General features: G+C 37.5%; 2 protein-coding genes across 11 annotated transcripts; one reads left to right on the top strand and one right to left on the bottom strand.

The window, feature by feature from the left end:
• Window positions 1-3,570: 3,570 nt before the first annotated feature.
• On the top strand, window positions 3,571-28,189 carry PKDM7D (Transcription factor jumonji (jmj) family protein / zinc finger (C5HC2 type) family protein). 10 transcript variants are annotated; one of them, XM_088900040.1, is made up of 14 exons: window positions 3,611-3,736; window positions 6,866-6,922; window positions 7,057-7,128; window positions 7,205-7,352; window positions 7,478-7,549; window positions 7,637-7,714; window positions 7,837-8,358; window positions 8,469-8,696; window positions 8,899-9,060; window positions 11,786-12,154; window positions 12,250-13,843; window positions 13,937-14,040; window positions 22,869-23,066; window positions 27,490-28,189. In XM_088900040.1, the coding sequence occupies exons 4-14, from the start codon at window positions 7,230-7,232 to the stop codon at window positions 27,817-27,819; spliced, it is 3,780 nt and encodes a 1,259-aa protein (XP_088756166.1). In that variant the 5' UTR covers window positions 3,611-3,736; window positions 6,866-6,922; window positions 7,057-7,128; window positions 7,205-7,229; the 3' UTR covers window positions 27,820-28,189. The 10 variants fall into 10 exon arrangements, with proteins under 10 accessions (XP_088756163.1, XP_088756162.1, XP_088756166.1 ...); XM_088900041.1 differs by lacking the exon at window positions 3,611-3,736 and adding an exon at window positions 3,918-4,514 and having other exon boundaries at window positions 6,866-6,927; XM_088900039.1 differs by lacking the exon at window positions 3,611-3,736 and adding an exon at window positions 4,373-4,514.
• A 1,736-nt stretch (window positions 28,190-29,925) lies between these two features.
• LOC104600887 (putative arabinose 5-phosphate isomerase) lies at window positions 29,926-33,266 on the bottom strand. Its single transcript, XM_010264039.3, has 3 exons — window positions 31,436-33,266; window positions 30,318-30,541; window positions 29,926-30,212 (listed from the first exon to the last, which is right to left on the bottom strand). Exons 1-3 carry the CDS (start codon window positions 32,234-32,236, stop codon window positions 30,056-30,058), a joined length of 1,182 nt encoding a protein of 393 aa, XP_010262341.1. The 5' UTR covers window positions 32,237-33,266; the 3' UTR covers window positions 29,926-30,055.
• Between the last annotated feature and the right edge of the window lie 28,981 nt (window positions 33,267-62,247).

Genomic DNA, 62,247 nt, shown 5'->3' with positions numbered 1-62,247 from the left:
TATATATAATTATTGAACTCTGTTTTTATTTTCAAAAGGAAAAAATAAGTTGGTTTTGTTTTAAAAAAGAGTACATGTTTTTGGAACCAACAAAGCATTAGTTTTTTAAACAAAAACAAATTTTTTTTAGTATAGAGACTATATGATTTATGGAGCATGAATTTGAATAATCAGATGAAAATATGTTTTTTAAACCAAATTCAAGAACATGTTTTTGGTTTCAGTTTTGAAAACAGAAAACAAACACACAACCATTTCTTTGCTTTTTTCTTCTTAGGCCCCATTTGGTTCACAGGAATAGGGTTCTGGAATTGGAATCGGAATGGGCTTTTCCAATTACAATTGTTTGGTTGGGTGGAATTGGAATCCCATTCCCATTCCTGCTGAAATGAAATTCCCCCCATTTGAGAGAATGTTCATTCCCCGTCCCTCCCTTGGGAATGAAATCTTATTCCTTTGACTCCAATTCCCATTCCCATTTCTATTTGAACCAAACAAATTATGAAAATAGACCATTCTAATTCCGACTGCAATCCAAACATACCCTTACCCTTAGTTGATAGAGTGTTCCAATTATTTCCGCTAACTCCATAGTGCATATACCCGCTTCTGATGTCAAATACTCTACCAACAACCGTAAGATATGCACCCATAAATCTACTTTAAGTTTGTATGTGGATGGCACTTTATTTGGCATGATTCCAACATAATAAGTTTCTCCTTGAAGGTCGATAGGCCGCCATTTGCAACTGCATCTCGACCTGTCATGATCGGGAATCTTAGTAGGAAAGAGTCGAGGTTGAATTCTGTCACTTGGTTCTAATCCATGAAATTCCAAGCCGCTTGAATTCCTATCATTTGGATTTGTGGCATGCTCTTTCTTAGCTTGTGTTATGGGTTTAAGTGAGCTATTCGGGCTTGGGTCGCTAAGTACTCGAGTCGAGTAGTTAGTCAAGCCAAGTTCGAGCTTTTTATTGTTTGACTCAAATAGCTTACGAGCTTAATTGGTTTGAGCCAAGTCGAGCTTGGGTACCTCACGAGTATCAATTTGAGTCAAGTCCGCATATGAAACTCAAAACTCGATCGAACTCGAATTGGGTTTCAAGCTTTGAGTTTTGAGTCGAGTTCAAGCCTCCCAAAACTCTGACTTGACTCAACTCAATTACACCCCTAGCCTTTATTTCTTTGAACTTTCAACTAATGTTGACTTTGCTATTCTACTTACCAAAAAAAATCCTTTGGTGGATTCATCAAGGGGGCGTGATTCATTGTTGGATGAGAGCCTGATAAATGGGGAATGGTATGAGAGTTTGGGGGGAGAAACTCATACAGAACAATTGAGGAGAGAATTTCCAACTTTGAATACAAAACTCTTAAGGCTGCATTTGGTTGAAGTGCAAATTTATTTTGCATTGATGTAAAATTCTAATAGTGCAAATGATTTGTGTGTAAATTTCAATTTATTTTTTGTTCCAAAATTTACCTTATTTTGTTTGATTGCAATATAATGAAGTAAAATAAGATCCCAAGCGAAATAAAGTAAAACCCTAACCAAAATTAAACTATAATTTGCATTGTTTTCATTTGCACTCCATACAAATCAATGAGAGACCAGTAAATTGGGCCTACATTTAGCTGGTGATTTAATCCCATATGGGGGCCCATATCAAAACAAGGTATGGTCCATTTTAGCAACAAACGATTCCTCATCATTATGAGGGGTCCCTGGGTTTATCATCTGGGGTGGAGCCAAGTGTGCCGTACCCCCATCCTAATGGAATGGGCCTCCAATAATTCTTTTAAGGTTTCTAAAATGGCCCCACCAAATGCAACCAGTAGATTAATGCCAAATGGGACATATGAGATGCCAATACAAGGTGGGGGATTGATATTGAATGTGAATGAGAAAGCCAAAACCCGTTTCCATGTGAGGGACCCAGACAGCATTCAATCGCAAAGGCAAGAAAATTCCATTTGCACCGGGATTTGCATCATCTGACAAAACCTTCCTTCCCATGTTAATCACGGTCGTCAAATTAGGCCTTAAACACAACGGCAAATGATTGGGTGGTGCAAAAATCCAGGCCCAGCCCAATAACCTTTCACGTGAGTCATCATGTGACACAAGGTTGGATTTTCTGGGCCAGGCATGATTTCGGCTCCGTTATCCTGGCATATAAATTTGAACGTTGGACAAAGGTTCTGACTTCTGAGGATAATAACATGTGGGCCCTTTTGTAGGAAGACAATTGGCTTGTGGGTCCGATTGAGGGCCCAACAAGACAGGTACGAGTTTTGTAGCCATTGGACCAGGACAGTCCCGACCCAACTCACCCAACTACAAATGGAAAGCGTGTCAATCGAACGTAAAACGCGTTGTCGCGTTGAGAGTTTTGGTAGTTAGTGACGCCGTGACGGGTCTATGACTCTACATGTCATAGACGTAGTTAAGCAACAACGAGAGTAATCTGATTGTACGTTCCGTCCCAGAGAGGTGGGCCCGCATCTGCAAAATTTTAGACACATACCCTCTACTTTAAGGCTATGTTTGATTTAAAAGAAAAATGAGGGAAATGAAAGGAAAGGAAAAGAAGAAAAATCTTTAAAAATTTTTTATAGATTTTCCTACATTTTCCTTCTTTTCCCTACTCTTTCCTTCAAACCAAATATAGTGTAAGGGGATCATGAGTTCGTGATACTGCCCCCTCAAATTTTGTTTTGTAACAAAAAAACCCCTCAAACTTTCCCAATACATTCTAACATGATCTTTGTCAGTGTATCCACTGATCTCATGCATGTTGCATGGTGGTTTCTAATCTTATAGTGAGATATGCAGACACAAATAATGGTGTAATGTGTTGGCACAGTATTTTTATTGGATACTTGACTTCCCTCCCAACAAAGTTCTATTCACGAGGATATATTCTCTATGTGCATGTGGGATGCCCATGCTTTGGGGAGTTCAACTTGAGTCAAGGCAAAGTCCATTTCGACAGTTTTTACTGTCTTGCATTGAGAATACCTCTATACTTATGTGCTTTATTTCATAGGAAGATATTTCCAATACAAAGTTACAAAAAACTGTTAGAATGGTGTGGGCACAGATTTGCCCTGATAGAAGCCAATCTCTGCTTTGAGGTTTAAAAAGCACAAGGGCAACTTGGGGTTTAAAAATATACAAACTCACCACATACATGATACATGATAGTCGCAAGAAAATATTTGTATAGTTAGGGAGCTAATTGACAGAATGGTAATGGCAAGGGGAAAGTACTAAGCTCTTTCAGTCAAAAGCAAAATTCAGTAAGGGGTTAAATGTCACAACCCCCAAGTCCAGGGTGGATTCTGTAATTTACACTTAAAAAGTAACAACTTGAAAAGATGGGGCGAATAATGGCCATGTGATCAGATTATCCAAAATAAACGGCCCTGGTGATGGTCCCATAGATTGTTTGATCACATCCAACCGTCAATATTCTGTCACGTGTCCGAGAAATTTTTTACTTCCATCACGCAAAGAGTGTCGATCAACAGGACTATAGGTCTATACTCCATAGATGCACAAAGGGTATCTCCAAAGTCCAAACTAGCGAACTAAAGATAGAGAGCCAAAGCCAAAAGGGAAGCGAACCAGAAACCCACCTACTACTTAACACCTCTCTTTACTTTTTTGATTTTTCAGTAAGTTCTGGCTGAGACTGTTCATTGGTGGTGGAGAGGTTGGGTCCCGTTGAAGGTTATAATACCAGCAAATTCTCACCAATTTCTCGCGTTTTCTGCTCCAATTTCTCAAAGCCTTTATTACTGTTTTCTTATTTGTTTATTTAAGATATTTTTTTTTTATATTTATTAATAATAATTTGTAATGTTTGTAAATTGTATGACTAAAAAGGCCATGAGTCCATGACTATTTCTTTAGGGACTGTATGTAACTATGTATGATTTCTGTTTGTTAGGGTTAGGGTTTTAAAATCGATTATTTCATTCTCTCAAGATTTTTTTTTTCTTTTCTTTGAATCGTTCCTTTTGCCAGTGAAATATCCAGTATTGCTGAAGATAGGTTTGTTTTGCACCCATAGGCTGAGTCAATTGGTTCCATGGTTTCTTTATTTGCAAACTTAGGGTTTATTGTTGTCTGTGATTGGTTGAGTTTCAGACTGTAGAGACTGGTTTGGGGTTGAGAGGAATGCAGTTTTGTTTCCAATCCATAGTTTTATATACCCACCCATAAACCAGTTTTGCTAAAGAGAATTTCCTTTTAAAGGGTTCGTTGTTGTGAGATATCTGGTCTAGGGCTAGATCCGCGGTCAAGAAAGCGGTTTTTCTGCATCGACTAATCTACTACAAGAAAGCTTTATTGTTTTTGGTCCTTTTCGTTTTTCTAGATTTTTGTTGAATTTCTCCCTTCTAGGTTCGTCTGATTATTGTTTTTTCTTCAATATCTTGGGTGTCATCAATGCACTTGAGTTGATTTTAGGTCAAAAGCAGGAATCGTTCTCTTAAGTCTAGAATATGTAAGTTCAGTAAATTTTAGAAAATTTCTTTTCTTTTTTACATGTGATTTTTCTGTTGATTGCTCCAATAAAAATAATATTTATTGATTTTTGTTGGTAGAGATTACTGTTCATTTTTTATGATAAATAAATATCCTCTATTAATTAATAATTTTTATGACTTGTTAAGCACTTTTATTATATTTTGGTTCATTTTTGTTTATAGTAGTGATCTTCAATATGTGATGATGTTTAGAATCCTAGTATCAAATGATAAAACTGCTTTATTGTTGAATGTGATAAGGGGCGAAAAATTCTTTGATCTTTGGTAAGATATGACATTTTTATGTGCTGACTAATTTGCAATTAAGAATCTTTAGCCTGCACTTGTGCACAGATGGTTTTGGTAGAAAGATCCATTAAGAATAATAGTTTTGTCAACCACAAAAACAGAAAAGCAAACTACATGGGGCATGGCAAATTTTTGGAAGCAAATCTTACTGAAGAGTTTATTTCTATCTGCAGTTATGCTGCTAGTTATTTTCAAGAATCAAGGTTTTGATTCTGAGATTGCTATGTTGGCATATGCATCTTAAAGAAACTTCTGAAAGATACATTGCTTCAGCAACAATGATGAAATATGAATTACTTCTTTGTTCTGTGAAATTTGAGAAGATAGATACTGGACATCTCTTATGTCTAATGAGTTATTCCAAAGTGAAAAATGTTCATAGAGGATGTGAACATCCTCTAATTGGAAACTTCTGGATGACATTGTTTGCAAGTTTATGTTGATGGTTCATGGTTTAAGCTGTAGGTTCTGGTAATATCAGCTTGTGTGTGTATCAGATCAAGGAATACATCAATTATGAATAAAGGAAGTACAAACCCAAGATCTTGGAGTGAGATCAGAAAACCAGCAGAAGAAGAGAACTGCCCTTAAAGATAGGTGGTAATGCCAAAATTGCCATTGAAACACCTCAGTATGGAGGTCTTCTCACTCCCTAGTCCTTTTTAGGAAGCACATTTGCAACTGAATTGGTGGTTCAGACTCAAAAGCCAGTGATTTCACCTTTCTGATATGGTTGTTCATCTCTTATGACCTGTTGAAAGGTCCGATATTTTGCTGACCACAACCTAGGAATCACCCTCACACAATGAATTCAACAAAATCCATTTAAAGGACAGTTCAAAACCCAGAATGGGGGAAATGATCTGAGCTTTAGCAGAACTAGTCGCATCGGTGGGTCCAACATACACCAGCAATACCCCTTGACCACTTTTTGAAATTCAGATAAACCATGAAATCCTGGGGTTATCCAAGGAACATATGTCAAATCCAATCATCAACAATTTGAAGTACATGGAAATGCCTTGTCTAGGGGTCAATGGGAGTGTCCCTAAACAATTTTACATCATGAAGCCAATAAATTACTTTGATGTGGGCAAGCTCAAATAGCTCATGAGAGTCAATAACTTGAAAAAATCTATCATTTGTATTACTTCCAGATGAAAAGATAATATATAGGAGGGGATATGCTACACAAGTATATGAACAAAGTGTTCATTATCTAACTTGGCCCAAAAAAGTTATTTAGGTTTGCTTTCACTAATTAAAAAAAATTTCCGAACCCCTTTCTGATTAGAGAAGCATATCTTCCATTTAGTCAGCTCCTCTTGAGTCTATCTTATTTGGATGTTCATAGATGTGAAGATTTCTATAATCTTGTGAGGGAAATGGGTGAAACACCAGAGTCCTTTTCAACCTTTTGACACCATTTTTCTGTGTTCAGAGAATCATTCTCAATTGCCATTTTCCAAAGATGAAAGCTGAAGCTGATTAGCTATTGAGCATCCATAAGAAGAGCCCTTGCTTCTGCTTAGATAGAATAAAAAATCCCCAATAGGCACAGAAGAGGTCCAGTGAATCCTTTCATTAATTCTACAAGCAAACTCCATCAATTCCATTGCTGGTTTCCCCCAATAGTTTGACTTAAATGAAAAATATGAAAATTTACTAAGTTCAATTACTGAATCACAACAAACAAGATAAACAAAAGTTCACAATACTCTGCTTTCTCTATTAGAAACGGTGGTATTATGTACAGAAAAGATAATGTCATTCTTAGACAAGAATCATACCATCGGATGACCTGTTATGCTCATTTGATGTTCTTTCTATAATACCATCTCCCCTTTTAATGACCTTTCTTCCAGATGACCCCCCTGAAAAAAAAAGAAAAAAAATAAAAAAGCACATAAATAAACAAAGAAAAGAGCAAAACTGAAAAAGAAACGGAAATGCTGTTGGTTTTGGATATGGAATCAACTTCTCTTGTAGAGTGCACTTATAAGTTTTATTATGTCTACAGATGCAGTGCCAGGTTGATGGATATCTTCATGTATTCCTTACTTTCATACAACTTTTGGTGAGGTTAATATATCCTAGTCCTCTTATCTTTGACCTTAAATTCATGTCTATTTTTAATCTTAGGATGCGACTTTGGGCTTTGAACTGCCATATCTTAATCTATTTTGCATGCTGAGTTCTTTTGATTTACAGTGTTGATGGGGACAGAATGCATAAGAGCTTGTGTTAAAGGAGAGAAAATTGAAATTCCCACAGTTCCCCCAGGTTTTGTGTCATTTACATCATTCACTTTGAAGAGGATAGATGATAGTGATGTCATGACTAGTTGCATGGCCTCCAGTGCATCTGAACAACAGCCAAATCATATGGATATGGAAGGTGATATTGATAAACCAAAACTTACAAGGTGCCTTAGGCAGAGACCTTGGATAAACTATAGTCAATTTGACAACAGCTCAGATGAATCTGATTCTGAACAGTTTGATCAGGTCAGTTGTTTTTTCCACTTCTGTTTCGTTATGCCTTATTCTAGGATGTTAATAATGTAAATTTCATTCATATCAATGGAGTCCCAGTTCTGAAGTATTTCTTTGATATTCCATTTCTCTTTCAGAACCTTTCTGCAAGGCCTCGCCTTCCAAGGGGCATCATCAGGGGTTGTTCAGAGTGCAAAAACTGTCAAAAGGTAGTTTTCTCTAGTTAATTTCCAAATATGTGACTTTGGCTTATGTTTCTGTGATGCATGTAATTGATAATTGACATCTTCGACTAGGTAACAGCAAGGTGGCATCCAGATGAAGCATGCCGGCCTGTCCTTGGGGATGCTCCTGTATTTTACCCAACTGAAGAGGTCTACCCTATCTCTTGTCATTTTATGGAATTGGTTGCTTCTTGCCCGGTATTTTTACTTTTTCATCAAATGATAGGTTCTTTATAGAAGAAACTTCTAAAAGTGCTTTTAACAATCTCCAGGAGTTTAAAGATACATTAAAGTATATTGCAAGCATACGCCCAAGAGCAGAGCCATATGGGATTTGCCGCATTGTACCTCCCTCTTCTTGGAAACCACCATGCCCTCTTAAGGAAAAGAATATATGGGAAAATTCTAAATTTGGTACTCGCATCCAACGGATTGATAAGCTTCAAAATCGGGATTCACTGAGGAAAATGTCTCGAATTTATACCCACCTGAAGAGGAAAAGGAGAAGATGCATGGGAATGGGATTCAATTGTGTGACTGGTAATACTAATATCATTAATGAAACTGCATATTATGAACCTGAGAGATTTGGATTTGAACCTGGTCCAGAGTTCACTCTGGAAGCATTTCAGAAATATGCAGATGATTTCAAGATGCAGTATTTTCACAACAATGATGAGAGTACAGATGTGGGTGGTAATCAGACTGTTCTTCAAAAGAAGTTGGAACCATCAGTGCAGGATATTGAGAGCGAATATTGGAGAATGGTTGAGAAGCCAACTGAAGAAATTGAGGTATGATGGAAGAAATTGGTAGGCCTAATATGAAATTCTTAATTCTTAGGGTTTTTCTCGTCTAAAATTATTTGGATAGCTTGATATATTGCCCTGGTATGCTTTTGTAGGTGCTCTATGGTGCTGATCTAGAAACTGGAGTCTTTGGTAGTGGGTTCTTGAAAAGGTCCTCTCCAATGATGTGTTCCAATAGTGATGAGAAATATTTGACATCAGGCTGGAACTTGAACAATTTCCCAAGGCTTCCGGGTTCTGTTCTGTCCTTTGAAAACAGCGATATTTCTGGTGTCCTAGTGCCATGGTTGTATGTAGGCATGTGCTTTTCATCATTTTGTTGGGTAAGGGATGATTTTATGTTTAATTTTCATGTCTGACTTATCATTATCTTTTGCTTTAATTTTCTACGACCAACTTGCTTTAGTCAGTATGTTTCATGGTTTAGCATAAGCAATAACTGTGCATGTTTTATAGGAGCAGTTTTTGTATTATGATCTCTATTTCTGTCTCTTCTCATCCCTCTCTTTTTCTTTGGAGGAACAGCATGTTGAAGACCATCACTTGTATTCATTGAATTATATGCATTGGGGTGCTCCAAAAATGTGGTATGGTGTCCCAGGGAGAGATGCCCTTAAGTTGGAGATGGCTATGAAAAAACATTTGCCTGACTTATTTGAAGAACAGCCTGATTTGCTTCATAAGCTTGTAAGTTTATCTTTTTATATTACTTAGCCTGTATTATCATGATGCATAATTTTGTAACATTGTAGGCATGGATATATTTTTGCACCGGTTAAGATTTGTATCCATCGCTAACAATCCAAAACCAAATTCACTTGTATTATTTTATTTGGACCGGTCAAAACTTGAAAATATTTTGAAGCTACAAATTTTATTTTCTGTGACTAGAAGCCTTTAGAGAAAGTCCTGAACTGTTGGCAAATGAATGGACTTTTCTTTTTTGCTTTATCTATTTCCTTTTTTTCATGGTAGCTAAATTATTAAATTTGTCATTGGAAAGTAGTTTTATGTACTGTGTACCAGCATCCGAGAACTTGTTTGCCTATATATACAAAGTGCCCTGCACCCCTTTTAGTATTCACATTACTCTATATTATATTGGCCCCAAAACAGTCTATCCCTAGTTGCTCCTTGCTTGGGCAATGCGTTAATCACTCACTTTACTGATCTAGCAACCCTATTGTATATGGCTCTCAACTCCCTTGTCAAGAAATTTATCTCCCTCATCATGTGCCAGTACTGCCACAGGCCTTGATTGTTAGTCTCATCCAACTCACTACCACATTTGAATCCCCTTTCACAATTACATTTTGGAAACCCAGATTTCTTCTGGTTCTTGATCCTTGTACTAAAGATAATAATTCTGCCCTTAAAGAATCATCAGTACTAGATGGTCCAGAATATATCGCAACAATATTTCTTTTACCTCCCTGTCATAGTTTTCAAGGCGCCAAGGCGAGGCTAGGCGACAGGAGGGCGCCTAGGCGATGGATTTTTTTATGTTGAAAACATAGATCCTAGGGTAGTTCCCTAGGTACCATAACCTTATTTCCTTAATAATTATTCATAATTTTCATAAGAAAAGTATAAAGTTCATATTAAAGTATAGAAAATCAACATATTCATTAGAAACCCTCCAGTGCTTGATGATATAGGGTTTCTAATGCTGCATCCATCAAAATTCAGCTTTCATCGATGTTCTTGAACTCTAGGTCTTGTCATCGATGAATTTTCTATATTCCAACCCTAATCCCTTGTGATGTCATCCATGGAGAAAGGAGCAAGGAATTCCATGGATTTCACCCAATGTCCATGCTTGCCACACATCTCTTTCTTTCTTGCTATCCCCTTGAGTATTTGTCATTTCTTTCCTCCCATAAAGACCATGAGATGGCTGCCCTTGTGCATCTCCACAAAATCTTCCTTCTCCTTGACTCCTTGTTGGCGTTCCGTAGAAAAAGGATCAGCCCTGCTACTTCATTTGGAGGATCCCACTTGCAAGTTGCAGCCAAAAATAGAGAAACCACTCCCACTTTCTCTGAGGTCAGGTGTCAATATTTTGGGATTCGATGGCATCCTCAGCAGATCCAACAATTTACCTTTGGTGGAAGGTATAGGTGGGGTTATTTTGAGGCTGGATAGGAGCTTTGTTTTTGCTTATAGTGGCCCTGTTTCTGCCACTGACGTCTCAGAGGCTGAAGTCCACACATTGCTGGTTGGTCTTTGTGTGACTAAATCTCTGCATTTGGATTCTATTATAGTAGAAAGTGATTCTAGAAATGCAATTGGCTGGGCCAAAAAGCTAAGTGATGGTCCTTGGATGATGGCTCATCTCCTTAATGAAATCTATGATATTGCAGCTTTAAATGGATCCCTAGGATTTTGAATTGTCAAGCAGTTGCTCTACCTAAAGCTGGGTTGGCAAGGTTTTTTTTTTGGGTATGCTGCTAATTGCTATCCTTCTTGAGTGGGCTTTTATTCTTTTTGTTTGAAGCCATTGTGTGTACATTTTCTCATGTACATCCTCGTACTTCCCTTTTTTGTTTAAATGAGAGTTACCTGTTCTCAGTGATTTAAAGGCATGCCTGAGGTGTGCCTAGGTGCTTCAGGTGCAGCACTCTCAAAGGCGTGAGCCTGGTGCTCCTTGCACTTCGCATTAGCTATTTGAACTAATGCAATTGGGAAAAGAATAAAAAGATTGAGAGTTTTACATTCTGAATATATTTTATATGTTATGCTTGATTTTACTTTTAAATTTTCATTTTAAATATGTTTTACATTTTATGTTTATGCATTTTAATTTGAGATAAAAGGTTTTTCTTTGAAACATTTATTTTAAAATTTTTGATGGACTATTCATTTTGTCTTCTCATGAAAATTCTCTTTCACTATAAAAAGAAGCAATGAATATCCTTTAATTTCTATCTTCTCAACGTTAAGATTTCTTAAATCTTCCTAGGCTGCTCTTATCATCTATCCTTTCAAGGGGCTCTTTTTTTCATTGCTTCTGATAACCCATTTAGGTTGTGACTAGATAGTCTGGGGTCCTTGCCATAAGGATAGGAATATTGGATTGTTACTGTATCTACATTTATAAACCTCTGATCACATTCCTTGAGTTTAGTTGTGTTTTTTTTTTTTTTGTGTGTGTGTGTGTGTTGGTAACAGAAACTTATATGTCATTTTTTCTAATTTTGTTGGAAATTAGATAAACTATAACAATATCAGGATTTTTTTTTGTCAATTGACCTACTAACATGATTTTAGTGAGGATAAACTTTAGCTGGAAACTAAAGTTGGTTTTGAATTACAAGAGATGTTCTGTATCCTTTCATGTTTTATTGTCCTTTTCAATATTGTAATCTTACTTCCTTTTTTTTTTCCGGGGGGGGGGGGGGGGGGGGAGCAGGTCACGCAGTTCTCTCCGTCCATTTTAAAATCTGAGGGAGTTCCTGTCTATCGTTGTGTCCAGCACTCTGGGGAGTTTGTTCTTACCTTCCCTCGAGCATATCATTCAGGATTTAATTGTGGATTTAATTGCGCTGAGGCAGTAAATGTAGCGCCTGTTGATTGGTTACCTCATGGGCAAAATGCTGTGGAGCTGTATTGTGAACAGGGGCGAAAAACATCCATTTCCCATGATAAGCTGTTGCTTGGGGCTGCAAGGGAAGCTGTCAGGGCACAGTGGGAACTTTCATTACTGAGGAAAAACACCATAGATAACTTAAGATGGAAAGATGCATGTGGAAAAGATGGGATCTTAACAAAAGTTCTCAAGGTAAGCTCTGCTGCAATAGTTAATGTGCATGTCTCAACTTGTAATTTTTTATCAAAGTTATTGTTTCTAACCACTTAAGTTTCTGATTTGCATAGACACGCATTGAGATGGAGAATGTTAGGAGGGAATATCTTTGCACACCACAATCAAGGAAGATGGACATAAGCTTTGATGCGACAAGTGAGAGAGAATGCAGTGTATGTCTATATGATTTGCATCTTTCAGCTGCTGGTTGTGAATGTTCTCCTGACAAATATGCATGCCTTAGTCATGCAAAGCGGCTTTGTTCATGTCCTTGGAGTGCTAAGTTTTTTCTCTTCAGATATGAAATCAGTGAACTAAATCTCCTTGTTGAAGCTCTGGAAGGGAAACTAAGTGCAATATACAGATGGGCAAAAGTAGATCTTGGACTCAATTTGAGTTCTCATGTCTCCAGAGATAAAGTGCAAGTACCTGGGCTTGTCAGTAGTTCATCCCATTTGTTGGAAGGAACCTCACAAAAAGAGCAGGCATCACAGGATTCTTTAACTTTTACCAGTACTGCTGCTGGTTCTACTCCTAGATTACAGCCAGTAATTAAACCCCCTTTGTCCCAAGTGACATCTTTGAAAGACCTGAAAGCGGCAATCAGGGTCAAAGCATCTGGTCTTGTAGCTAGTATTTATCCACAGCAGAAAGAGAAACCATGTGAATCTGTGTCAATTGTTAAGAACAATATTGAGTCATGTGTACCAGATAAACCTGAACATGATAAAGAATCAGCATGTCATAGCTTGATCGCATCAGCTTCCAATGCAAGTAGTTCAGTTTGTCAACTCTCTCGGGAAGACTTGTCATACACTGAGCTTCCTCAAGGTTTTTCTAGTCAAAAGAACACTTCTGGTTGTGCTGACTTAGGTCTGATAGGGAAGCCTTCAAGCGACTTAGCTGTGGTAGAACCTAAAGTGAACAACATAACAAAGTCTGGGGATGGTAACATTATACTTCTTAGTGATGATGAGGATGAAGAGCTACATGGGCAATTATCACATACGACACTGGGTTCTTCAAAGGACCAGGAAGTTTCTAAGAGACTATCAAACTGTGATGACAAAGTGAGTGCATGTGATTACCCAAAAGATCAAGTCTTACAAACACCAGAAACTAATGCATCAGTAATGAATGAAGATGATATTAGTTTGTTAGCAGATGTTGGAAAGGAGGATGACTCTTCTTGTCAATTGCATGTAAAAGTTGAAGACTCTGAAAAAGCTAAAACATGCATGGCATACAACTTCATGATGCAGAAGGATACTTCAACAGGATCCTTCCATCAGAACCTAACTTGCAATGTAGGTTCTCCAACTGCAGATTCTGAAAAAAATATTCAGGGACTCTCTTCTACTCAAGCCACTGGCAAATGTAATATGGCTAATGTAGAGAGCTGCTTTCCACCATATGACAGTGGAACGTCAGCCAAGGATAAAGATGAAAAGATGGGGATACATGTCAAACCAAATGTGGAAAGAATGCCACCAGTTATGGGAACTCTGTCTTCTGGCCCAAATAATCTGGATAGGTATTTCCGTCAAAAGGGTCCTCGCATTGCAAAGGTAGTAAGAAGGATTAGCTGTAATGTTGAACCTCTGGATTTTGGTGTTGTGATTTCTGGAAGTTTGTGGTGTAATAGTCAGGCCATATTCCCAAAAGGTATGCTGTGTTCTGTGTTCTCCATGGTTCACCTCGCCTCCCTTTCCTTTCAAGTAAAAAACAGTTATAGTATGCACTTCTTCCTTATTGCAGGGTTTAGGAGTCGAGTTACATACCTAAGCGTTCTAGATCCAACAAAAATGAGCTACTATGTTTCAGAAATCCTGGATGCAGGATGGATTGGGCCCCTATTTATGGTAATTAAAGTGTTCCTTTCATTTTTGAGTTTCCATTATATACTTGATTCAATAATTTTTTGACATGGAAGTTTGATTTTTCATTTTTCTGTTGTAATATGTGCAGTCAATTTGTTTATTTTCTATTGGTGCTTAATATTTTCAATACTTTGAGGAAAGATTATTTTAGCTTCATAGAAGAGTGAGATCTCAAGCCTTTATTATAGCCCAGAAATAGTTTCTGATGTGATTGTTAAGTTGGGAGTGACGAGTATAAAAGTTACATTGACTAACACAGAATATTAGGGTTGGACTTGGATTTGAATAACATAAGTAGAAGTTATGTAGTATTATCATTTGATGACCGAGGTATAGTCACCATATTTGAGGTGGCACCTAGGTGACAAGGCACCCTTGGAGGAATCTGTTTGTGGGAAATGATAGATCTCCTACCACTCCCATGGAATCTTGTACTATGTGCATTTTTTATTACAAATAATACAATTTTGAGTCACTTATCATAAAAAGAGAAAAAAAAAAAGAAAAACCAAGGTGGTTATGACCAATGCCAGCAGAGACAAATGATGATTTAATTGCTATAAATTGGATGCTTTGAAAGGACAAGGAGAAGGCCAAAGGGAATGTGGTTTCAGATACTGAGAAAATATTTAAAGACTTGTCTATAGGTAGGGTAGAATGGTGGTAATAATATTGCTGATGATTATGGCACTTTGCATTCATTTTTCTACTTATCATTTGAAGGGCCTCTACTTTTTCTTGTTTTTGGATGTGTTATGGGTTTTGGAACTGGAGCATGATTGCACAAGAGGGTCATTTGTTCTGAAGTGTTTGGAACTTTGGCGTCTACAATAACATCTAGGCCAACCATGTGCCAAGATCCACCAGACTTAGCAGAAGGCTTGTCTCCCTCTTTGCCGGGGGGGGGGGATGTGCCAGGTGTTATCATGTATCTTGTGTATATGTAATTATCTGGTTAACCTCTTCTTAAATTTCTCTCTCTCTCTCTGTCTCTCACTGTGTGTGTGTAATTATCCTGTTGTGTGTGGATTCCTATAAAAATGCATCTGTGCTTTCCATTTTCCTTATTGCAATAAAGTCCTAATTTTTGATTAAAAGAACAGTGCTTGCAGAACATAAAAGATAAGATGCATGCTTTTAGTAAAGCTTTGAGCTTGTTATTAGGCATTTTTGTACTTGAAACTTGAAAGTTAAAATCACTAGGTTGAAACGTCACATGATAACTCAAGACTAGCACTTGGACTCCAATAAGGTGTATTACCCCAGAATAATTTAGTTTCAACTCTCTGTTCAGTTTATTATTCCCCTGGCTTCTGAAAAACCTATTGGGGACAATTTGGTTTGGATGTAGTAAAAAAGTGCCAGCAGAGACAAATGATGATTTAATTGTTATAAATTGGATGCTTTGAAAGGATAAGGAGAAGGCCAAAGGGAATGTGGTTTCAGATACTTTGAAAATATTTAAAGACTTGTATCTTAGTAGACTTGTCTATAGGTAGGGTAGAATGGTTTAGCAGGAATTGGTGGACTTTTCAGAATAAGAGATGGTACAGTTATTTGGGCTTTCAGTGGACCAATAGGGATAGCCTCTTCAACAAAGGCTGAAATTATGGCAGCTCTAACTGGAATCAGGATAGCAAGAGATCTGGGTTTTCAGAACATCACCATAAAAGGAGATTCAGCAAATACAATCAGGTGGCTAGCTGACCATGGCAGTGGGCCATGGGCTTTAGCACATTTCTTGACTGAAGCAAGGGATATCCTTCTCAACCTAAATGCTCAGCTGGGGTGGATCCCCAGGGAGCTAAACACTGAAGCGGATGGCCTAGCAAAAGCTGGTGTTCACAGGGATGTCTTATTTAGTGATAGTTCCCTCCCTACTTAACTTCTGAGTTGTAATTTCTGTGTACATCTCCTATGTACATTTTTTCTTCAAGGAGAATGTTTTGGGCTTGATTGTAAGACTTATATTCTGATTTTCCACCCATCCTTTGGGTGGTGTTATCTGTATTCTCCTTTTTTATCTTTAATGAAAGTTACTGTTTCTTATTAAAAATTGGGGAAATGTTTGGTGGTGGTGGTAATATTGTTGATGATTATGGCACTTTGCAGTCATTTTTCTACTTATCATTTGGAGGGCCTCTACTTTTTATTGTTTTTGGATGTTTTATGGGTTTTGGAACTGGAGCATGATTGCACGAAAGGGTCATTTGTGCTGAAATGTTTGGAACTTTGGCATCTACAATAACATCTATCTCAACCATGTGCCAAGATCCATCAAACTTAGCAGAAGGCTTGTTTCCCTCTTTGCCCCGGGGGGGGGGGGTTGTGCTAGGTGTTATCATGTATCTTGTGTATATGTAATTATTCGGTTAACCTCTTCTTAAATTTCTCTCTCTCTCTCTCTCTCTCTGTATGTGTAATTATCCTGTTGTGTGGATTCCTATAAAAATGTATCTGTACTTTCCATTTTCCTTATTGCAAAATGGTCCTAATTTTTGATTAAAAAAAGAGTGGTGCTTGCAGAACATAAAAGATAAGATGCCACATGCTTTTAGTAAAGCTTTGAGCTTGTTATTAGGCATTTTTGTACTTGAAAGTTAAAATCACTAGGCTGAAACTTCACATGATAACTCAAGACTAGCACTTGGACTCCAATAAGGTGTATTACCCTAGAATAATTTAGTTTCAACTCTCTGTTCAGTTTATTCTCCTGGCTTCTGAAAACCCTATTGGGGACAATTTGGTTTGGATGTAGTAAAAAAGTGGGGTGGTTGCTGTGAGTGAACAAATCAGGTATGCTGAGATGGAGGAGCGATGGAGGAAATCAGTATGGGTCGAGGGAATGATGTACATGTTCGAGGAGGTTTTATTTGGAGGGAGAGAATCCCAAAAAGTTAGAGAAGGAAAGAGATCAAATTTGTTCCTAGTTGATGAAGCAGTAGTTTGGTTAAAAGGTTTTGTTGACGGAGCAGTATTTTTGGTGAAAACAGAAGGTTGAGGGTAGAAATAGAGTGGTTTTATCAGATTGAGCAAAGGAAAAACATGAAAGGGTGGCTTTTGATGCTGTCAGAATTTTATGGACATGGTCGAAGACAGATTACATGTTTCCCTGAGGGTAGAAATAGTGTTGGGTGGAAAATCATAACAGAGCTATTACAGGAATTTCTCACTAGGAAAGAGAAGGGGTTGGAGATTATACGAACAGAGCTGGATATTGGCGGTAGTGAGGAGGTAGCTAGGGTATTTGATGGAGAATCCCGAAACAGCAAGAGAGGAAATGAAAATTCCATTGCTCTGCTCTGCATTGGTTCCCAAGATGATTGTGGATGGGGGGAAGGAGGGGTGGAAGAAAAAATTAGTGGTTTCAACAAGGGAAGAGGTTAAGGAATGATGAAAAATATTGGATACACTAGCCAGTGAAGGAATTGTTATGGTGGAAGGTTGGTCTCTGTTCTGCAATTCAAAAAAATCCGTGGAGGGAACTGTGTTGTTAAAGATTCTGGGACTTCCGTTCAATCTTTGGATTGTACCAGTTCTGGACAAGATTGCAACTGCTTGTGGGGGAATCTTGTGGCTGTGAATGAGATGGACCTACATGCAGCAAGAATCAAAATTTCAGGATCAAATCCAGACAAAATTCCTCATTCAATCAACTTGTTGCTTGAAGGTTTTTGGAGGAAAGTATGGGTAGCAACAGAAGCTGAAGCAACACTTGGGTGCTACGTGAAAAAGCAGGAAGATGATGATGGGGCATGGAGGACAACGCATGGAGGTGGGGGATTGGGAAAGAAGGATGAGGTGGAATTAAAAAATAATTTAAAAAATAACTTGGAAAGAGAAGGTTTCATGAAAAACAAGGGTGATCTTGGGTTAAAAACCCAAGATTTTATTTACTGGTGCAAGGACTGGAGTTTTATGTGCTGGAGCATGCATACAAGGTTCAAGAGCAGAATGAGAAGTCTAAGAGATGGGGAGAGGAGATGGAGTTGGGTCGGTTTGGTGTTTCCAACCGGACTATCAACGCAGTTCAGGTATCTTCACATGACAGCTTAAATGATCACATGGGAGGAGGTCCAACTGTGTTAGTTGGGATTACTATGATGGAGACCATAGAGAGTGGGCTGGACAAAGCTGGGTTAAATAAGGAGCCCATAGAGGGTAGGCTGAATATAGAGGAGGTGCATGGGACTCTAAGTGATCCAGTGGGCATTTTAGGAAGGGGTATGATGGACGTTTCTTCTGGTCCATTGTCTTCTTCTTCGACTAGACAATGAAAGCATGGACAGGAGAATAAGGGGAATTCTGCAATTAGGTCAGTTGAAACTCAGGGGTTTGATGTTGATAGGAACGAGGGAACTACAGCAGAGATTTTGGATGAAACACAGGTTTCTCTCGGTGATAATGGAGGCCAACAGGATGGTGAAGATGGCAGAAGAGAATTTTGTTTAACCGTTTCTTGTGAGGAGGAGAATGATATGGCTACGTTGAAAGGAAAGGAAAAGGAAAGGGTGGAGAAGATATTAAGGAAGAAAGTAAGCATTGAGAACAGGTCGGGGAAGAAGCAGAAAAAGGATTCAATTATTGGATTGGAAGGAAGGGCTGAATTAGAAAGGTGCGAGGCTGAAGGAATGAAGGTTGATAAAAAAAAGGGCCTATAGAACTAAACCTTGTGAGGGAGATTTGGAAGATGAAAACGAAGAGGAGATTATGTTGGATGAAGTCCACGAAATTGAGAAGAAAACTGATCTAGGAACAGTTCTCGACATTGAGGTGGGGGTGGCTAAAAAATTGGGTCTGTTCTTGGGAGGAGAGGATTTTGCAAGAAAAAGTCTTTGAGGAAATAGAAGAAATTCATATGGGTCTTCAAAAGAATGTTGAGGACAGTGAAACCACTAAGAATAGGTCTAAGACTACAGAGGAAGAGGGGGCATGATTCTAACAGCAGAGCAAATGTTTGAGCAGAACGCAGTTCTAGAGCTTGAAAGAATTAATGATAAGCTGGAGAAAAGCGAGAGTGCTAAGGATATGCCCAATGCAGTTAAAAGGTTTAAACAACATAAAAATTATCGAGTTTTCCCAGTTTCAAGGGCTTTTGCAAAGTTAAAGGGAGGTCTATTTGGAGTGGGAATTAACAAGAGGACTATGAAGACAAAAATAGCTTTGAAGAGAAGAAAAGAGGTTGTTTCAACTGAAGGTCTGATGTGATTTTGTTTTTGCTCAGTAGGGGATGGGGAGTTTTGGGTCTGTTTAAATGGTCGGGTTTTTTGAGAGTGGTTCAAGAAGAGGTCAGGCATGGGCAAATCTGGGCTTCAGTGGGTGGTTCGAGAGCTTTGTCTAGGTTGTTTTTTGTTTTAAGTTGTGGAATGTTGGGAGCAGGGTTTTTGTTCTTTTTGGGGGATGATGCCTTATCACCCTTTGTAATCTCCTTTCTTGTCTCTTTCTAATAATTTTTTTTCTTTATTTTCCTTCAAAATAAAGGTGTATCAGTTGTTTTCATGGTGTGGTGTTGTTGGCAAATTTTGTCAGGAGATGAAGGTATTGGTGGGTAATTGCAATGGTTCTCTTCCAAGCACTGGTTCAAATTTACCTCTGTCAGTGTATTTTCGATGATTTCCTTACTCAGGCATTGGTAAATAGAGAACGGATTCTGGTTTGTCTATTGCATCAGCACTAGGAAGCTGTATTTGTTTTGTAAATGCTCAATTACCTACGAGGGTTGTCTCTAAAGTTTCTGGTTGGACCCTTTGGAACTAGATTTTTTGAGTTCCTCCTTTGCGGGTGAATTGGTTTTTATTTGCTGATGCTGCAGGAGTTTGTAGCAGTTTTTTAGTTTTTAGTTCAGTTTCTTTTTAACTACCATCCTGAGCAGAAGTAAAAAAAAATTGGAAAATCACTTATCTGGATTGTTGATTTTTGAGTAGTCAAATTGGAAACTGGTGACTTAGAAAACTTGTTGCATCCCCTTAGAGGTGGTCCTATGTCTTTGGGTTTCTCGGAATGTAGCAGTGGACAAGTTTACTGAAAATAACACTGCAAGCTTGGAAAAGAACCATATTACTTTTGGAAGAAGAATCTCATTGATCAATTCAATGCTATCTTGCTATCTCTGGTTCCAGTATAAGGTTGTTAAAAGACATGTGCTTGGATGATGAGTTAATTCCTATGCATCATATTCCCAAGCCTTCCATCTATCATTTCAAGCCATATCTGGACCATTACTTTTACTTTTGACTCTAGTGTTTCTCGAGATTTTGTGTATAGACCACCATTATCAACTGAGGGTGGGCCTTGGCACAACAGTTGGGTTGGTCCATTGTGACCTGGGTGACCCGGATTCAAATCTTGGAAACAGCCTCTCTTTACGTGCCAGGGGTAAGGTTGCGTACATCTGTCCCTCCCCAGACCCCACATTGGTGGGAGCCTCGTGCACTGGGATGCCTTTTTATACCAACATTTTTTTGATGGGAAAACAGTAACTTTCATTAATTCTTTAAAAAGCTTAGTACAAACTGTCACCTTCAAAAACAAGGTGACCCCTCATCAAAATTACAAACACCCCTCATCAAAATTACAAACTCCTTGCTTTGCTAAAGCATCAGCCATTGCATTGGCTGATCTCCTAGTCCATTTATAACAGACTTCAAGCTCCCTTGTTAGTTGCATAATCTCCCTTACAGGTTGTCTAAGGGACCAGGCACCTAAGCTGTTTATTGCATCCAACCTATTACTAGTTTCGAATCTCCCTCCACTTCAAACTGCTGAAAACCCAGCTGTTTAGCTGATTTGAGCCCCTGTAGGAGTGCCGGAACTTCTGCTCTAAGAGAGTCCCCCAAGCCTATGGAGCCAGAAAAAAGGGCCAGGACTTTTCCTCCCCCATCTCTAAAGACACCCCCAATTCCAGAGGGGCCTGGATTACCTACAGAGCTGCCATCAAAGTTTAGCTTAACAGCCATAGCTAAAAGGGGATTGGGGGGAGGGGGGGAACCAAACCTCTTGAATAGCTAAAGAGGGGCAAGAAGAAGCTGCTATTGTACTCTGCTTTCTAACCAAAGCATCTACAGAGAAATCCTTGAACAGGTCCAGCGATTTCAGCCAGTGTATAACCTTGATGGTGATCCCTTCTATGACTTCATGTGCTGATTTTTCTTTCCCTTGAAAGATTGTGTTATTTCTCTTGTCCCAGATTGCCCAAACAATTGCTGCCCTCATTGTTCTCCACATTACCCTTCCTCTTTTCTTTGGTTGATGAAAAAAGCTAGATTCAAGCAAAGGCTACAAACATGAGGGTATAAACACCAATTTGGTCTTTTTCTCTGAAGCCAATCCAAAGTGTTGATTTTTTGGAGAACCACTTCCCAACATTATCAATTCTTTCTAAACCCACAACCACCATTATCAAGATGGCTTTGTTGTCAAGCTCTCTTCTGCAAGGCAACTGGTGAATTGTGAGCACTTTGGTTGTCCACTGTGCTTGGATCACTAGGATATAGAATCACTTAAAAGTTTCGTTGTGTCCAGGGAGTGCCTTCTAAATGATATCCTGGGTTATTTGTGAGGGTTGAAAAATGTCTCCCACTGGGAGAGGCAGGATCATGGAAAGATAGAGCTGACATTCTGAAGTATTTGGGAGAGGAGAAGAATGCCAGAATCTTTGCCAAAAGGGCTGCAATATTAGATTTTATTATCATAGATAAGTCACAAACAGGTTGGCTCATATAATCTTGATCAGTTGATCCTCTTACAAAAATTTAGTTTGGAGACGTCTTTGTTGATTATGTGATTGGAAGATGGCAGGTTGTCTCCAGTGCACCAATACATGGGCACCAGGGTATCTAGGATTCCATTCCTCCAGGATGGTGATCCACTGAGCTCAACTTTGTTGGCTGTTTTCTGGGGAGCCTGGGTCTCTCTGAAGTGGATAGGTCCTTCAGACTTGAGAGATCATGGTATAGCTGGGCCTGATTGGAGAAGGTACTTAAAGTAATGCTTGGTTTCCAGTTCACCATACTTAAGTAATGGCTGGCCAAGAGAACCTTTTTATGGGAGATTATGTTCCATGTTAATGCTTGGTTTCCAGTTTACCCCATGGTGTCCTTTCTGCCACTCTTCTTGGAGTTTGCACATACTTGCACAGTTGCACACTTATTTGTTAATATGTTTGTGCACATCCTGATGTCATTGTTAGTAAAAGGAGGTGTGTTGGTTTTTGTCAGCTAAGAATCATTTAATTTGATGCCAGTGATAGAGAATAATAATCTAGTATTTAAATGCATGGTTTGCAAGGGCTGCTTTGGTACCTTTTCTTTGATTGTCTTTGAAAACTTCATAAAAGGAGGGTTTAAACTTAACAATTCAAAAACTAGTTCGTGCAACCTTAATTCCAACAGTCCAATTGCCTGTGGTTCTAGTCATATGCATAATGATGATGGTGGAATGGGATGGAATATAATCCTCTGACTGAAAATTGGCTTTTCATACATTGTCTGCTTGGTATGGAGGTTCAATTGTCCTTCCCATCTGCTCATTGGATAGAAATGCTACCTGTCTGTATGCCAATGAAGGCTTATTAAGAAATTTGTTATGCTGTTGACCTGCTGTTTGATGTTTTGAGGAATTCTGCTGCTATAACTTTTGAAGTCAAAACACCAGAATATGCATGAAATTATGTCTTCACACTTGAAGCATACGTTTGGGGGTGGTATATATAAGATTGAATGCTACACAGGGCTACACGTAGATAATAGATATGGTTTTGTGGTGTGTGTGTGTGTGTGTTATCATTTAACAGTTTCTTCTTGGGTTTTCAGGTTACTGTAGAACATTGTCCTAGTGAGGTATTCATACATGTCTCTGCTGCCAAATGCTGGGAGCTGGTAAGAGAGAGAGTGAATCAAGAGATAAGAAAACAACATAGTTTGGGGAAAGCGAAACTTCCTCCGTTGCAGCCTCCTGGCAGCCTTGATGGCCTTGAGATGTTTGGGTTCTCATCTCCGGAAATCATTCAGGTACATGTACTAAAAGAATTTCTCGTACCCACAGCAAGGTGGTGGTGGTTGGGGGGGGGGGGTTCTTTCTGAGTTGTGAGATGACTGACACTGACCTTGTTGTCTATGTTTTCTAGCGTCAAGTGTAGAATTTGGGTGGTCACTGCAAAAAATGCCGAAGGTTAGGACTGTACCCAGTTTACCCTTTCCCAAGACCCCAGATAGCTGGGACCAACATTGTTTTTGATCAGTATAGCTGGGACCAACATTGGGTATTGGCCTTTTTGATGGTAAACATTATATTAGAATATTTAAAATAAGATGTACAATCCTGTGCCAACCACCCCTTGAAGGTAGCTAGCCTCGGCTAGCCTCATCAATATCTTGCTTATGATTAGAAGTTCCCATCCTGTGGGATTGATCCCCAATAGATATGACTTCTAAGCTCTAACTGTCCCTTGTTTTGCAAGCCCATGAGCAACCTCATCTGATCTTGGCGTACATCTATATAAACTGCACAAAATTCAAGTACTATCTTTGTAATTTCCCTTAAAATGTATCTATACTTCTATGATCCATCTGTAGTTTTCCTCAACCAGCTTACAATTATATGTGAATCCCCTTAGACCAAAACATCCCTGTAGTGCAGTGATTTAACCAGCCATAATCTGTGTAGGAGGACCTATATCTCCATCCTAGTGGAGTCACCATAACCTGGTCCAGATCATAGAGTTAGTATGTTTCCTTCCCAATCCCTGAGAACACCAACTCCAGAAATTCCTGGGCTCTCTAAACTGCAGCTATTGGGATTGGGTAAATCCAATGTGATAACTGAATATTCTTTAATGAAGGTGAATCGACCACTTGTTGCCAATTCCTCAAGATGTCATTGATTATGTTTTCTGACAGATAAGAGAAATTTTATTACTGAAAAACAGAATATGATACAAAGATGTGGTTAGCCTTGGCTAACCCACTCATGATACAAACAGAATCTTGGCTAACCATCCAAGATTTTGAGATTACAATTAAACTCCCTTTACTTGACCACTCCCCAATACAGATGCTCTCTGCCCATCCAAAACTTTGAGGTTACTCAATCACATAGCAATACTAATTCATTTGCTGATATAGGTATCCTATTTATAGAAGCTCCCAACTCTTGAATTAGATGCTGCAATTCTCTTATGATATGGCTATATTTCCATGGCCCAGTCTTATTACCCTTAACCCAACCAGTTACTATCTGTTCTTTCACCTTCAACAATAAAATTCCTGAAACTTAACAGTTTGGCTCTAGTAAAGCCTTGGAGTGCTGCACAAATTTTGGCCATGGTAGAGTCTCCTATCTCTGTAGGTCCTGAATATAGTGCCAAAATATTTCCTTCTTCATTTCTGAAAACACCACCAATCCCTAATTGACTGGGAATTGGGATTCCAAATGCTGCAGCCATCAAAGTTTAGTTTTATGAGATTGGGATGAGGAGAGGTCCAAATGGCCTTGGTCAAAACTTTACCAGCTGAAGAATCTTTCGCTTGCTTCCAATTTCTTGTAATGTCATCCACCATGAATAATGAGAATAGCTCTAAAGTCTTAACTCAATGTATCACTTTGAAAGTTACGTTTTCTATTATCTCCTTTGCTAGTCTTTCCTTATTGAATAATGTTGCATTTCTTTCTTCCCATAGGCACCAAAGAATTGCAGCTCTTGTGCATCTCCAAAGGATTTCCTCCCTCTTCTTGGGGGCTGAGTAGGAATCAAGAAACAAACTCTTCAGGTCCAAAGGGAGGATTCCACTTTCCACCAAACAGAGGAAAAAAATTCCAAATAATAGATGCAAAGTTATAGGAGATTAGCAAGTGGAAAGAGTTCTCACCACTTGCTCTGCAGAAAAGACAAATGTAGAGGGTGGATAGGTACCAAAAAGGTTTTTACTTTGCAGGTTCTAGAACGAGCAAATTTTGTTATGAAAGACCTCCCAAAAAAGCTTTAATTTTGGGTGGGACTGGACCTCTCCATATGCCCTTCATAGGGAAAAAAGGAAGGGGTTGAGGGCATAGTTGTCAAGGCATCGCCTGGGCGACTTGGTGCCCTTGGTTGGGAGCCTCACCCAAATGCCTTGACTTGTAACAATTATGTGCCTTAATTATAATATCATTTATATTGCTGCATCTTATTAATATGTGCATTAATACATTCTATTATATACTGTATATATCATTTGTACTTTGTTATTTTACTATTGAAATTTAAAAGACCAAAGGGTTTTGAGGAGAGAAAATGAAAAAAAAAGAATGAATAGAAGTATAGAGAAGTTTATTTATTTTTTTCTATTTTCTCTCCCCCTCTAATCAATTAAATAAAATATCTATTTCACTTTCCATCTTGGGTTATAACCTTCTTTAGTGCTAATTGATATGAAATTGCTCCATTAAATACTTTTTATAGTAGTATTATTTTTGAAAACAATGAAGTTAATATATTTAAAAGATTTTTATCTTTTAGATATGATGATCTGCCAAATTTTGAGAGGAAATTTAATGTTCTTAACTTGCTATTTTTTTCAACATGCATGCTGAATAGTATATAAAACTGGGGAGCTAGCCAAAAGTTAGTTCTTTATATTATAAAATTTTTATCACCTAGGCATCACCTAGGTGCCCCAGTGTCGCCCAGAAACACCTAGACTCCTTGACGACGATGGTTGAAGATCTCATCCTAAGGTAGAAAAAAAGGAAGAACAAGAGAAAGAGTCAGAGGCAGAACGGGTCTAGATTCTGGAGTCAGAGAGTTGGGCTCAATAAAAATTGCTGTTTAAAAGGTGAAGAAGAGTTACAGTATCCGAAGTTTCACAATCCCTAATCCTTCGACGAAGCCCTAGGTTCCAGTTTAGACCAAGATCGGACACTAGTGCAATTGGACACCAAACAATCTTTGTTAGAGGAGAGAAAATATTAGGAATGTACCACTCAAGATGTCATCCATTGTAAAGGGTGCAAAAACATCTATCATGTCATCCCAGTGAACCACCTTAATCATGACATTTGCTATGATACTTAAAAGAGTCTAGCTTTTCTTTCTACCCAAATCTACCATAATATGCTGCTTTCGTGCATCTTTTGAGATATTTGTTTCTCTTCTTTCGTGGGGAGAAAAATGATGGGCTTCCAATGTTTACCAAGTGATTTCACTTGCATTCAATAAAAGAGAAGGAAAATTCCCAAATACAAGATGCAAAATGATAGGAGATTAACAGATGGGAAGTGTTTTCACCATTGTCCATGATAACCTTTTTTTTTGATGGTTAGCAGTAGCAAACCCTGTTTCAAGTCAGCAATTTGGGTGTAACAAGTAGATCATCATCATCAACTATATGGCATTGGCTACATAAATCCTGTTTCACAATTCCGATCTGTTAAATGCCATATTCATTGTCAAATTTTGAGCGCTTACTACAATCCAAATCCTTTTTTGTCTGCCCCTAGCCCCTTCAACTTGTAATGGTTTGCTTCTTACGGGTTCCGTAGAATGGTCTTCTAGCATATGGCTATGCCATCTGTCTACTTTCTTTCATTTTATTGCCTATTGGAGCTACTCTTGGTTCCTTTGAATGACTTCATATCTGACCCTATTCTTTCTACCACGTTCATTTTTGGGACTTGTTTCTTCACTGTCCAAAACTCTGCTCTTTACAGCATAGCTTGCCTTTTGTTTCATCAAAATTTCCTTTTAATTTAAGTGGTATTCGCCTATTACATAAGACTTTGGATGCATCCATCCAGTTTGCAAATCCTTCTCTAATTCTCTGAGTGACATCCTGCTTGATTTTCCCCTTGTTATGAATTGTTCACCCTGAATTGCAGTCCTATTATTAAAGCATTTTTTTTGGGTTCACCTTACATCTTTCCTTGGGTATTTTTATGTGGGAGTTCCAAGTAACTTTAGGTAGTAAGGTATGAAAGGACATAAAAAGAACCATTTTTTCAACCATCTTTGATTTGACAACCATACATCTATCTCAGTTCTCCTGATTTAAGACGCCATCATTTCTATAAATCTTTTTTTTCTATTTTTTTTAATGTTGAAAGCCTTTTTTTATCTTCTTAATGCTTTTCTTTTTGTTAATTCCACAGTACTTTGGTGTACATGGGAGCTTATGCAATCATTTTATGAATGTGTATGCATGAGTACAATGCTTTCTTGATAAAAGAGCTCTATCAACTAGTTTTTCAATAGGCTACTTTATTTTAGTTCTAATATCAACGTTTGATTCTTTTATATTAAATTGATTTAATGCTTACCAATTATTGGCAACTAGAGAAGCATGTTTCCTTGTCGCCTAGCCTTGATTTAGTGTCTTGTAAAACTGTGACGAGTGTATGCCTGTATGATTAAATTTTCTCAATGGATGCCAACAAATTGATTCATTATTTATTTAACAGGGCATAGAAGCAAGGGACCCAAATCGGGTTTGCATGGAGTACTGGAAATTCAGGTCCCAAAATCAGATCCTACCACATTGTCAACCTGGAAATGTAGTAGATCACAAACCGAGGATCAAGGAGGATTTTAGTGATCAAGAAGCTGTTGCAGGCACTGGAAACCTACCTTCAGTCGGAGTTGATACAGTACTCAGAGGCCTCTTCAAGAAGGCAAACCCAGAAGAACTATATTCATTGTACAGCATACTGAGTGACAACACTAAACCAATAGCTGATCAAAGACTTGTGACTCAGCTTCTCAACGAAGAGATACAGAAACGCCCAAGATAATTTTTTGACCGGTCTCACAAAAGATTGAGACCGGACTTATTGATGCAATTTTAGCTTTTCTGATGCTGAATTGGGATTGTAGAAGCATTGTGATCTTCCCATCCAATGTAAAATTTTCCATGAATTTGGTACAGTATGGATGCATCAGCAAAGAAGCTGAAAATTCTTGGCGTGCCCATCCTCTGGCAAAATGATCCTGTGGCTGACCTTTCTTTTTTTTTTTCCAATATGGTCTCAAATCATTCTTGGTCATTTTAGCAATGACGCTGCTGCTATATATACCACATTTTTTCCTAGATAATGAATTAATTGTATTAACAAATTGTAATATGATCATTTTTGATAGTTAAAAGGAAAAAAGTTTGTCTAATGCACAGAGGTCTATTCTTCCATTTTTTGGTTCCTATTTTAGTCCTTTTGAGATTAACTGATGCTTGTGTGGTGGTTGACAGACATTGGACCGTCCTTGTTGGGTGTTGCAAACCTGTTTTCTTTCCTTTTGGATGTCGGTCACCCAACATATGCTTGTTGGGCTGATCCTTTTTTACTTTTTTTTTTTTTTAAATTCAATATGGTTTAAGAAAAAATGCCCAGAACTGTCGTCGTATCTTAATCTATTGGGTAAATTGTTGAAACCTCTCTTGAAGTTTTTGACCATTGCTCAAATCTTCTCTGAAGTTTAATAATTGCAATTACCTCCCCTGAATTTTTAGATATAGTTGTAAGTATATCCCTTTAGATAGCATGTTCTAAACAGGGCATGAAAATGCCTAAAATACTCATGCAATTACTATTAAGGCTGATTTCTATAAAAAAAATACAAACTTTATGAACAATAAAAACAAAGAGAATTTAAAGTTGCAGCCCTTTGAGTTATTGATTTTATGGACAAATTTGAAAAATAAATCAATTTTACATAAGAGATTGGAAGGGTTTGGGGTAGTGATTCATATGAAGAGAAAATTTAGAAAATAAACATTTTTATCAAAAGCAATTGCATATTTGTATGGGTATTTTGACATTTTAATACCTCTTTTTAGAAAATTCTACTAGAGGGGGCCTATTTGTAACTATGTCAGAAATTACACGGGATGGAATTGCAATTAACAAACTTTAGGGGAGGTTTTGAAAATACATTATATCTACGACAATGGTAGAAAATCCAAAAACTTAAGAGGCAACCATGTGCAACTAATAAATTTTAATTAATAAAAAATAACCTACATTATGTTTATCTTATTGTATGTAAATTATCAAACAATTTAGAAAAATTCAATATTTTTATTTAACTTTTTGATTGCCTCTTAGAAAAACTTAAGAGGCAATCATGTGCAACTAATAAATTTTAATTAATAAAAAATAACCTACATTATGTTATCTTATTGTATGTAAATTATCAAACAATCTAGAAAAATTCAATATTTTTGTATAACTTATTGATGGATCCATGTATTTTATAGGCCATCTATAGATCCATTGTATGGTTGTTTCTTAGTTCTTACTATCAAGATTACACAACACGATGGAAAAGAAAATAGATCTTTTTAATTTTTATATTTTCACAATTCTTTAATGCCCCGTTCGCTTTTCGATAAGTTATTTACCCGGGTAAATGTGTGTATTTACCTATATTCTTTTATTTCTCAAGTAAAAAAGAAAATGGCCATGAGGGAGAGGAGTCAAGATTTCCATAAAGAATTTTAGCATCTTCGAGCAAAATTAAGCTGATCAACGAATGCTTATTTACTGCATTCTTATGGTAATGTCATCAATACTGCTCAAAGATTTCCATCAAGAATGTTGCTTTTCTCATCCCTTGAATTGAGGTCTTAGCTGAAATAGCAAGATCTTTCTGCTGGAATAACGATAGCATCTTGGAGCATAATTTGCAACTTGAGCACATCAGGGGCTGTGCAACGTGAAGGGCCATTATTCAATTTTGGTCATAGCTATCTGGACCAGGGGCTGTACAACCTGATTTTACTTCATTTTAATCTACCATGGAAGTATTCTTTTATTATTTCAGCAGCAGGAATTCAGGGGGAGGATTATAAGTTGTTAATGAATCTGCATGTTTTGATAAGCACATTGGAATGGTTCAGAGACTTGACAAAATGATGAATAGGTTTAGATAACTTTCACATTTCTTGAATACTGAACACTAAGAACAGAAGATCCCAACATTAAAAGGCACAAAGAATCATAACATGGACGGAAAACAACACAATACACTGATTCACAGGCCTGCTGACACCAATCCATGTAATGTGACAATACCAATCATAGTGTTTTGATGGTCAATGACAGGTAGGAATTGCACAGGTGATGGTGGGGACTCCATCTTCTGCATGGCTTCCACCGCCATTGCATCAGGACCAATTGTTCTTGGGTTCCTGGAAAACAAAAGGGGTTTCAGTAAATATTTCATATTTGCATCAGTCCGGGGAACACAAGACCTTTTAATAAAGTGAGATATGACCCAGCTTTTTCCTTTTTACCTGTTGCACATCTCTCCCACGGTGAGCTTGAAGATACCCTCTTTACTCGCCTTGAGGGTTCGCCTCAGATCACCATCAGTAAAAGTCCCAATAAGATGGTAGCACTCATCAACAACAAGTAGACATCCACATCCCTTACTTGTGAGTTCTACTAGTTGATCCATGATCAAATCTTCTTCCCTGCACACTGGAAGCTCCTCTTTCTTTTTCATAACATCCTTTACCTGCATCCCAAATGATAAGTCACGTCAAATTATATCTTCAGACAGAGAAGGGAAACCATATCAATAGATGAATAAGAACTTCCCCTCCTCTGCATCTGGTTCCAGCCAGAGGGAAAGGAGCTAAACTGAGTTGAATCCCTTAAAATGCACAACTTAATTCTGCCAAAAATAATAGATTGCTCAATATTCATAACAGAAACCCATTGAGAAAAAAACAAATTCCCATTGACTCTCATTGTTGAGATTAATAAATATGACCCAGATCAGAAAATTGAGCAGATAAAAAAAAGCAAAAAATTCACTTAATAACTGGTTCATGGCTAAAAGCATTATTTCAACTGCCCTTAAATGATCATGCCACTCGTAAATCACTATTAAATGAAAAGGACCCAGATCTTTAACTACCAACTGTGACTGAATTACAACAGCATCCACACCTAATAACAAAAAGGTACCCCAGACAACCTTCAGTTCATAATTCAACTAACTATTCACTGCCAACATCTAAAATACCATAAAAGACGAATTTTAATTCCTTCCTCGATCCAAAAATAATTATCTATTGAGAATACAAAACATCCAAACCACCAAGAAAGGAACCATTGTTTTGTTTTGAGAAATAAAAGCAAAGAAGTCCAGATCTGAAATCTATGCAAGGATCAAAAAACAGCCAACGATTAACTAAAAAGCAATCCAATCTGATACCTACCTTGTGAGTAACGATCCATATAAAGAAAAGGGATTACAATAAATTCCACATAAAACATCAAACTAACTGATCGTGAAACCAAATTATGAAACTAAACATTATCCAGATCTGTGTTCACAAACAAAAAGTAAAAGCGATGCAAACCAATAGACTATCTAACTCAAATTAGATCAAACCATTCTCACCTTAAAAATAAGGCTCTTCCCAATCCTCCCAGCGGGATGATTCGCTGCGTACTCATCCCTTGTCAGATTCTTCGCACCCATTAGAGCAATCGCCACCGTATCTCCAAAAACCATCTGAATTGCCGTTGAAGTCACCGGCGCTAGATCGAAAGGGCATAATTCTCTCTCCAAAGGCAAATGTACATTCATATCACAAACACTCGTCAGCAAATTCCCCTCCAACGACGTGACGGAGATCAAGAACGCCCCTTTCGCCTTGGCACAGGGCACCAATCTGAGTAGCTCCTCGGTGTTCCCAGACTTGCTAAAGAAAATAAGAAGATCATATTGGGACAGAATGCCGATATCGCCATGGAGAGCATCGACGGGAGACAAGAAACCCGATTTGATGCCGAGAGAAACCAGGGTCTGAGAGATCTTTTGGGCGACGAAGCCAGATTTTCCAACACCGGTGAAGAAGATTGTACCTTTGGCATTCAACAGGGTCTGGGTGAATGTCAGGGTCTGAGAGAGATCGAGGTTCTGAAAGAAGAAATTAAGATATTTCTGCTGTGATTTGAAGAGATTGAGAAGTTCGTTAGGGTTAATTTGTGTCTGTGTTTCTTTAGGGGGTGAGAAGATGTCCGGAGATGGCGGGAGAGATCCCATTTTCGCTCCCCTGGGCTCAAAGGTATGTCGGTGTTCTTTGAATAACGACGATTCTGTGATAAAACAATTACTAAATTCTCGTATTATACCCGTATAGTATGCGAATTCACAGCGAACTTTATAGATATACGGTAAAATACGCGATTTTATCATTTATTCATACACCACGTGTACGTCTAATATTGAAGATTTGAAGTGAAGTTCTTTCAGAAATACGAAGCGAAACAAGGTCAGTCAGTGTGACACAGTGACATGCGCAGCGCGCGCGTCCTCTCTCTTTCTCACAGTATTTTCAACGAACACCTCGAGAGAAAACAGAAGAACCCAGGAAAAACATCTTATAGCGGATCATGGGATGAGCAACTAGGTAGATAACTACACCCTCTCTCTCTCTCTCTCACACACACACACACACGCAATATTTTCAACGACCACCTTGAGGGAAAACAGATAAGTAGAGGAGGATCTTTATTCTTTAACAAAAGGCATAGTAGTGAAGCGCGTACGCCCTCTCTCTCACAGTACTTTCAACGAACACCTTGTAGGAAAACAGAAAACGGGAAACAGCAACGGAGAGCTCCACCAAACATCGTAGCAGATCATGGAAGAAACAAAGGAGATGAGTAGAGGTCAGCCGTGAACAAAATGGGCAACTTCTCTTCCGGCTCTGGGCTCTGGTGTGTGTGAGAGAGAGAGAGAGAGAGATTGGGGGGAGGGTTTCAACTTTCAAGTTCAACTATTAATGGATGAATTAATCGTGAAAAAGATGGGCTAGAGAAATTCCATCTGGGCGGTCTTACAACTTTAACACGTTGCCGTTGGCTACCCAAAGCTTTGCGTATTTTCCATCTCATGTTCGGGTTTTACACGTAGGCGGGCCCACTTGATGATGCGGATCTCATATGAGGGGAGACGCTTTTGACGTCTGATCAGATCTAGATACTCCACTTGTCCCCCACATTGTTTTTGGCATGAAGTCCACGTGCCCACTTCATCCAAGAGATGCTGCTTCTTTCCCTCGCGAATCACGATGGGCTGATTGGCTGAACATTCAGCTAAGCAACGCTCCACATAATTAGCTATTTAAAGGGCTGAATCAGATATCCCTTCAAATGGCTGATTTGGGCTCTCCAAACTTTTCATGGGGCCCACCTTGGCAAGCCAAAATCCGATTGTGCTTTGCTCTCCAACATTCAGATGAGAGATACTTCAGCTGCTTAGATGTGCTTTGGATAAGCTATCTAAGGGAATGCTTGGAAGCGCGGACGTTTTTCTGAAAAACAGTGCTACGTCAGATCCTCGTAGGCGATTCAACAAACACCCACATACATGATTGTTTGGTTCAAGTGTTTCTTGAAAAAAACGCTGAAAAACAGGCATGCCTCATAAATTAGTTCCCAACCATTGCATGAAACATCAAATTTGGCGTTTCACGATTGTTGCCCCCAACGGTTGACTGATATGGTGAATACGTGTATCCTATGTGGTGCTTACCTATCAGATGAGTTGTCACTAGTGGGAATGTTCTTGTGCTTCTTGGCCTACTGGAACATTCTAACCCAACGAGTGGTAGGGTTTTACCTCTACTCATTTTCTTCTTGCCGCCGGAAGTTTTCTCTCCTCTGACGATTGATGCTCTGTAACCTCTACTCGTTTTTTTCGTCACTGTCGTTGTTGGAAGAGATTGGTCGTCACTGCAGGAGATTGGATATGATGCCATTATTCATGCTGATGTTATTGATCTAATCCAACAACATTTTCAACCGTTGGATTTAAAATTTTAGGCCACTTATTATAAAACAATCATCCAATTAATCTAGACCATTTGATAAGCATCGTTATATAATGTGGTATGATATTAGTGTGCACCATCTTATGGAGTAACGTGTACACATACATGAAAAATAATAATGAAAATCACCTTACCAAATAGCATAAGTGTTGCTCACTGCCTACGTGGCAGAAATACTCCCAAACATATCAAGGCGTTTTTTTTTTTTTGTGAAAAAGGCTCTATCAAGCATGGGCATTTTTTTTTTTTGAAAATCCATCTCAATAAATGCCCACACTTCCAAACACCATCTAAAACAAGCTGAAGTGGATAACCCAAAAAATGACTCACTGAGCTGATTTGGGTGATGTTTGGCATCTCACCGATGTTTCAAAAGCCAATGATTTTTGAAATCAGTGTTTTTTCTTTTTCAAAAAATCAGTAAATTTTGTTATTTGGTATCATTTCTGCCGTGTAAGTCTATTTGGTACTGATTCTTAAGGGTCAATTCCTACCATGTTGGATGCCATATCATCCTAAAAAAAAAAAAAAAAACAGGAATCAGCTAGAAATCAGGAAATCACCAAAAAAACGTGATCCCAACAAGGCTTATTTCAAGAATCTATCTTTTGCCAATTTCTTAAAAATCACTAAAATCAGCCAGCCAAACAGAAATTTCAATGCCGATCCCTTTAATGTTGGCATGGCTGAAGAAATCATCATCAATGCCAAACATAACCTTGAGCTCTCCAGATTTTTCACCAAACATAGCTTAGTGGCTGTCCATGTAGGTCTCACCTTGGAAAGCTAGAAACCATTGCACTTCAACCATTACAAAAGGGACATTTACTTGACTGCAATGTACAGCTGAAAACTGATCCAATCGAATTAAGGGTGATTCAAATTCAATTAATTTATAATTCGACAAAAATATGAATGAGCTCCAACCGGCAAAGACACTACCCATACACCCTAGCCACAAGACACTACAACTTTACATTGGGTTCATCTCTAAAATTGTATGTTATCATTCATGGAGAGATCTTCTCAACGTACAGTTGTAGTATCTAGCGGGTAACATTTTGTGAGTAGAAGATCCAGAGTAAGGGTGATCATGGACTGAGCCATGCCGGGCTTAGCACATGTGATAAAAATTCTAGGCTGAGCCAAAGCCCAACCCTAAAAGCCATGAGGCTCGAGCTTGGTTCGATTTGTTTCCACCCCTAGTAAATGTATATGCGGGTTGGGCCTACACAGTGCTAGGTTGGGCTGAAAATGATTACCTCTTATCTAGAGTGAATATGAGTTGGTCTCTATTTGATATCTGAAGGGTATTCTCACTTTTGGGCATCTTCTTCAACCTGGCCCACTACAGTTGTCAGCCTTCTACGATGCTGATTGGGCTGGCTGTCCCATTGACAGGTGTTCTCCCAATGGATATGTGGTTTTCCTCACAAATGATAGTGGTTCGTTCTTCTGCTGAGGCCGAATATTAATATTAATCCCTTGGTTACACCACAGTTGAGTTATATTGGCTTTGTTCTTTGTTTTAGAGCTTCATGTTCCTATCAATGCTCCCCTTGTCATCATTTGGTGCAACAATGTTTCAACAATTTCCATGACATCCAATCTTGTATTCTATGCCCGCTCCAAATACATAGAAGTTGACTTCCATTTCGTTCCTGAGAAAGTGATATGCAACCAACTTACTATTGATCAGTACATTTCCCCAATGACCAACTTGTTGATATCTTCACTAAGGGCCTACCCTCTTCTTGTCTCTAGCTACCTGTTGGTTAGCAAGCTGAATGTGTCTTCCCCCCCACTCAACTCGAGGTGGGGGAGAATAGCATTGACCTTTTTGCAAGTTTTCACCCACCGCTCCCATGGCTCTCATCTCTGATCTCTACCATCCTTCTTCCTTTAGGCTCAGTTTGAAAAGAGTACAAATGCAAATATGTACAGCATAAATACATACAAAATAATACAAAATATAAGATTTTGCACTCTACACATTTGCATTTGTGTTCCTTCCAAACTCAGCCTTATTGTTCATTGGGTTATATGTACAAATAATTTACCTGTATGCTCAAATAAAACCTTGGGATTTTGTTTATTTTGTCCTCTTGGGAAGAGCCATAAACTTTTTTTCTTTTTTTTTTTCGAAACTCAGTCTTGTTCAGTTATTTTATTTGTTGATTGTTATAGTCGCTTTGTGGATTTATCCTTTAATTCACAAGTAATCAAATGCCTTGTCTACATTTAATTTGTTGAATTCAATGTCATCTTCATATAAGAGGGTTGTACTGTAAAAGTCCTTAGTTGACAATTATATTGTTAGCATCTAATAGATAGTTCAGTACTACTGCTTTATATATGGAGGATATCAGAGGGAATTATTTGGATATTGCCAAAGATTTTTCTTATTTTTTGTCTCCCATATATATATATTATCAGACAAAATTTACCCGGCCAGTCGTTCTTCCAAAATGAGATGTGGGGGTTTTGGTGTCAATTTTTCTAGGTTGATGCTGATTTGGGCTTCACACCAAATAGCCTGAGTAGAGGGGCATTTAAAAAACAAATGGTAGAAAGTTTCGATTTGCTGCTTGCATAGGTAGCATAATGTGTTTAGCATAAAGTGGAGAAAGTTTTATAATTGATTGGCTATGGCATACCACTGCCTATTGTTGGTGCTCAAGGATCATCAAAAGCTAGCTAAAATGGATGAACCATCCTTGTGAAGCCATAAGACATTAATTTAGACTTTAAATCAGTAAGCAAACCATATGTTATCTTTCACCATTGGGTGCTTCAATGGCTCTTCTTAGCAAAGAAAGGATTTGTCTCTGGAAAATATTTTTCATAGATGGTTTTATTCTATAATCTGTATTGGTGAGTGAATAACTATCAATTTTTTTTTTTATTTTACAAAACATGGCTATGTGAAAAAGATTGCCACTAGAGAAGTTCCTTGTCGATTTATCCAACTGAGAATGAAACTCATTAGGGTGGATTTTAGATGCCCTAGAATAAATTGGAATTGATTGTAAGAGCAACTTTGACTCCAATAGTTGATTTGAGAGTGGATTAATTCCATCTAACATCTCTTTATGAGAAAGCTGATTTCTAAGATTAATCCCCACTTTGGGTTCCAAGTATTTGGTGCCCATCAATGACTTATTTTGAGAAGATGAGAAAAGAACTTTTGATGATGCCGAGGCACTTTTCTGTTAAACATTAAGCTGAATTTCCCATATATAGTTAATCCTTTATCATGAGAAGATTCAAAAGTATGCAATATTATACATGATAGAGGGCATTAATCTGTTAAATTAAGGTCAGCCTTGCAAAAAAGTATGCAACCATCCACAAGTAAAAGATGATGAGTTAGACAAGTGCCATTGCAACATAATTTGATACCTTCATAGTTGTGTAAGGATTTCTATATATACCAATGATAAATAGATATCGAGACAAGGGGTTTACTTGGCTTTTGAGTTGAAAGTGACCATGTGCTTCTCCACCATGCTTGATGGAAAAGGAAGGTGTGAAAATGCATTGATGTAAGCTTACATCATTTCCTAGGGAAATTCATTTTGTTAAGAGTTTGTCAAAAGGAAATGCCAATCCATTGTGTCTAAGTTTAATGGCCACATATTCTTTTCCTTTTTTGTTTCTAGGTCCTCATAATATCTCTATATATATATATATATAATATTACTCCCTTACTAAAAGAATATTATCTGTGATTTACTTGTATTTTAAGAAGCCAGATTAAAAAGGAAAAATGATTTCCTATAGGATTGGTTATGGGCATAAGACTAGTAACCTAGAGGTAGACCTGTTCATGGGCCGGGTAGTTCGATGGTCCAGCCCGCACTCCGGTCGGGCTTGGTCATGTAATTAGGCCCGCGGGCCTGATCTTGGGCCTAACACAGTAAGCCTGATCGTGTTATGGGCTGGACTCGGGATTTGTCAAAAAAACCCGGCCCGACTCAGCATTATATATTTTATAAAATACATAATATGTATTTTATATATAAATAATATAATATTTATTGAAATATATATATATATTTATAATTTAATATATAAATTTTTTTATTTTTTTCTTTATAATTTCTCTCTCACTCACTCTCTCTCTCTCTCTCTATTCAACCGCTTTAGTAGTAACAACATGAGATAAATTTTGGGCTCGGGCCCAGGCCCGGTTTTCGAGCTTTTTATGAGGGCCGGGCTCGGGCCCAAGTTGTAGGCCCGCTGGTTGGACCGGGCTCGGGCTCGGGCTCAGGCCTTAGAAAAATCTGTTAATACAGAGTGAAAGCTCGACCCAAGCCCGGCCCATGAACAGGTCTACCTAGAGGTGATTTTGTACAACACATTACAAAGACTAATTGACTTATAGTAAGTGGGTTGTTCATCATATGATAAAAACTGAGCAAAACGGCCAAATTAACCAGGCTTGACTTGATTTTGTTGATTATCAAATGAGTTGGTTGGCTTTTGGTTTTATTGATTTAAGAGCCCAAATCGTTGGTTCGAATGTGGGTTTTGACTTTGCAAATTAGTAAATGTGGCATCTCAAAAACATACTAAGTTAACATCTTAAAATTTAAATTTTTATTTAGGCTACTGTTTGGAAACGATGCAAATAAAGTGTAAATCCCGGTTCAGGTAAATTTGTACTCTGGTTCACTTTTGCCTGTGTTTGGCAACATTATATTTTTGCATTGACAAATGACATACCAATGCATATTTACATTGATAATAAGTTGTAAAAGTACATCAATAAAAAAGAAGTAAATTTGCATTCAAGTGAACTTTTGATAACAAAAAGCATATGCTTTATTGGAATTCGGAATTCGTATTTGCATTCATTACAACTAAAAGTTTGTTTGGTAAGAAGATAAATTTATCAATGCAAAACTAACCCAACTTTACAATTTATATGAACCATTTTACACTCTACATATTTGCATTCACACTTATTTACGTCGTTTCCAAACACAACCTTATTTTGTTAATGACCTTTCACATTTTTAGATGATAGCTACTGGTCTTTCCTAGACCTACTGCCCTATAAAAGTAATAAGGAAAAAAAAAGACAAAACCAAAGGTTCTATTCTCCTAGATTCTTAGTTCACTAATTGTGATATTTGTAAAACTTGAAACATTTGGTAAGTCTAATTGATCAAATCAACAATTGTATGAATCTAACTCATGATTTTGGGCCCATTCTACCTTCATGGTGGGTCAAATTACATTGATACAATGCCTAGATTGCATTGCAACTTGCAATGGTTATGTAGCATTGGACCCAAACTCTTGCCTAACTTGTCTACACAAATAAAGTTGGTAATAAATGCAAGGGAGAAATCATAATAAGCTATTTTAAGTTGCCAAAATACAAACAGATAACATAATTGGTTTTAGTTGCCTATTGGTCAATTTTGGTTAGCCCAATTGTTAACCTAATAGTGTCAATTTTAGTTAGCACAATTAAGTGAAATCGAACTAAACTGACCTATGTACAATCCTAGCCTATAGCTAGATTGATCTACAAGTGTATTCTTAAGAATGAGTACCGGATTGGTATTATTTATTTCCTTTGAAAGAGTTTCTTAGTTCAAAAAAAGAAACACCAATTTATGGATGTCATGTTCAATTAAGGCCAAATAGTGATAGAAGAATTGTGAATTTGTATGGACCTATGCCTCAGGTAATATCCAAATTTGAATTCGATTAGAAAATCTGGTATCCGAATTAAATTTGATATCTGATGGATATTGGAAATTAATATTTGAATTCGAATTTGATTAAATATTCGAATATTTGATTCAACATGAATTTGACCAATTAATTATTTTAGGTAATTAAATATTTTATTTATATAAAGTATATAATATATAAATTATTTATATAATTTAATTATCATATATATAAATTATATAAAACATTTAAATATTTTATATATTATATATAAGAATTAAATAATTGGTCGAATTCAAATATTTATTGGATCGAATCAGGTCATAACCGAATTCGATCGATTGGATATTCGAATTATATCTGAATTCGATTCGATTATGTCAAATCTCAGATTTGAAATGGGATTTTCAAATATTGTTGACACCCTTACTTATGAGGATGCATATGTTTTATTGTAGATATGACTTCCTCATAAGTTGGAGTTTGTAAAAAGGAATCTATGTGGCTATATTGGAGGGGGTAATGTGGAAGCATTAAGTGAAGATGGATCAAAGTTTTTAAGGACCCCCTACATCTAAGATAAAATTTGATGGAGGGTGATTTGACCCGACCTCCTAAGAAGGCGACACATGGACATGACTCGACATAAGTAACAGCTCAGCATGACAGCCTGGCTACAACTGAGTAACGAGCTCGTTAAAGTCCTCGCAGGACAGCTCGCTACGTTATAGCTCGCCACGGAATGAGCTCGCTACAGCGTGAGCTCAAGGACTCTGGTATGTGGAAAGGGAATACTCCAAGCCAAGTCTATCCCAGCTCGCTCCAATACTTAGGCAAGAAGACTGCCCCAAAGGCAACCTCAGGCAGAATCACCTCCGGATACATCCAGGAGCTCGCTGCAAGGCGGCTCGCTATGGGATAGTTCGCTACAAGGCAGCTCACTATGGGATAGCTTACTACAAAGCAGCTCGCTGTTAAGCGACGTGGCGTTCTCAGGAAACTTCTTATTTGACGAGACCGTACCCATCAGACTGCATCACGTCTCCTAACTGATGCTGCAGTCCCTGCCAACCCAACAGACTGTACCCACGTCTCTCGATAGGTGGTGGCGTGTCTGTCCTTTCCGGGTCATGTCTCTCATCCGATTGGGCAGTACTTTGCAACAGTTACCGGCACAGCCCTGGAAAATAACGGCTGCGACAGAGGGCCAATGGCAGTTACACCTGATTTGACAAGAACATTTACATGTAAAGGTCCTAGTGTTGAAGGGGCGTAGGTATCTTGAATTTAATTGATCTAGTGCTATCTGCACTCTTAGCTCTCTTCGCATCCTTTACAACTCTCTCAAGTGTTCTAACTTAAGCATCGGAGTATTCCCATCGGGCAAGTCCCCCGGGAATCCTTCACCTTCCTCTTCTCAGGTACCGTCCGTCACCAAATAGGAACCAGACGTTCGCTAGCTAGGAGTGATTGCGCTGCATCATTTGGTGCCGTCTGTGGGAACACTTCAAAAAGCCTTCCTCTAATCTTTGCAACTTTCTCTAAGAACTCAGCATTCATGGCTTCCTCTAGCAATGCCGGACGTGGTGCCGACCAGAACGCTTTTGGGTCACAAGAGAATACGAAGCTCACGAACCAACCATGATCGCCTACTTAGCCAAAGTAAGAGAGACCTTGCTCAACTTCCAGTCACACTTCATCAAGCAAATCCCAAGATCAGAGAACGCTGAGGCCGACGCCCTGCCCCGGTTAGCCAACACCAGTGATAATACCATGAGAACCATGAAAACCCTCGGCCTAGCATTCTCGAGGGGGAGGGGCAGAGGAGGCCGCTCCGGTCGTTCAAGTAGAGCCGAGCTATATTGATTCGCTCGCGAGCTTTCTGCTACACGGGACCCTCCCTGCAAACCGCAATGCTACCAGAAGGGTAGAGCGTCAGGCGGCCAAATACGTCATAATAGACGAACGGCTATACTGAAGACCTTACACGCTTCCCTACCTGCGTTGCTTGCGACCTTCCAAAGCTGAGCTCGTGCTCCGCGACACTCATGAGGGCCTGTGTGGCGGACACTTGGGGGGCAGGGCCCTCGCCCAAAAAGCGCTATGCCAGGGGTACTACTGGCTAACAATGAAAACAGATGCGGTCGAGCTCGTTAGAAAGTGTGACAAGTGTCAGAAGCATGCCAATATTCGCCATCAACCTGTTGCCGACCTAAAGTATCTCACCAGCCCATGGCCTTTCGCACAGTGGGGGATCGATATACTCGGACCGTTTCCACCAGCAACAGGCCAGAGGAGGTTCTTAGTGGTAGTAGTTGATTATTTCACTAAGTGGGTAGAAGTTGAACCTCTCGTAACAATCACAACTGAGAACGTAAAGAACTTCTTTTGGAAAAGTATAGTGTGCCACTTCGGTTACCTCGGGTACTGATCTCTGACAATGGTAATAAGTTCGAGGATATTAAATTCCAGAACTGGTGCCGAGACATGGGAATTTGATAGAACTTTACCTCAGTCGCACACCCTTAAGCAAACGGCCAACCGAAAGTCACGAATAGAGCTATCCTCTGCGGACTGAAGGCACGCCTGGACCAAGCTAAAGGACTATGGGCAGACGAGCTACCTAGTGTTCTATGGGCTTATCAGACCATAGTGAAGACCGCTATAGGTGAGACCCCCTTCAACCTCACCTACGGCACTGAAGCAGTCATCCCAGCTGAGATCGAGGTTCCCTCGCTCGACTAGGAGCGTATGATGACAAGGAAAATGAAGACGAGCTACGCACCAACCTCGACCTACTTGACGAAGTACGAGACCTCGCATATATTAGGACCATGGCCTACCAGCAAAGAGTAGCTCGGTACTATAACGCTAGGGTCAAGAAGCGGAACCTCCGCGTCGGCGACTTGGCCCTTCGTAAAGTTATGGTGCCTGATCCTGGTGTTGGTAAGCTTGGGCCAAATTGGGAAGGACCCTACTGAGTAAAGCGGGTGCTCGGGGAAGGAACATATGAGCTCGAAACCTTAGAAGGGAAACAAGTACCTCGGGCATGGAATATTGTCAACTTAAGGCAATATTACCTATAGATTATTGAGTAGACCACGAGTCACTCCCAGACCCTAAGGGCCAAAATGCAGAGCTAACGAAGGCCTCGGTGCGATAAGACCCAGTTGCCTCCATGGCATGGGCAAACTCCAAGAGTGGACTATAAGTCACTCCCTCAGCCTAAGGGCTAAAATGCCGAGCTAACTAAGACCTCGGCACTGTGTAAGACCTAACTGTTTCATCGGCAAAGGCTAAGTATTAATACTGAAGGCATAGGCAGCTCGGGCGGGAACCCTATGAAGCGTAGCTCGCCTCAGTATACTAGTTGAACCTGATAAAGGACAACCTACATCAGCTTAACCCAAGTGCATATAGGTCGGGCATATGCCACTATGATAACCACCTCGGGGTATACCATAAAAGTACCCCAAGTATGGAGGAACAACCGGGGTAACAACTACCGAAAGATCCTACTTCGTGTATGTAGCTCTAACAGCTCGAGTGATAAAGTCGCTTTGGTAGAAAGTAAAGAGCGCACAACACTTAGCAGAAAAAAACAAAAACTACTAGTTCTTATAAACAAAAAACAGGGCCTAACAGCCCGAGAGAAGTTCATCAAAAACAAAGAAAAAATCGGGCCCAACCGCCTGAGAGAGTTCATCAAAAGAGAAATATTTAAAACCGGGTTCAGACACCTGGGAACAACTACTTCATAATTCATTTAGAAGAAAGAAAAAAGAGCAGCAACTGGCCTCAAGGTTCCGCCGCCAGCGGAGAGAGAGCTCCTTCACCAGCAGGTCTAGGACTTGGAGTCCATGCTTCAATATCGAAATCGGAACTTCGGTGCCATAGTGGAGGCTGAGCGAGCTAAGGCGGTGTGGGACTTCAAGGACTCCCAGGAGTACCACGACCTCCAGGTGGAGTATGGCTCAAGCTCTTACAGTTCGGGATTCAAACTCTGCCGATGGTTGGTCCGGAAGAAGTTCTCTGGGCTCAACCTTGAGGGCATAACGATGAAGGGTCTGGATCTAGAGATGGCGGACTTGGCGGAGGAGGAGGAGCCTGATTCTCCAGAAGACGATGAGGACGTGGAGTCAACAACTCCTCCCGGTAGCGAGCGCTCTCCTCGAACAGTCGGGCGATCTGTGCTTCCTGGTCCCGGACGAGCAGCTCCTGAGTTTCGCTCCCCTTCCGAGCCTGGAGGATTTCACCTCGGGCCCGATCTAGCTCGTCGTGAAGCTTCTGCACGTTTGACCTCTAAGCGAGAGCATCGCTGGAGTGGATGTTGGTCTAGAGGGCCATGACGTGAATGACGGAGTTCACCTTTCAACAAAAGGCCGAGGTCAAAAAAGAAAAAAAAAGGAGAAGGGAAAAGAAGAAAAAAGCAGCCACTTACCACCATGCAATGAGCTGAGGCCAGCTTGGCGAGCTACTTAGGGTCCATCCCTCCCCAGCTGGTGACCTCCTTGTGGGTGACCGCCTTCCGGCTCCTTCGTGAAGCCACGGTGAAGTCAGTGACGCTCTCCCAGTCCCCGGTAGGGAACTGTGCGGGGGCAAAGAGGCGGGGCTGCTGAGACGGAGGGTACTGCCCTTGCGCCGGGACCTTGCGTTCTTTTGCGCCACCTTCCGTAGCTACTCCCTCGAACGAGACCGGTGGGACCTCAGGCGGTGGCGGAATGAAGTCTGGATCAACGGCCTCGAACTCAGTGCTCCTGGAAGTGGAAGCTCGGTTAGGGCGTGACCTCTTTGCCCTGTGCTTTTGGTTGCTTGACAGAAGGCGGCGCGCATCCACACGAGACATGTTGGCTGCGAAAAATCACAAGGCATTAGTCCAGGTAAAAAAAAATCACAAGGCATTGCGCAACCTAAAGGGCAACCTACCGGGGCTCAGGCCGGCCTACGCAAGCTTGTCCTCAGTCAAGTAGTCTGAGCAATGGAAGCCAACCGCTGCCCAGGATTGCAGCGTTTCCCAAACTTTTGGATCAAAGTCAACACCCGAATCCTGGATGGCGGCCCTCCAGTGGGTTGGGAAGGGCCACCCTTCGGGGTTGCGAACTACAAAATAATCCCGCTTCCAAGTCGGGATCCTGTTTGGCAGCTCGTGTAGGAGCTTGAAGTCGGGATGGGGAGAAAAGTAATAGGAACGCCTTTCTGGAGGCGCTCTGGGGGAAGCATTCTTGATAGAAAGGATGGTGGAGAAGATGTCGCGGTCAAGAGGAAGACAATATTCATAAAACAAAGAAATTGTTCCAACTACATTTCGGATTGAGTTGGGGTGAAACTGGTCTATGGTAACGTTAAAATGGTTTAAAACCTCCACTATCAAAGGATGTAGAGGAAAATAAAGGTCAGCGATGAGCTGTTCCTGGAAGATCACGATCTCATCGTAACCGTGTTCCCAAGGATAGTCACCGGATGAGAGACTGTAGATGAGGTTTCTGGGAAGGTTGAATTGAAGGACCAAGGTCCTGAGTCTCTCCATCGACATGGAAGAAGGACCAAAGCTGCCCGGCTCCCTACCCCAGGAGGTGGAAGCCGTTTCGCCGGAGGCCTCCCGAGCCTCCGGAGCCTGCCCCCAAGCTCTCCCTGATCTTGAAGGGGCGTCATCTTGGTTACTACCCTGGGGAGAGACATTGTACGGGTACCTAGACATTGCTGACAAAGCGATAAGATGCACCAGGAAAAAGCTGAACCAAAAAGATGGTGTGAACAGGAGAAGAGCTCGAGCAGCTAGGTGAAGGCGCGACCTCAGAATCCGAAAGCAAGGCAAGTTGGCGTAAAGAAAGTGAGGCCTGGGGCCCTCCCTACATCTAAGATAGAATCCGAAAGCAAGGCAAGTTAGGTCGAGCAGCTAGGGGGTAATGCGGAAGCATTTAGTGAAGATGGATCAAAGTTTTTAAGGACCCCCTACATCTAAGATAGAATTTGATCCTAAGAAGGCGACACGTGGACATGACTCGACATAAGTAACAACTCAGCATGATAGCCTGGCTACAACTAAGTAACGAGCTCGTTAAAGTTCTCGCAGGATAACTACGTTATAGTTCACCATGGAATGAGCTCGCTATAGTGCGAGCTCAAGGACCCCGATATGTGGAAGGGGAATACTCCAAGCCAAGTCTATCCCAGCTCGCGAGCTGAGAGAATCAGCTCGCTCCAATACTTAGGCAAGAAGACTGCCCCAAAGGCAACCTCAGGCGGAATCACCTCGGGATACATTTAGGAGCTCGCTGCAAGGTGGCTCGCTATGGGATAGCTCGCTACAAGGCAGCTCGCTATGGGATAGTTCTCTACAAAGCAGCTTGCTGTTAAGCGACACGGTGTTCTTAGGAAGCTTCTTATCTGACAAGACCATACCCGTCAGACTACATCACGTCTCCTGACTGACGGCACAGTCCCTGCCAGCCCAACAGATTGCACCCACGTTTCTCAACAGGTGGTGGTGTGTTTGTCCTTTCCAGGTCATGTCTCTCATCCGATTGGGCAGTACTCTACAATAGTTACATGCGCAGCCTTGGCAAATAATAGCTGCGACAGAGGGCCAGTGGCAGTTACGCCCGATTTGACAAGAACATCTGCATTTAAAGGCCCCAGTGTCGAAGGGGCGAACGTATCTTGAATTTAATTGATCTAGCGCTATCTGCACTCTTAGCTCTTTTCACATCCTTTACAGCTCTCTCATGTGTTCTAACTTAAGCATCGGAGTATTCCCACCGGGCAAGTCCCCCGGGAATCCTTCACCTTCCTCTTCTCAGGTACCGTCCGTCGCCAACTAGGAGCCTAACGTCCGCCAGGTAGGAGTGCCCGAATTGCACTGCATCTGAATTCATGAAAATGTTTAAGATTTCAGTCTTGTTTGAGGTCCATGGCTATTATTTTTTTTTTCATTCACTATATATTGTTATTCATGTTTTTTTGGTTTCTGATATGATGGAAAAATTTTGTTCTTATTATCATCTTTCAATTACAATTCCTTAGATTTCAATTTCCATAATTGCTCCTCCTTCAATAGCCAATAGTGATACTTTTGTTGGAGGGCCTTTAATTGATTTGAAACCTCAACTGAGGTGAAGCTCATATGGATAAAGGAGATTGAACTTGAGGGCTTTTTAAACCACGATTGGTCAATTCATACCTCTATATGTTTTCATGGGATATTTTAGAAATCTATGAGTTTTATATGGTTTTCATCATTATTGCTAATACTTATTATTGCTCCCTCTTTCCTTTTGTTGATGCCAAAAGGGGGAAAATTTGGTTCTTAATTAAAAAAAATGATATATTTTGAAAAAAAAAAGAAACATCTCCTTAAGAAGAAAAGGGGAGATCTAAGGAAGAAAAGTCTCCTCAATCAAGGGGAGATCAATGAGAAAGATGTTTATCCCCTTGTATGATTCAGAGGGAGTTTAGTTGTGGTACTTAAACACTTATCTTGCTTAGGGGTAGTTATTAATGATTGTGTGCATAAAAGTTTACATCCGTTGAAAATTTACATGTGTATATGATTGTTGTGAATTTATATATTAGGTAGCATATTGTTAGGAGTTATCATTATACTATTTATTTGTGCTTATTTGTTATCATTTTTTCATCAACAATTTGTCATCATTAAGAAATGGGGAGAATATTGGCCCTATCTATTTTGATGATAACAAATTAACTCATTGAGTACTAATGACTGCGCTAAGTGTGTAGTTGTATCCATTATGTTAAAAGTGTTTAACATATTTCTATAAGAAGCAAAGCTTGAATAAAATGATTAGACAATTGTCAATCATCTTGAATCAAATTGTAATTCTTTAAAGAAGTTCACTACCAATAACTGAATGGAGAATGTTAGACAGTGCATGCCCTTAGTTCCAATCAGAATGATGTACATTATGACATTTAATGTAAATGAATAAAGTACATATTTGATTCATATTATTATGGTGTGTTTCTGTGTAATACCCTTAAACTGGACACATATGAGACACGTGTGAGACTCGTGTTAGTTTAGAATCTTCATAGCCACTGGATAGATCTAGGGAGATTTATCCTACCAAGGCTTGTCTCAGCTGTCAGGGTGAAATTCGAGGTACATGCAGTGTGAGTTTTCTTGAAACTCTGAATCAGACCAGAATTCCAGTATTGCCCTGGACCTTGGAGATAGATGGGCAGAACTGGAATGTTACACCTGACCCTTAGACTCGACTATGATACTACACTAAGTGTTGGATTTGACTGTCTTTGATATGCGAATTAGTGAGATCCTTAGAGGGGGTCAAAACTTGGGTATGTTGGGATAATCCGAGAATTCATCTGAGTGGGTGATCATAGTGACAAGATCAGTCCCTTTGCCGGACAAAGCGAATGATCGGGAATGCACTCTCTCTGATGGAAACCTAAACTACCGGTAGTTGATTTCAACTGTTGAAATTTGTTTTGCAAAATATATTTATATAGAGATACACACACACACACACACACACACACATATATATATATATATATATATATATATTATGGTTTCAAAATATTTTCAAAAAAGTTTTAATTCCTGGGATCCATGTGAGTAGAGAGTGCAACACTGTACCTTATAGCCGAGGGAGAGGTCCTCTCTTGTCGGGTAGTGTTTGATCATTATGGGCTGAGAGGTTAAGTGTAAGACCATTGAGGGTAATACTTGATGGACTAATCTTGCATCTGCCCACAGCCCATGGTGATGGACTCAGGGGTTCACTGTTTCTTACAGTGAATTCGGCCAGGCCTTGTAATAGAGGATGGGCTGAACCCATGTGGCTAATGTGTAGATCAATATTTAGGTCCCACGCCATACAAGAATAGCCAACTGGGTAGCAGTTTGGAGGTTAAGTGAGCACATAGACTTAATGGGCCTAAAGCCCAATTCGAGTTGGCTTAATAATTAATTAAAGGCGGTTCTGAGATTTAGATCAGCAGATAGGATAAGGGATTATCCCTATCCAATCAGAGAGTCTAGATCCAAATAAAGATTTGGATCAGGAAACTCCTAATTTGATTAGGAAGGCTGATCTTTATTTACAGATAAGATAAGGGATTATCCTTATATTTTAAAGAGAGTCTAGATCCAAATACAAGATTTGGAATAGGAAACTCCTAATGGGATTAGGAGATGCTCTCTTTAAAGGCTATAAATAGAGGAGGCGGGAGAAGCTCCAATACACAATCCTCAGTTCACAGATTACAAAGAGAGAAGAATCTGTAGTTTGATTGCTCCTGTCTTCTGCTCTTTCCTTCTCTTGCCGCCCCTGTCAGTTTGATCTCCACCTGTAGGAGTGATCAAGAAAGGTTCTTCATATTACCTTTTGGTAGAAAAGGTAATCTGAAGTCGTGCTCACCAGCCCTCCATCACATTCTTGCTGAAGAGCCCTCCTGCTGATTCTGCTCCACCTCACACCGTGTCATCTTTAGTGGGAGCAGTCTTTGGTTTTCTCCTTGGGCGTAAACACCTTCGTTGGGAGTTACTGTTACTCTATATCAGGTATATCCCTCTCCTACCTTTTGGTTTCAGATCTTGTCTGGTTTGGTTTCAAGATTGATCCTTGAAAATGCAGTTTTCTAAAATAGGGAATGCGATTCCCACATGGGAGAGAGAAATTTTTAAAATTTCGCCCAACCTTCCTGTAGGTTTCAGTCATCCATATGATGGATCTCTCATCCCTTCAGAGAAAGCATTAAAGTCTAAGTGGTCTACATTGTTCTACAATCTTATGTTTTAGGATTTAATGTAAATAATATGCATGGGATGCACATTATGGGTTTAAACTTGATCAATCTCAGTTAACATAACCTTAAAGACTAATAGTTAGTATTATGTTTGGTTCTTAGGTGTTCCTAGACTCAAAAAGTAATTGATCTAAGTTTAGAAGCCTAAAGAAGCAATTGCTAGACCTTTGGAATAGAAATATCTATGATTCTAAGGTTGTGAACAATGAATAGTTGACTATTCATTATTTATAGTTGATTAACCATGACAGCCAATGCTAGTGTTTATGAAGACATCATTTAGTAATTCACTATAGCAAAAAATATTCCATCCTACAATTGGTAATTGACTATTAGCTTGTGTTAGTCTATTACTTGTAGTAAATTAGGTTGTTTGAAGGCACAACTACTATTACCTCTTATCATATGCCTTCTATTTTGTCAGGAATTCAATATAAACATTTATTATTATGGATTAATTCTTCCCAATGGCTTTTCTAATGGTTAAATGCTCTCTGCCACTATAAATTAGTGGTTTTGGCTTTAAGAAGATAAAGAAATCAATAAGTGATTAATTGCAAGTAAAGAGAGCATTTTGTGAGCAGGAGTCAATCTAAGAAGAAGAGATTTCAGTGCTAAATCCGTTACAGTGAAGAAAAAACCTGAATAATCTTTTTGACTTGTTTGTTTTTCACTGAGATTATTTGTGAGTCCCTTGAAGAGATGAGCCTATATTAGTTTGTGCATTCTTTTGTTGTGACATAGTATGTTTGCTTCTATCTATCTATTGAGAGGCATTTCTGTATTGTATTTGTGCTTATGTTGTCATATCTATTGTACTTGAAGGGTTAAAGAGTGAAACACCATTGTAGGATATTATTGTTCAATAACACAAAAGACCCTTTGTTGTCCTTTAGCTTCCTTATATAGGTACTGATTAAATCTTAGGCTTAGTTTGGGAATAGTGTAAATACAAATATGTATAATGCAAAACCTTGTATTTGCACTATATAGGGGTGAGCATGGGTTGGTTTCCAAGGCAAAACTTGGAACCGGAACCTACCTTGTAAAGGTTGGTTCGGTCTTGTCGGTTCCAAGGTCTACCCATGGAACCTATTCTTTAAAAGTTTAATAACCTGAACCTATTCTTCAAAAAATTAATAACATGAACTTATTCTTTAATACAGTAATAACCTAAAGTTAATCTTTAGGCCTTGTTCGTCTTCACCTATCTAGGTAAATATATTTACTTAGGCAAGTGTTTCCTAGTTAAAATTTGCCTGAATAGGCAAGCTTCTAGCATCTAGTTACTCTGATAATTAATACTTTGAAGTATCCTCATTTACGATGGGACCCAATATAGTAGCAAATGAATGCATGTATTGTGGTCAACTTACTGATTGATCAACTTAGCTCCCGTTAAATTGAAAAATTAATAGCATGAATCTATTCTTTAAAAAATTAATAACCTTAACATGTTCTTTGAAAAATTAATAAGATGACATCTAAGTGAAATGTCCACCATAACTTAAATATGGTAGTATACATTAATTATTAAATTGTGTTAATATAATATTAAGAATTATTAATATAACATAAGAACATTTAGAATTATTATTTATTAATAATTCAATATTACTCACTAATAATAATTGAATAGAAATTAGTTTAAAACATTATATATGTTTCAATGTTGCTTAATTGAGTAATTTACATTTTGTAAATATTAGTTTTATTGATTTTCATTACTTATTAAAGCAAGGTAGTCCACGTCAAAGAGCCTGTCTTTGCTCCAAACCCCTTTCCTAATTGCCTTTTTTTTGAATTTTTTATTTTTTTAATTCCACCTAATTGCCCATTAAACCAATAAAGAAACAACATAGGCAATAATCCCCTTATCTTATTCCTAAAATCCCTCTCCCCCCCCCCCCTCTCTCTCTCTCTCTCTCTCTCTCACACACACACACATACATTCCCAGTCAACTAAATTATCTTCTCTCCTAAAAGTTCTCCTAAACTACCTCCCCCTCCTAATTTCCTCCTAAAACATCTCCTAACCTATCTCACAATAAACAACCTAATTTTAACGCCTCTTTTCCAGCCCCCTTGTCTCCCTTTCTCTATCTAAAATATTAATAAGCTGAGTAAAATAATATCCAAAGGACTAATAAGAATAAAATAGATAATATACTGAAACAAATAATAAAAGTAATAAAATTTAATACTTAAAAAATTATTATAATTATACATAATATTTTTTCATATCATCATTGAAAATTTAATAATTAATTATAATAATTTTATATTATACTGTAATAATTTTAAGTCCAAAATGATTAATATAATAGAATATTCAAAATAAATTACTATTTTTTAATTTTAATAATAATAATTCTTAAAATTCATTATAGTAATATTATACTTGATTTATAATAACAAGTTATAACAAGATTGAAAATTCTAAACAGTAATAAAAGCATAATATCATAACTTAAATTACACATCAATAACAATTTACTACAAAATTAAAATTTAATAAAAGTAAAAATTTATTAATTTCAACTCTATTTAATTTTAATTTTAAAGTAATGAAAAATAAACACAATAACCGAAGTTCAATACAGGTTTACCTTCACCCTACCCAGGCCCCTCATTTTTTCCACATCATTCAACTCTGCCTCTAGCCATATTACCCTATCTCCCATTTCAACATTGTAACAAAGATAGAAATTATTTATTCACAAAATACATAAATGTTTGAAAATTAATTTATTCATATAATAATGATTGAATAATCAAAATTTCATATTTAAATATTAATGTATTATTATACGAAATTAATTATATATTAGTACTAACTGAATTGATAATTATTAAATGAAAATTTCAGTAATTTAAATATTATTATTTATTTTTAAAATTTGAAAAAAAAAATAATTTTTAGCAATTTTCAGGTAATTTCAGAAAATTATGGATTTTGAAATTTAATTTTGGTAGTTAAAATTATTTATTGATATTTTCGTTTACATTGGTTTTTGGAAATTGTTAAATATTAAATTGGAAAATCATTGATAAATTTTAACTATATTTATAATTTCCATAACTATTTAGAAAATTTAATATATTTTGAAAATTATTAAATTGGAAACTTTTAATAATTTTCATAATTAATTATTAGTAATTTACATTGGTTTTTGGTAATTATTAAATTGAAAAATATGGTGAAATTTTAATTTTGATAATTTAAATTTAGTATTTATTAATAATTTCTATAATAATTGTAATTTTACATTGGTTTTTGGAATTTATTGGGATTTTTTAAATTAGTGATTTTCATAAACTAATTTTCTTGTGTTTTGGTAATTTAATTTAGTGAAAATTAATTTCAAAAATATAAATTATTGAAATTTTTATATTTTCATTAATTAATTTATTCATATCAATAAATTTTGAAAATTTTATTCATATCAATTCGGAAATTTATTCATAAATTTTTGAATTGTAATTTATTTATATCAATTGCACTAAGGATTTTTAAGATATTCAAAGATTTCTTTCTATTTTATTTTTTTATGTAAAAAACAATAAATTTTAAATTGATATCTTTATTAATTTCGTTTTAACTTCCTATGCCAAAGTGTCAATTGGTTGGTTGGTAAGGTCTCCTGTTGGTTGTAGTAGAGATCTACTTAGGATCAAATCCAACTAGCACTAGGGATGGGAGGCTTTATGGGTTTGGGGATTATCCCCCTAATTGTGTAGCCCCATGGAGAAACAATTTTTATGCCCTCCCCATATTTTAACTTCTACCAAAAAAGAAAAATCTTTGATATCTTGCAAATTATTTGATTTTCCCATGCATCTTATAGGGCTCTACTAGTATTATTTATAACCAATAACCATGAATCATTAGGTTTAAACCCTTACATTCTCAAAATATTTTAGGATTTATTTATAAGGCATGTTCAATTCCAAGGCTAGTTCTACTTAGGCCAACCAAGGTTAGTTCTTTGGGTCAGTTCAAGTAGGACCAGTTCCAATTGGTCTCAAGTAGAACCAACCAAGAATTCAAATATTGATAGGATATGTGTCATATTGGTATCGGTTGATAGCAATACAAGAAATGCTACAAATAGAAGTGTATCTCGTAAGTCATTCATATCGATATGGGCCAATACGTGCGATACGCTGCATCTCTCTATTTCTTATATAAATGCAACATGGTGATTCGAACTCATGTCAGTTAAAGTGCACCAACTTTTGCCGCACTTCTAAACCATCAAACTATGTTTCATCTTATGACAACAAATAAAATAAAATAAATTTTATTACTTTTTGTGTCTGCATGCAATTTAAATAAAATAACACATGTTTATATTTAACAACTCTAACTATACAAAACAAAAATTATAAAATAATATTTTATAAACTAATAGAGCAAATAATCTATCAAACCTACATTTATATAAAAAAATTGATTTTTTTTTAATTCATTTAATTTATAGAAATAAATTATTAAAAATGGAATAATTATTTTAGTAATTAAGAATTATGAATTTATATATGATATGTATCTTAGAAATTTTAACAAATTTGATATACTTTAAGTTAGGATTATATTTTTATAAATTATTAATTGATATATTAATTTGAATTTGAGAGTTTAATGTTTACGTACTTGAATTTTTTGTTAATGTTAAAAAATTAAAATAGTAAAATAAACAAAAATAATTGATATAGTAATTAAAATATAATATGCATGTGTTTAGTGTCTTGGACTCTTGATTGATGCATTATAAATAAAATTATATGATATGATACCTATGCGTCCCAATATATTAATTGTAATATATGTTTTCATATACACCATTAAATTATACAATTTGTATGCATTTATATATTATTTGTGACTATTTTGGTCTTAAATTTAGTTATTAATGTATTTATGGAATTTGTATGTGTTTCTCTAGTGTGCCCATGAGTTTCCATATCTTTTGTCTGTATTAATGTGTTTCCAAAGCGTATTCATATTTGAACAATACTCGATACCAATACTTTAAACCTTGGAACTAACCCATTTGCTCACCCTAGCACTATACACATTTGTACTATACTCTTCTTGATGGAGTGCAAATACAAATATGTACAATAAAAATAAAGGTTTAGAAATACAAAATATAAGGCTTTGCATTGTGCATATTATATTTGTACTCTTCCCAAGCTGTGCCCTAATATTTTTGGCAAGAAGAACACTTTTGCCTTTGGGTAGTTTGGTTTCATAGAGAAAAAGGCATTTGGTTTCTCTTTTGCATAAATCTATATTACTATTAAAGGTATGAATGAGAGTGTAGAACTTTTGTTTGACTAAAATATCCCTATGTTTGAATTAGGTCCCTTTTTAATTGTGAGGGTAGAAAATGTAATTTGAGCTACTACTTTTCACCTCATTTAATTTCATCTCGTCAAGTCATTAGTTAAGTTATTAACTCCTATCATCTTTCATTGAATCCTATTATTGACTAAAATGCCTTTACCTTTTAATTTGACCATTCATTCTCTAATTGTGTGGGCAAAAATGTAATTTGAACTACTTTTTATTTCATTCAATTTTCTCTTAGTAAGTCTTATGTTTAATGTATTTATTCCTATTCTTTCTCATTAAATCCAATATTTAAGATATTTTTTCTCACTAATAAATTCAATCATTTTTTTGCTTCAATTAAATTTTGTTAATCATATTTACATCCAATACCTTTAGCCATATATATAAAACCAATTTTTAAAATCAACCCAAAAATGAGACCATTCTTTCATGTAGGTAGTGAGTAAGTAATTCAACATCCAAGTCAAATGGATCAACCTATGATGCCATAGTTAAATAATAAAACATATAAAATAGAAATAAATACAAAAAGTTATAAAAAATAAAAATTGTAAAAAAATTGAGCACATCTCTAATATTTCATATTAATCATATTAAATAAAAATATGTATGGTAAAAAATAATTGTTTTTGTTGATGTTGGACATGAAGTACAAAATTTAAAACCAGCCCCAAATGAAATTGTTTTCCTATTTTTGGTGGTGGGTCAACAATTCATCCTTTTAGGTTAAATGGGTCAACCCTTGATGTTAGAATTAAAAATAAACATTAAAAAGATAAAAACACAAAAAAGAAAGAAAATATAGAAATTCACCAATATTGTGTATTAATTATATTAAATAAAAAAGTGTGATAAACAAGAAACGTTTTTACTGTTGATGGAAATGAATACAAAATATAAAGACCCAAAAATTAAATTATTTTCCTATTTGATAGAGGGTCAACAATTTATCCTTTTGGGGCAAATGTGTCAGTCCTTGATACCATAATTAAATAATAAGAATATATAAAAAGACAAAAACACAAAAAAATATGAAAAATGTAGAACTTTTGTAGAAAACATTTGGACACATCTATAATATTAAATATTCATCATATCAAACAAAAAATAAAATATTGTTGAAAAAATTGTACGCATCTCTAATATCTAAATGATGATAATATTTTATTAATCATATTAAAGAAAACAAAGTGTGATAAAAAAGAATTGTTTTTAATGAAATACAAAATTCAAATATAACCCAAAAGTGAAATTGTTCTCATGTTTGGTAGTAGGTCAATAGTTCAACCTTTTAGGTCAAATGTGTTAATTAAATAATAAAAATTAGAAAATGATAAAAAAACAAAAAAGTTACAAAAGTGATAAATTTTGTAGAAATCATCTGGCCACATCTCTAACATCATATATTAATCATATTAAACAAAAATAAGTGTAATAAATAAGAGTTGTTTTTATACACTAAAATATAAAAAATGTTAAAAAATTTTGAAAGTATATTATTACTATCACCATCATCGTGGTCTAAAATTGCCACGTGCACACTTTCTAGTTTTATAAATGGTGTGAATGCTTTTGGGGTTTTAGAACCAAAAAAAAAAAAAAATAGTGTGCTTTGCAAAGCACGTGAACACTTCCTGTATATATTACGTTACTACGTTGATGTCATGCATTAGCCTACAACCACCCAAAAACATGAGTTGATGCTTTACAATGTTAATGGTTCGAGTTGATTTTGGGTTGGGTTCTATTCGTTTAATTTTATTTAAATGGATCATTAATGGTCATGGTTGAATTATAGCCCAGCTCAAACCCAACCCGCCCAACACTCCCCTTCAATTGTCACCCCTAATTGGGTTGGGCTGTGGTTTAAGAAGTGCAGAACCTGGGCTTGGGCTTAAAAGTTCAGGGATAACCAGAAATTTCCTTGGCCATGGGTTGAGGCTCAGGTAACTTGAGTCTGGTTGGTCTGTGGCCATTACAAATTATTCAGTGGACAGAAAACCATATCAATCAGCTAAATATTCAATCCCCAAACCCAAATTGGTGCAGATCAGGTACCAAATTAAAAGAAAAAGAAGAAACAAGCTTAAAAAGGTTTATGTTGGCCATGTGGCAAGTAATTTTAAGATGATATTTGCACCATAAATTACATCGTGGAAAAAAGGGATAAATCTTTAGCCGAAATTCAGCTACATGTCCAAAATAATCCATTTTATATGGGTAGTTCTTAAAAGCTTGAAACTCTGGACTGCTACCATTCACTTGGGTTGGGTTCAACCCACCCAACCCAACAGTGTAAGTTGGGTTGGGTTGGATTGAGCATTTGTTAAATTTTGAATTGGTCCGAACCCTAATCTGGATTCGATGTGGTTCAAGTTCTTTAATGCACACATCTAGGGCGTACGAAGTGAGGGTGGGGCAAGATAAATGTATTGATGAATGTAAAATAAGATAAGATTATAAAATGTTAATGAATATAAAATAATAGGGAGAAAAAGATAAAAACACTCGACCACCACATAAAATCATCATATGGCATGGCAATAATCTATGGCCCTTTTTCACGTTCCTTGGTCTGTCGGCTATTTATAAGTTTGATAGACTGTGATTTGGTCTTTTCCCATTTGATTCAGGATAGATCTAATTGTTAAAAGCCAATACGTCGCAAAGATGCAAGAAGCTAAAAACAAGTGATTTTCGGGAAACTCAAATAGAGCTTTTGCATTTTTTTTTGTTCTATTCATTTTCGCACGGAAATGGTCAGGTAACTGGTTCTGTTACTTCTTTTCGGCTAAAACCTGTTAATTTCGTCAACGACCTATTGAACTGGTTGGTCGAACAACGGTTTTAGTTGTTTTTTATTATATTTATTTTATTTACTTTTTAAAAGTCAGAATGGGCCATCCGTTCGAACAAGATCGGGCTGTTCGACCCAGGAACCGGTCTCCATAACGGTTCCGTGTCCAATTCGATTTTTAAAACTTTGGTTCCAAAGATTGATACACTCTGATATGCCGGATGGGATATATCTGGTGTTTTGACCCCACGCTTCATATCTTTTGTTTCTAGCTTTTTTTTTTTTCAAACCCGTTTAGGTAGTCGATCTAAGGCTTCTTTACTCCCTGAAATGGGTCAAAAACCCCAAAGAATGAGAATTTTGCGTATTGATGGGTCATTGATATGTTGCCAAAATTTGATCTTGGTACATACTATAATGTTATTTGACTCTAAAGATCTAAAGTTTATGTATTCTTTTTACTCTTTATGGCATAAGCTTAAAAGCTGAGCAATTTAGCTTCTGTTTGGCATCGATCCGTTGCTCCAGAAAATGGCGACACATCAGTGCCACATTGGAAAAATGGTGCTTTAGGAAATATCTGTTTGTTTGGAACTGTTTTTCCATAAAAAACAGTACTCCAAGCCACACCTTAGAAATCGGGAAGGCATGACTTAGAGCAACGCCAAATTTGGCGTTTCTTAGAGCTACAGCTCGTTGCTGCCAATAGGGACATAACATGGCACTGGATAATAGGTACCAGTGCTGAAAACGTTTCCTAAAGCATTGGTACCAAATAAAAAGCATTGTTGTTGCTCCAGAAAACATCTTACCTGTCAGCAACATTTCCAAACAAAACAAAGACACCATTTTCTCAAAAAACGGTACTTCCAACCCACACATATACTTAGTCAAATCCAATTAGGGCTACAAATTGTTTGGATTCAAATAAGGTATACTAAATGCATCAAAACAGCTTATACCCAAATTCAAATTCAATGCATTTATATTCGGATTTGAAGCAAATCCTAAGCATGGGATATGTATTGAAGTTCAGTATTGAATACTATAATAAACTGAACTTGAAAAGCGTTCAGTATATTAATTATTAATAAAATGAGTTTAGAATGGTTTTCATATAATATTTCATCAATAAAATACATACTCTCCCTGTCTCTGTAGATGTATTAGTTGTCATCCACATTTTCTGATAAATTTGCCACAGTTGTGAAGTTGTTAAAAGGGTATCCTTAAGACCAGGCCCATTTACATGCTTGAGCTCTACATAGAACATAGTACATTCTCCAGACCAAGCCTCAGATGGGCCAGAGGTTAAAGCCCAAAAGGTCTCCCTCACACTTAAGCTCTTCTGTTATTCATATGAAGAAGCAGAATATGCAAACACAATTTGTAATCCAATATGGGCACTCCAGCCCAATACCAGGTCATAGTGGGATAGACAGAAGGCCCATCAAGAAGGAAAAAGGTTTTGGTCAGCTCTACAGGGTTGTTGTTCTTTGGATTCCAAGTTAGATGAAGAGTCCATTCTGGGGAGTCATCTGAGACGTGGTAGTCTGTCTAGTGACTGCAACATTTATTCAAATACTTGGTTGAGTGGGGGACACTCAGTTGAGGCAATTTATTCCCTCCATGTGGTTTGGTCATGTATTTACTTTTCCAATCCACATCAAATGCTTCGATCTTTTCACCATAAACTTCCAGAGAAAGGACGTTTTGAAAGGTCCACTTTGGCTTCAAACTTAGGTACATCAACAAAAGGTGGGGTGAGTGGAGCATGTAAAATGGAACCCATTTGCCCAACCAGTTGTACTCTCATCCCAGTTATAAGCTGTAAGATGCTTAGTCATCTGGATTTTTTCTCTCTTAATAATACTAGTTTTCTTTCTTTTCTTTTCTTGGTAGAAAAAATCTTGAATTAAACAAAACAAACCAACATACCAGTTGTAAGATGCTTCATAATAGTAGCTAATGTCCACCCCGGACTGACCACATAGCAACTATACCTATGTGTGTTTTTTGTATGAGACTCCCTTTCTATATATTTGGTAATTTTTAGTTTGAAAGTGACTCAAACCAACCTTTTGAAGACTATGTTTAGATAAGTGAGTTTTGGGCTGTGGTAAGCAAAAATGTGACAAAAGTGTTTTAAGGGTTTATTTTAAAAACATAATCTAAAATCAAAACACTCTTAAGCTCAAAAACACAGCCTAAAATTGGTGTTTTGGGGCTTTAAAAATGCATATCCTGAACGTCATCCAAATGCAACCTGAATTAATAAATGTGGTTTGTTACTAAATGAAATGGTACAACTTTGTTATTTGGGTTAAAATTTATTTATCTATATCTTTTTGTTTTTGTTTTTTTTTCTTTTTTTGAATGAGAGATTAGCCAAGTGTTTGAAGAAAAGCCCCATTGAAGCAAGGCTTTATTTTAATATATATATATATATATTATTTTTTTTTTCTGAATGGAAATTAAGCTAGCCAGGTGATTGAGGGATAAGCCATCATTATTTTATCTGAGGGCTTTGCTTTAATGTGTTCATATTAAATGCTTACCTCCTAGTGATTTATCATCACCATCAGAATACTATTCCTACTTTGAAAAAATGGAAATAGAGACGTGAGGACAGAGAAAAGGATAGTCACCATCACTATACAGCCCAACCCCTCATCCTTGATGTTAATTTGCCTTTATTTTATTTCTTCTCCTTCCTGAGTGAGAAAGAGAGAGAAGGAAAGAGACCAATAGGAAGGATGAACTGTTTGGACTTTGAATTACTCAGTTTTCATTTATTTATACACGTGTCCTGATAGGGAAACTTGGGTGGATATTGACCTACCTATGGTTGAAATGGTAATAATGGACAGAAAAGTGGACAACCCAAGCTCAGATTTATATAGTGATTTGAGTCAATAGCTTTCCCTCATCCTCTCTCACTTGTCGTTTTTTAATTATTTTTTGGTGGACACTCCACCTTTGGTTGTCTGTTTCTTCTTTTCCTAGAGCTGTGAGCCTGTGATTGGAGTGAGATCATGGAGGACCCTGCCATTATTGTCATCAAAATTTATCAGGAAAACAAGATTTTAGGTATTTTTCTTTGGAACCTTTTAGTTGGTAATGGTCTGTCTAGTCATGGTTTCAACTTTCAAACAAATCCTCAGTTACATGTATTTTGACAATAATACAAGAGTAAAAGTGTGATGTCTGACATTGGTTTCAAGTGTGGTAAGATAATGTGTTAGCTGTGCTAAATGAATTGTATTGAACATGCATTCACATTTTTTCTTTGTCAATGAGAGAATACAAGAAAAAAAGTTTTATGCTGACTGCCAACCTGACAAAACCCTTCATTCGGGCATTCGGGCTTGATGGACCATACCTAACAAAGCATCACATTACTGGAGTAATTGTTGTTTTCTTCCTCTTCTATCTTCTCTTCTTTAATTTTATGTTTTGATCACGACACCTGAAATGACATACTAGGACAACCATGTGTGTCACCATTGATGCTGTTACTTGTTAGTATGTCAAATGTAAACGAAACTGCTAAAAACAATGGACCCTCTAGATGATTCTTGCTTCTACTGTTTTCCCTCCAATTTACCTTCAAGGGGGCGCTTTTTGTTTTTTGTTTTGCTTTTTCTTTTTGGATTTTGAGAGAGGGAAAAATTGGTCAATGGGATTTTGGTTTCCGTTGATCAAGAATTTTATATTCTTTTTTCAGATTTATTTGGGAATCAGGGAAAGTTTATTTTCCTGGGTATCACTCACAATCACCCAAATAAGTGATACACATCTCCTAGGTGGGAACTTAGGGGGGAAGTTGCAAACATTTGAACGGGACAAAAAAATGCCCTTTTAATAATGGATTTTTATGGCTAAAATGATCATTACCTTATTTACATGAGAAATAAAAGAAAATTGATAAATGCACTTACCCGGGTAAGTGTTTCCTAGAAAAGAAACTTACCCAAATAACTGCATTTACCTAAGTAAATAACTTACCAAAATGTGAACGGGACCTAAATGAGGGTTTTGCTCCATTTACCTGGTTATTTCAGACTTGCATAAATAGATAGATAGTGTTGTGAGCTGGAGAGAACTTATCCTTATGGGTAACTCTCTATTCAAGAAAACGGTTCAAATATTTTCAATCAAAATAAAATTTAAGTGTGTTAATCTAGGCCCTATTCTAAAAGTTCTTATTGAAATAAAAAATTATGCATGTGGATGTGCATCAAGAATAAACCACCCAACTATATTTATCCCAAGTCTCTTTATTCTTTCTAAAATTCTTTTAGCCCTAAATAAAGTTTCTTAGTTCTAATAAAATATTAGAATAAGAATTAAGAAATGTGAATTCATATGGTTGTAGGAAATCAAATGATAAAAAGGTTTTTCTATAATTTCTTTTTGTAGAAAATAGAAGTTAATTAAAAGAATTCTACAATAATATATTATTTTGTTTTATCCAAACACCCAGGTTCGAATTATAAGTTATCCAATGGTGGCTGATGATATTTGTAATAAAGGTATAGAAAATTAAAATTTTAAATTCTCATTATATTAGGCAAATGGCTCTATGGTGCTGAACACACAGGGTCATTTACTGGTTATATAATATAAATAAGATGTGAAGACACCAACTGACTCACTTGGTAAGGTGTCTCTGGCTGATTGTAGCTGAGGTGGTTTTCAGACTCACCATGGGACAATGTTTGATTTTG

This window comes from Nelumbo nucifera, chromosome 3 (genome assembly GCF_055504915.1).
Source record: "Nelumbo nucifera cultivar China Antique chromosome 3, China Antique-T2T, whole genome shotgun sequence".
Classification (NCBI taxonomy): domain Eukaryota; kingdom Viridiplantae; phylum Streptophyta; class Magnoliopsida; order Proteales; family Nelumbonaceae; genus Nelumbo; species Nelumbo nucifera.
This window is presented reverse-complemented; position numbering and strand designations above follow the sequence as displayed.

What these genes read in the sequence shown, in the direction of transcription:
- PKDM7D (XM_088900037.1), top strand. Translation starts at nt 7,062, where the DNA reads ATGGGGACAGAATGCATAAGAGCTTGTGTTAAAGGAGAGAAAATTGAA. An exon ending in TATTTTACCCAACTGAAGAG is followed by an intron (nt 7,715 to 7,836) that starts GTCTACCCTATC and finishes AACAATCTCCAG; the next exon opens with GAGTTTAAAGATACATTAAA. An exon ending in TCTTAACAAAAGTTCTCAAG is followed by an intron (nt 12,155 to 12,249) that starts GTAAGCTCTGCT and finishes TGATTTGCATAG; the next exon opens with ACACGCATTGAGATGGAGAA.
- LOC104600887 (XM_010264039.3), bottom strand. Translation starts at nt 32,236, where the DNA reads ATGATAAAATCGCGTATTTTACCGTATATCTATAAAGTTCGCTGTGAA. An exon ending in GGAAGAGCCTTATTTTTAAG is followed by an intron (nt 30,542 to 31,435) that starts GTGAGAATGGTT and finishes TTTGGGATGCAG; the next exon opens with GTAAAGGATGTTATGAAAAA. An exon ending in GTGGGAGAGATGTGCAACAG is followed by an intron (nt 30,213 to 30,317) that starts GTAAAAAGGAAA and finishes TTTGTTTTCCAG; the next exon opens with GAACCCAAGAACAATTGGTC.